At 41.3% G+C, this 71,890-nt stretch overlaps 2 protein-coding genes across 3 annotated transcripts; both read left to right on the forward strand.

Moving 5' to 3' along the window:
- The first annotated feature begins 10,657 nt into the window (after window positions 1–10,657).
- Window positions 10,658–47,672, forward strand: OTUD5 (OTU deubiquitinase 5). Of its 2 annotated transcripts, none has more exons than XM_072430577.1 (9): window positions 10,658–11,255; window positions 19,111–19,201; window positions 41,587–41,651; window positions 42,133–42,289; window positions 43,187–43,335; window positions 44,692–44,877; window positions 45,076–45,274; window positions 46,832–46,936; window positions 47,016–47,672. In XM_072430577.1, the coding sequence occupies exons 1-9, from the start codon at window positions 10,824–10,826 to the stop codon at window positions 47,132–47,134; spliced, it is 1,503 nt and encodes a 500-aa protein (XP_072286678.1). In that variant the 5' UTR covers window positions 10,658–10,823; the 3' UTR covers window positions 47,135–47,672. The 2 variants fall into 2 exon arrangements, with proteins under 2 accessions (XP_072286678.1, XP_072286677.1); XM_072430576.1 differs by having other exon boundaries at window positions 10,660–11,255; window positions 19,108–19,201.
- A 4,698-nt stretch (window positions 47,673–52,370) lies between these two features.
- PIM2 (Pim-2 proto-oncogene, serine/threonine kinase) lies at window positions 52,371–60,180 on the forward strand. The gene is made up of 6 exons (XM_072430578.1): window positions 52,371–55,034; window positions 56,095–56,201; window positions 56,285–56,335; window positions 56,623–56,986; window positions 57,615–57,791; window positions 58,283–60,180. Exons 1-6 carry the CDS (start codon window positions 54,995–54,997, stop codon window positions 58,384–58,386), a joined length of 843 nt encoding a protein of 280 aa, XP_072286679.1. The 5' UTR covers window positions 52,371–54,994; the 3' UTR covers window positions 58,387–60,180.
- The last annotated feature ends 11,710 nt before the right edge of the window (window positions 60,181–71,890 follow it).

Here is a 71,890-nt window from a genome sequence, read left to right on the forward strand (position 1 = left end):
CATTTTTATGATGTCTTGCAGATGGGTGGATGCAGGACCAGCGGCGTGAGAACATGGAGGAGGAAGCGGTGTCACCTGGCCAAGTTGCTGGTGTGGCTGTGCAGGAATCACATTTACCCAGTGGGCCGTAAAGGAAATGTATTGTCCCTGACCGTAGTTACAGCTCCACAGGTCGGCGCTGCCCTGCCTTTTGGCAGACACCGACAGGCTCAAGGACTGGCCCACCTTCTGTTCTACATATTTGTGCAGGGCTGGTACTGCCTTTTTTGCAAAGAAATGACGGCTTGGGACTCTCCACCTCGGCTCAGGCACAAGCCATCAGTTCTCTGAAAGGTGCAGAGTCCACCACTTGGAAAAGGAGGAACTGCAACACCAGCAACATGTACAGGAGCACATTCAGCTTCTGCGCCGTTGGATGAGTGCACGCATACTGTTATCTCTTGGCAAACGCTTCGGTGATCGATTGCTGACAGAATGACTGACCAGGAGTAGGAGGAGCAGGAGCATCTGGACCAGCAGAACATGGAAATGACATACAGCTCCCCTCGGCTGAGGTGGTGGAGCCTTAACTGCCTGAAAGCCGATGCGTGCCACTGGGTAAAGCAGAGGTTGCTGCGGCAGGCTGGACCATCACATCAGAGCCACCGTTCTACCAGGCCACTTTATGGTGACGCTGCATATGTTGACACAGGGCCGTGGTGCCAACATTGGCACCCTCGCCACGCTTCATCTTTTGCCCACAAATTTTACATATGGCCATGTTAACCTCCTCCAGCGGCTTAACAAAAAACTGCCACACCGCCAAGTAGATGATTTTCCTCCTAACACTCCGCACTGACTGACTGCTACCGCTGCTGCGAAGCAGGTAGTCTACCCCATGCACGTTTGACTTCCGACCACCCACTGCTGCCACCCTGCTGACTACCAGCCATGCTACCACCTTGCTGGCTCAGCAGCTGCCTCACGGGCAAGCTGCCACCCTCTTTTCCTGATGATGATGAATCCCCTTCTTCTCCCGGCTCCCAAGTGCGATTCATCATAATTGAGTAGTGTATGCACTGAGGTCCTCCTCAACGGTGTCTGGGTCAGGAGCCTGACCACTCGCAACACTACCTCCCAGGCCACTCTCCTCATTACTACTTGCCCGCCTAGTGGAGAAATCGGTGGATGTCTCCTCCAGATCTTGGCTGGGCAGTAGCTGCTGACTGTCCTCTTATAGCTCGTCCTTGCTGTATAGTGGAGCTGAGCCCACAGCATACAATACTTCTGTGGCTGAGGGAACAGCAAAGGACAGAGGCAAGTTGAGGACAGGTGAGGGCACAGGGTCTGCTCCCAGGCCATGCCAACTAAGGGTTGTGTCTGACGAACCCAACGACTGTTGGCTGGGGGTGTCTGATGTCACTTGGGATGAAGTGGATGACTGAGTTAACCAATCAAGAATAGCTGGGTTGCTGGTCAAGACATGACCGCTAGATGACACCAGGAGCTCAAGCCTCTTGCCCCCTTACTCTGCTGCGACCTCTGCCTGCACCAGAAACATTTAGGCCTCTGCCACTCCTCTGTGCATGGCCTGCCACTTCTCTGTCTGACATACTTTTACTTGAACTAAACAAATTTAAAGCAAATTAAAACACACCTAAAAGCGACGAATATATTTTTATTTTTGTACAGAAATAGGCCACTAAACCCTTTTAGCAACAATAACTGCAACAGTGAACTGCGTATATATTTTTCTTTTTGTACTCAAATACATCACTAAATGCTTTCACCACATATAACTGCAGAAGTTAACTGAGAATATATTTGTATTTTTGTACTGAAATACGTCACTATAAATATATATATATACATATCACGTCAAATATACACTTTTTCTATATTTTTCTGGATATATAAATTGATGGAATGACAGAGCTGTATAATGGCTATTTGGATCCCCATATAATCTTTCCCTGCACTTGTAAATCGCTTTTCTAGCACTGTCCTTAGCGCCTTCTGACAGCTCTCCCTGCACTAAGATGCTGTGAAATGATTCCTCCCTATCCTTTCCCTGCACTTATAAATCGTTTTTTTTAATTTTTTAACACAATGAGGTTACTCCTAGCGCCTGCACACGTCTCTCCCTGCACTTAGAATGCTGTAAAATGTCCTAATCCAAGATGGCTGAGGCTATTTAAAGGGGTGTGACATCACAGGGCTGGCTGGCTGCTGATTGGCTGCATGCATGGCATTATGGGTCATCCCGCCTTCCCAGAGTTCCTTGCCCCATGTGCTCACACATGCAGCTGCCATTTTAGAAAAAATTGTGATTCGTTTCAATCAAATTGAATTCACTCAATTGAATCACAAGGAAATTTAAATTCGTTGCGAATCAAATTTTTTCTGAAATGTCAGGGGGAGATTTAGAATGTGAGCAGGGAAGATGATTAGTTCAGTTTTATTCAGGTTGAGTTTCAGGAATCTGTCAGACATCCATGATGAGATGGCTGACAGGCAGCATGAAACCTTATCCAGAACTGAGGGAGACAAGTCAGGGGTGGACAGATAGATTTGAGTGTCATCAGCATACAGATGGTACTGTAACTCAAAGGAGGATATAGGACTACCAAGAGAAGAGATGTACAGAGAAAAGAGAACTGGTCCAAGGACTGACCCTTGGGGGACACCAACAGGATGGTGGGGAGGAATTACCATTGGAAGAAACTTGAAAGGAGTGGTTAGAACGATAGGAAACAAACCAAGAGATAGCAGTGTCACTGATACCAATGGAGATTTATGATTTGGATTAGAAGGGGGTGTCAACAGTGTCAAAAACAGAGGAAAGATCTAGGAGAAAGAGGAGGGAAAAGTTGCATTGAGACTTAGCTCTGATGAGGTCATTGGCCACTTTAGTAAGGGCTGTTTCAGTGGAACGGGCAGCTCGAAAGCCAGACTGAAAAGGGTCAAGGAGAGAGTTGGTGTGCAGGGGATTAGTGAGTCTTTTATAGCAGTGGTTGCCAACCTTTTCAGACCCATGGACCACTACATTCACCTGGTCCGGTCCGCACATGCATAGGGAGCCATGTGTCACTCAAAGGGGAAAAAAATTCCCCCATAGTGAAGTCATGATGCCAGAACCCGTCCAGAGACACAACCCGCTCACTTCCCTGAGCCTGCGATCTGGACGGGGGACGTGGCCGGTGCGGCCTCCCAGCGGGGCCCTTCTCCTGACCCCACTCAGGGTCACACCGGGCCAGAGCCACAGCCCACAGGTTAGAGACTGCTATTTTTTATAGACAAGGCACTCAAGAAGTTTGGAAACATATGGGGAAAGGGAGATAGGACGCTAGCTAGAAGGTAGAAAGGGGTCTAGCGAGGGTTTCTTCAGGATAGGGGGAATATTGGCATGTATGAAAGCAGAGGGGTAGATACCAGTAGAAAGGGAGAGGCTGAATAGTTTGGTTAGTGCAGAGGCCAGGGTGGGGGAATGGGCACAGAGTAGATCAGAGGGAATTGGGTCAAGTGGACAGGTAATAGATGGAGATGATCAAAGAAGATCATCTAGGGTAACAGAGCTGAAGAAGGTTAGTGATTTACAAGTGTGAAGGATAAATATAGTTGGAGTAGTATAGTGGGCAAAGATATCAATTTCGAAAAATACAAGATCTAGTGTGTGTCCAGCAATGTGTGTGATGGTTGGGGTCATCCACTGCATCATTAAAATCATTGAGGATGAGGATGGGCAAGTCATGGGAACAAAATATGGGGGAGTCAAAAGGCTAAGTTGTCTAAATATAAGGAGAGTGGGCCAGGGGGCGATGAATAACAGCAACAATCAGTTCTTGGGGGGGGGGGTGTGGATGGAATGTGCTTAAAATGAGAGAAGGCGGGGTAGGAGGGACCATGTGAACAATTAGGGGAGATAATGGGACCCACACCACCATTCACTTCACCCTTGCCAAGTCTAGGGATATGTGTGAAGTGCAAGCCTCCATAAGGGAGTGAAGCAGGGTCAGAGTCTGAAGAAGAAAGCCAAGTCTCAGTAAGAGCCTGGAAGTTTAGGGATTTAGATAGGAGGATATCTAGCATGTGGATAGAGGTAACCTTGTTGCAGACAGATCTGGCATTCCATAGACTGCACGAGAGAGGGGTTAACAATTTTTGAGTTGTGTGAATGGCAATGAGATTAGAGGGAGGGTGTAAAAGCCAAAAGCTGTGAGGAGGACTTAGGTTGGCTAAGAAGTCACCAGCAAGCAGCAGTAGAGAAAGAAGGTGCAGCAGTATAGACAAGAAAAAGCAGGTGAATGAAGGAGCAGACAATAAGTTAAAGCAGACCTATCACCAAATTTTTTACTTTAAATAAAAGAGAAGACAATCCTTTACATAAAAAGTAATTTATTTTTTTAAACCTACAGGATGATCTCAGGCTCGCGCAGTATGATCCGCACTCTTTTTTTTTTCATATAGAACAGGCTACGTCACCCTATCACACACCTGCAGAGTGCAAAATCAGGAACATGGAATACAGAAGGAAGAAGACTGAAGAAGATGGTGACTTCCTCTGTGCAAGGACAAAGCTGGAAGGCAACACGGACACCGGCTTATGTAAAACAGAACATGCTTTACTGAGTAATATAACAATGAACAAAATTCCAAATATAAAGACAAAGAAAATTACATTACATACACTCAGCCCAGAGGACAGCACAGCGCCCTCTTTCAAAATTAGTTTTTTTATGACCTGCCACACACATAGACCCTAACTTACTAGCTACTGCAGGTCTACTCTCAGTCTCTGATATTTCAGGCGCCAATCCTATAATGCGGTGCGTACACGATTTTACTGACCCGGGTCTTGTTCTGGATCCAATGATGTCTTTAAACTGAACAACAACAACAAGTCTCTTCAGCAAACATGGGGTCCTGCAAGACAGACAGCGCTCCGTTCCTCAGCTCCTTTCAGCCTTTCTGGAAAACAATCGTTTTCCTCTGAACAGGATCTGCCTTGGACGGTGGTCAGCCTCACTCAGCCACAGCTCCTGAGACTCTAGGACGCGCTGACACTCTGATGCAAGTGGATTCCGTTTCACACACAGTCCTTGCAAGATGTCTGCTCTCCTGCTTCCTGCTTCCTGTCTTCTCCTTTTTTTTGTACAACCACACCTCCTATCAATATACAAATACTGGCAACCTGTTTAGCTGTGTTAAGAAACAGCGGCATCTTGTGGCTGAAATGCAGAATGACAGTCCTATATTTAATTACAAACATTGAACAGTGAGTGCTGTTTCTCAATCTCACACCATCATGAGAGAGCTGCATCATATAAATATTGTATTTAAATCTTTGATGACTTCATTACCCCAAATCCTCTTTTAGCACAGGGTCGAGTATGGGCCCTTGTCACCTACCCAGAGCAAACTAGCATTGATGGTGAATAGAGAAATGAAAAAATCTCTGAGAAACTAACCACCTAACAATCACCTCAAAGATACTGCAAACTAGCCCCATAGATAGAAATTATACAAGAACCCAACAACAAATGTGTCCTCAAGATGAAATTAGTTAAAACATATGTTACAGCATATCACAGATTGGGAGTGAATGTGCTAAATGGTATTGCCCCCTCTTACCACATCCTTAACAAACCTTTCCTTCCCCAACCAAATTTACCATACTGAACATTTCCCATTTCCATTTTCAACTTTTCCCCCACCCAACACTCACTACCCTTAACCCCGCAACTCTCTCCACCCTTTTACTTACCAGCCATCCCTCCCCTCCACCTCAAAAAAACACAGACACCTGCTTGGGATTAAAATGGCTGGCAAGCAACTGTTTATTTAACAAAGGTAAAACGTCTTTAATGAAACAATAAATAACCAATAAATAAAACCATAATAAATAATATACATTACCATAAATTAACATAACATTAACATACCATAACCTTAGCATCTTGATATACCAATAATATTTCCAAATTGCTAAACATATAAAAAACTTTTTCTTTATCCAATTATAACTAAGTCTGTAAACCAAAAACCTGTTATTTAAACCACTGTGCCCTACTGCACTATATCCAAAACAACTCCACTTTTAATCACCAGGCTGCAGGTCTGAGAAGTCCGCTCCACCGAGTGTAATTAACCATTTGTACCACACTGGCCCCTAGCCGCCCAGCACCACTTTAGGGGCCCCACCATAACACCATTAATGGTCACCCTACCACTGGGTTGCCCTTCCAAAATGACCAATGACCTTACTCTCCTAAACTCCAACCGCCATAGCGCTCAGGCGGGATGTTCCTTGCCTGAGCGTCCCTCAACACCCGAAAGGCCCTCTGCACGCCATCTTGCAATCCTAAAAACCACAAGTCTGTGCCCATGGCATTAGGGTGCACCCAGTCCATGAGCAGGAACCTCCATGTTTCCTCCTCCAATTCTCTGTGCCGAATAACCAAACCCCCCATTCCGGGCCACAAACCTGTCCACCTCTTTGTTTACTTTAATCCTTGCCTTATTGAACTTCTTAACAGACCGTGCCCCCCTCCAACTAGTTCTGGCCACTATATCTGACCAAACTATAATCACTCCCGGGAACGCCAAAGATAGGAGTGACCCACTATCCAAACTAAGCAGTGATGCACTCCTGTAACAAAACAAACATTTTACCAACAACACCCACTTCCCCACAATAACGAATTTAACCCGCTAAAAGCCTCCCCCTCTTTTCACAGATGAGGCCGAAGATACAACTGGAACCGTCTAGATTCCCACCGCCCAATCCTCCAAATAACTCTTTCACCAAAACCCCATCTTATTGCCTCAGTGGCTGCCCCAATCCAAAAGGAGTGGGACGAGTAACCCCTCGGATCATTCCTATACTCACCAAACACCGCCTAAACACCCTTGTCAACTGAAAACGAGACAAAAAGGTCCCGTTTTTGTGCAACAACAAAGGCCCCCCTATCCTAGGTCTCTGTTTGATAAAATCCCCCACAACTGTAACCAGGCAGACAGGGGACCCCACCATCTGAAACAGCAGCACGCGAAAACCCTTTCCAAACTGGTCGGTCTTGGATTTACGAATCCACACACTTACCTCCTCCGGCATCTAAGTAACATCTTGAAACAATACTCCCTCAGCTCAGTCCCGGTCCGGACCAACTAATTCCCCAATCCTCATTGACCCACAAAAAATGCCAAAACAAAAGCAGCTTTAAAGAGCAATTTTTTATGTTGACACCCGCACACCCCCACTACACTATCCAACAATGCGCCCAACAAAGCAAACGACACCTGCCTCCTAGTATCCAGGATCTTTTTTCCTTTCCTATAACCTTTAACGGCCTAATTCACCAAAAATTCTCTTGTAATCCCTCTCCCCTTTTAGCTTAAACATAAGTGCAATGCCCGCCAATGTCTTGTTAACCCCCGCCACTCACACACCTCTAGTAAAATCCTGAGCCAACTAAAACAAAAATATAAGTGCACAGCGCCCGCCCCCAACCTCTTACCCCCAAACTGTCTGCATAGCTGATCCCACTCACCCCAAACTCCCGCATAAGTATTCCACGTTCGCTCACTCGCGGACCTCCGAATCATCTCATCAATTAGACCAGTGCAAGGATCCCCAACTCCTCCAGACAAGGCTCCCCGCGCCGCTCTGCCTCCAGCGCCAGGGCGCAACACCTGTCCCACTGGAAACGAGACACTGCATCAGCCACAACATTTTTCACCCCCGGGATATTGCGCACCAACAGATAGATGTTATGCTCCAAACATCTTAGCACTAAATACCTCAACAGCCGCACCGCTGGCCCTGACGATACAGACAAACTATTAATGACCTGTACTACACCTAAGTTATTACAATGAAACCTCACCTTTTTGTCCGCCAAGGCCTTCCCCCACAGCTCAACTGCCACCACTATGGGGAACAGATCCTACCCATGCGCATCACCCTGCATGCAAAGTTCAATTTACCCATCAAAGACTGTACCTCTATCAAGCACGTCTTTTTCCTGTCACAAGCCCAACCACTTCTGCTCGCAACGCCACCGACTTATCCCGTGGCAACCTACTTTCCAAAGAAGCAGAATCCAATTCCTAAAAATGTAATCACCGACCCTGGGCTCTCTGTTTTTTCTGCTGCCCGTGGAACTCCAAAACAATCAGCCACAAGACCTGCAACCAGTTAAAAAAGGTGAGAGGAATCAAGCGATATCTGGGTTGCTCTCTTTCATCCTTATGCCCCTCCCCTGCCGCCTGTCCAAAGGCAAAAGAGAAAAAATATCGACGTAATCACCTTTTAAAATTGGCTCGCGGACCTCCTCCTTCAAATGCGCTCCCAGTGGTCCCTCGAAGCAGAAGTAGACCTCTCCTCTCGCTGCATCTCCCATGCCGTTCGATGACCCTGACCTACCTGCCTGCTCCTGTCCTTTTAAAATCCCACTGCCTGCCTTCCCTTTCTTTACACCTGACACCACTGATCCCCTGCAGCCCCCTCCCCGCTAAACTCCCTCTGCCCCCCATCCAAACTGACCCTTTTTGAACGCTTCCCCCTCCCCCTATGGCCTCTTGGATATTTGCCTGCACCACCTCATGCAACCCTGCTAAAACTTCCTGTACTCCTCTCCTGCCCCTCCTCCTCCACAGACCCACCCCAAGCCCCCTCTGCCTCCTGGACCACCCTACCACAAAAAACTATTTATACAATATTTAAACAAGGATAGGGACCTTTCCATTGCCCTTGCTCATCTGTACTGCACACTGAACTCTGCCTACTGATTTCCTGTGTCATTGCGATTGCAACCTAAAATCACCTTCTTGGAGCTAACTTAGTGCATGTCTGGTTTTTGGTCTGCTGTAGTGCATTGGCAGCTCACTTTTTTGACACATTGGATACACCACACACACGTACCCTCCTGGTGTAAAAGGGCCCCATACTGGCCGAAGAGACAATCTTTGTGCACAGACCAAAAATGTCAAAGTTCTTAAGTTAGTAGAGATAGCTCCCAGTGTCTTCTACCTTTTATAAGGTAGGATAAGGGTATGGATTACCAAAATATCTAACAGAGCTGATAAGGTTGGCCCTACTACCCCTGGGGCCTTGCTAGGCCAGGGGGGGTTACAGACTGGACCCAATGGAGAAGAATAAGCTAGATTCCCAGTGTCCAAGGACTTGCCTTTAGCAGGGAGATGCTAAAAGATGGGGCCCTGAGGAGAAGCACTTAGGACAGAATCCTTTGGTGCTGAATTTGGGGGGACTGTCCTTCACAGGGTAATTGACTCTGGTGGAGAAATGCTTCTCTTGTGCTTCACTATGGATTTAAGTCAGTGAGTATGCTAAAGTTCAGCTGTCAGTGTTATATTAAACAGGATTTATATAGCGCCAACATGTTACGCAGCGCTGTACATTAAATAGGAATTGCAAATGACAGACTAATACAGACAGTGATACAGGAGGAGAGGACCCTGTCCCGAAGAGCTTACAATCTAGTAGGTGGGGGAATTTCACACACAATAGGATGGGAGATATGTAGTGGTGGGAAGTAGTAATGGTGAGAAGGATGTTACAGTAGTCCAGACGAGAAATGATGAGAGCATGTACAAGGTACTGTAAGCCAAAGGAGGATATGAGACTACCCAGAGAGGAGGTGTACAGAGAAAAGAGGACCGGTCCAAGAACTGAGCCTTGGGGAACACCAACAGGGAGGAGAGTGGGTGAGGAGTGTTGGCTGTATGCTTTTGAATGTGAACTGCTGCTATTCTGACCTATATCCTTGCTCCCCGAACCCTCCCTCCATAGGTGACGAGTTACAGTAAACACCTAATAAAAGGATTTCCATTAGCTTTTTTATCAGTTCTTTGCCACATCACTAGCAGGAACCAGGGAATAAACTGGCCACTCTTGCTCGGTTAAACACTACACTAATAATATAATATCAGTGTAGTGCCCGTGTGCAAATAAGTATTTTTGGTGCAGTGGTGGCAAGCAAATGAATGTGTGTTGGTGGTGAATGGGTAAGAACAAAGTTCAATACAGCAAGTGAAAAAGAGTGCACTTGTGACAAGCAAATGAAAAACTGGGTGCTAGCACATTCCCCACCGTTATATATCCGGGCTTGAGTTCTCATAAGGCCATCTAGGATGTGGCTTAGGGTGCCAATGTAATGAAGGGCAGCATTTGTTCAGCGCCCCCTCCTTTCCTGTGCATCAGCATGAATGTTCAAGCTGGGGGGAGCGCAATAATGTCACCAAACCTATATCATAACAGCTGTGTCTAGGCTGCTGCTTGTTACATTCTGCAGACGAACAACTCATTGTGCTGAAACCAAACTCACCAATGCTTCCAGCTGGAGAGCTGCTAATGAAAACTTTTAGATGACAGAGAAATTTTAAGACATCTCAGTTGCTGGTAGATATTACAGTACAATATAAGTACATACACATATATATTTTTGATTTTTTAATTTATTTTGATTTACTTTCTCCTGAGGTTGTAAAGCATCACAAACGCACGGTGTGATTTTTACAGCAAAAAAAAAAAATGTAAAAAATAACATAAACTTGCACAGCGCTTACATTTATCTCCCTTAATTCCAGGGTTTCCATAGTAACCGCATGACTGTCAACGAGGTCTGGAACGCAAGCACGGGCGCGATGACGCTAGCAAGGCGCGCGCCCCATCTGCTCCCACCCCAATGATCCTCACACCTATCCGAGGGCAGGAAGACTCCACATCACGTTGGGTAGGAGGGGGACGTTCTACGTAGTGACGGTGCTGCCCCGGTCCGGTGGTGGTGTGACGCAGGCTCGGTGGTCTCCGGTGAAGGTGACCGATGACTATCCTCCCGAAGAAGAAGCCGCCTCCCCCCTCTGATAAGGAGGACGGGGACCGGAGCGGCGCCGGTGGCGGGGACTCTCACTCCCGGTCTGGGGCAAGGCCCCGTTCCTCGCCGCCTCCCCGATGGGCTCAAGCCTCTCCGCCGCCCGGTACTGGAGGCCCGGGAGGGGGAGCAGGATCGGGCCCAGATGGCTGCTGCTGCTGTTGTAACGGGGCGGGGATGGGCCCCGGGGGCTGCTGCTCGGGCCCCGGTCACAGTAAGAGGCGAAGACAGGCGGGCAGTGGCTCAGTGGGGAGCGGAGGAGGACTGGGGATTCCCGGAACCGGTAACACTCCTGACCGAGAGGACGGGGCCGGAAATAACAGCGAGGATGAATACGAGACGGCAGCTCGAATTCAGACCATAGATCCCGACACTGCCGAGCAGGTAAACCCGAGGATATGACAAGGCCCTCTCTACGTGACCCCCCATAGCAGCAAAAGCTGCTATGGGGAATGGTATGGGGGTGTCACGGTGTCTCTATATGGGGTGTCATGTGTAAGGGAGGAGGTGTCGTTACTTCCTGTGGGGTGTCGTGGCCCGCCGCCCCTCCTTCCTGTGGGGTGTCGTGGCCCGCCGCCTCTCCTTCCTGTGGGGTGTCGTGGCCCGCCGCCTCTCCTTCCTGTGGGGTGTCGTGGCCCGCCGTGGGGTGTCGTGGCCCGCCGCCTCTCCTTCCTGTGGGGTGTCGTGGCCCGCCGCCTCTCCTTCCTGTGGGGTGTCGTGGCCCGCCGCCTCTCCTCTCCATGGAATGGCATGGGGGGAGATGTCATGGCCTGTTGTTTTTTTAAGTATATGGGGGGTATATTCAAGGGTTCTATGGGAGAGGGGAAAGGTGTCAGGGCCTTTCATGTCTAGTTTATATGGGGTATTATGGGGGGTTACTTCTACTGCATATTGAGTGTCATTGGGGGAAGTGGAGTCATGTCCTATCAGTTCTACTGTATATGTGGTAAGATGGGTATGAGATGTCATGAGCTATACCAGGGTTTGTGGTATACATAGGCAAGGGGAAAGTGTCATGGGGTATATCTAGACTTGTTTAGAACAATTAACAAGCTCAACCTGTTTTATTATGAGAGAAAGGCCAGTCATTTTTTATAGATGGGTTTAATGTGGAGAATGGGTAGGATGAAATGAAAAAAAAATTAGCCTTTCTTTGGAGGAAGGATGGGGTATTGGCAGTGGAGATGAAAATGAATGTTGGGGTCCTTTTTGGGGAATGAAAGTATAAATATGGTTAGTTGGAATTGCTCTGTGGAAGAATTATCTGCCATAGGGATGTGGAATTTGCGAATAGGATGTGTGAAAAGAGAGATTGTTGCAGAAATTTGCTGATATGGGGTAAATATATTATTAGAGGATGTTGCCATAGAATAGAATGTTGTGGACTGATATGTGCTAGGTCTGTGCACTCCTGTGATATGAAATTTTAGGCTTCCTGTGTATAGTGCTCAGTTTACTTGTGTCCATCTCCTTCCTTTGCAGCCAGCATCAGGCTTATGTTGTGTGACTTAATTTGACATGTATGTTATGATTCACATTGGGGAATTTTTTTATCTGCGAAAAGTTAGCAGATGGTTACAGAAACCCTGTAAATATAATGAGTACATTTATGTTAATCATCATCATGGTTCCAGTGTTAGGATTTATGTATAGTTATGACTTATGTGCTTCTTCTTGATTTCCAGTATGCTTCTATAATCCAGTCTTGCATCTAGTGTTTTAGTTAGGAAAGTATGTGTAACAAGTCCTGTGTGTAGTAACAAATAGCCAAATTATCTTTCATTTTACTGTGCAACCTCAAGAGAACCTAGATTCAGGTCCTGTCCAACAAACAAAGTGTACATCTTGAAAAATGAGATGTAGAAATAAGTTGGTTGTGCACCTTGCAACTTTATTTTGAATTTGTCTAAATTGACCTTGAATGGCACAATTTACTAATATGTTACAACAGGCCTGTGAATATTTTTCCATAGAACATTTTTTTATGCTATGTACCAGCAACATTGTAGTTTGTCATCCCTAACACAACTGTAAATACTCTTCTCACGAATATATATTCCCTGCCTTTGAAAGCATTGTTGGACAAATCTTTACCAAACAATCTCTAATAAAGCTTCTTAGGTAAGTGGGGGGACATCACTACTGCCTCCTGGGTACTTGAAAACCCCCTGCACAATTTTGCTGGATTTTAAGTGCATATTTGTTTGTTTATATTAAAATCTTTTTTAATAGTGTTGAGGGGGTGTCATTGACGCAGACCAGAAAGGTTACATTTACTTCTATAAGCCACTACATGTGACAGTGCACCATAGGATTTCTCAATGTGCTGTGTGAAATTGCTTTTGTGTTGGGAAGTGTGTACAGGTTCTTCGTTACAAAGGGACCAAGTTTTCTATATCTAGTAAATTTGCTTATTTACAAGTAAAAATTAGTTCAGCTCCAGCTGTACTTGTGGACCCCATTACTCTGTTTTTGTTTCTCTGCCTTCCTCTCTTCCTTGCACAAAACACAAAGCTTTAGACATAATTATTTTTTTAAATGACCAAATGATGAGACTTTTCTTTTGTATTTGTAGCCAAATGTACACACTTAAACCTTGATATCTATAGGTTTGTGATAGTAAAGCCTGTCAGGATTATGTTATGCCAGCAAGGATAGTAGCAGTGCAGTGTTGCAGCACTATAGCTGTCATCGCTGGAGGTGAGCATGCCATTGTGATCAATATACTATGCAAAGTTAAGGGCTTAAAGACCTGTACATTACACAAGTCAATAAAAAAATATTTTTGATAATCATCAGAAACCACAGCAAACTTTTCTAAATCAATTTTTTGAGCAGATTTCAGATTTTCAGTTTTTCCCTAACACGTACAGTTCCTGAGTACTATTATAGTTAATATTGTACTTGCATGTATTTTTTAATAAAACGTTAGCACCATTGAAGTGAATGTTAATACATCTTAAGTATGAAGTAAAATAAGGCACACTGTGGTATAGATCCACTGAAGAGTGTCAGTCAGGTACCATTGTTTCTTCAGAAATGCTTAGAGTATGATTTTCCTGTGCACTCTCTGTCTGGATTGTCACTGTACAGCATCCAGCAGTAGTCAGCCATCATACTTTCATTCCAGAAACCTTGGTAGCGGTGCTCCATTAACTGAATGTCCTGGTGAAAACGTTCTCCTTGTTCGTCACTCACCATACCAAGATTTTCTGGTAAGAATGCTAGATGTGAGTGCAAGAAATGTATTTTTTTAACGATATGCGACAACCCAGTTTCTGGTATGACTCAAGCAGATTCTGAACTCCTTTCTTGTATGCAGGAGCCCTTTGGTTGCCCAGGAAATTTTCACGCAGCCACTTGAATGCATCTCAAACTTGTAGCGCAGCTGCCGAGATTGTTTGAAAACGTTATCCTGCAAAACAGACTTGATCTGTGGCCCTATAAATATCCCTTCCTTCATTTTTGCAGTGCTTATGTTCTGAAACTTTCCCAACAAGGTACGGAGAACTCATGGAGTTTGATTTACCCATGGCCTTTACAAAGGTTCTTCATCAAGCCTAACTTGATATGGAGAGGTGGCAGAAGGCTCAGAGGCAGAAAGTTGACACTGCTTGTTCCGGGCTTATAGGTATCTCTTAGTAGCCAATCACGCTTGACATAATGGTCTCCTGTAGATCGGATGTCACACAGGCATAGGAAACAGCAACATTTTGTGAATCCTCCTTGCATTCCTATTAGCAATATCTTTTTAAGTTCTGTGGTAATTTGGCAACGTTGTGCTTTCGTCCTGAATGAACCACACACGTAACACAAACTGTCTGGATCATTAGGGCAATTTCTAGGCATGATGATAAATGAAATCAATAGAGTTTGTGCGGTCTCCAACCTTAAAATGAAGGAAACTGTTGGTAAATAGTGTAATATGTTAAGGCTATTTATAACACATTTCACACAATATATAATTTGCTGCATCACAAAAACTAGACCTGCTAGAGAAAAACTAAACACAGATTTAAAATCCACATTTTAGCCCTTGAAATGAAGTAATTGTCTGCAGTTGTTTTATTTAAAATTAATTGTAGTAATGTACTGAACCAAAATTAGAAAAAAGTTGTCTCTGTCCAAATATTTATGGACCTAAGTGTATAAAAGCATGATCTTTCCTTGTAAACCAATAAACATCTGTGCATTTTATCAGTGGATGTTTTTCTGGAGTTCTTCCTAATATTACTAGGGTTACACAGAACTGACAGGCAGCTAAGGAGCCATGGCTGATTGTTTATGTGAAATGTTCTAGTAAGATGAAGATGGGAGCAGGGACCTTATGTTGTCTGCTATGTGGAGGCAGGCTTACTTTGAAGATTAGTAAAAATTATGCCTGCTCTTCATTTAATAATCAGTTATTTAGTGTTAAAATAAAACTTCCTAATGGACACATAACAGGTTTTATGGCTCCACCGGGTTGCTCCCAACTCCAGGGTAGGCTGTATATGTACTTAAGCTGACAAATGGACATCTGGATTTTTTTTTTTCTTCTGTCAGGCCTATTACAGACAGATAATAGAGTTTTGCTTAGGGCCTTAGCATTGCCTATATTCTGCTTTCTTCCTATATATTTACAAGACATGATGACAACTAATGAAAACTTCCTGATTTATTTATTTATTTATTTTGTTATGCTCACTTGGCTGTACAGTCATGTGTACACCCCCACGGTGTCTGCTCATACATGAACTAATCTTCAAATGTAATATTGTGATGGCCACTGGGGATTTGAGCCCAGGCTGCAGAATAAAGCTGCGTACACACTTGCAATTTTTGTCATTGGAAAGGTTCTTTCACGATCCTTTCCAACGACAAGGGAGTGCACGATGCATGAACAATGCTGTACATACAGCACCGTTCATGCTCTATAGAGAGGGGAGGGGGAGAGCGACGGAGCGGCACCCTGCTGCGCGCTCTCCCCTTCCCTTTCATTAGGATCGGCTGTCGTCCATCGTCCGTGGATCCGGCAGGTCGGTCGTCCGGACGATGGACGACACCGACTGTACACACGGAAGATTTTCGCTCGAAAATTGGCCGATGCCGATTATCAGGCGATAAAAATCTGACGTGTGTACGGGGCTTAAAGCTTTTCCATTGTTATTCAGCTGTCAAATGCCAGTGCCTGTACTGGCCTCCAAAGTTTTGAGAGCTGTTTTGACAGCCTGTTCTGGGCTTATCACTAAGGGGGTAGGGGCTTCATCTAAATTAAACAGGTACCTGCAGGCAGCATAAGGTACTAATTGTTAGCAGTGCCACCTTTGGAAGTTTTTTTGCCATAGCTGTTTACTTTCAGTCAGACCTGCCAGTTTTTGATGACCAGCTTCCAGCTGTTTTGTTTTTTTTTCTAGCAGGGGTTACATAATATAAAAAAGCTTGGCAGCCAGGTAATATTAGGTACCTTTTGTTACCCACAAGCTATTTGTTTACAGTGTGTTACATTGTATAGTAAAGTTCAGGAATTTGTAGTTGTTTTTAACATGAATGTTTTGCCCTTTGTTTTCTTATGGTTTGTTTTACTTTACCAGTGTAGCCGCCAGCAAAGTCCTCAGAGGCTGCATGTGATTCAGTAATTTATGGAAGCTGAAAGTAAAATACTGTTTCCTTTAGTATGGCTCTATGTACATCCTGTTTTCTGTTACTAAGCTGCTACCACTAGTTGGGGATGTTTAGGGCCTGGGGACCTGCTCTGCATGGGGTTCTTTCTTTTTAAAGGAGCGCTTTGTTCATATTAGGTTTCAGTGAACTTCTAAGGCTTAAACCAGCATAAATGCCAGTTTACAACTCATCTGGTAATTTTTACCAGAATAATAATGGCAAATTTCATAAGTTGCAATGGAGATTATTAGTGTTTTCCTCTGTATACTGTTTGTATTCATTTATCAACCTGTCTGAAGCAAAGTGGTGTACATGACATATGTTTTAATATGACAAATGTGCTTGTATACACCATTACAGCTTATTCCCTCTTAACTCTGGATTCAACCAGTGAGTAGCTCAACCAGTTGTAATCACATTCCCAGGATCCTTTCACTGCAACAAAAAAAACATATGACTACATGAGGAGAAAATCCTTTGTAAGAAGGTGGTGAGCAATTGTCAAACCCCAGTCGGTTACGGGGAAACTATAGGAGAAATCTTAAGTGTGTATGACTGGGTGCCCAGTTACAGGCAAGCACAGGTACACTGGGTTTTTGAATTTGAGAACTTTAGTTTCAAAGGAAATACTTACAATTTACACTAATCAACATGACCACTTTGATGATTTGCTTGTTCAGTTTTGACTTTAAGTTCACTATTCATCCCAAATCAGGTAATATTAGCCCACCTACAAGGTTTGACCTGGATGTATGTGTACAAGGCCTAAGTGTCTCCAAAAAAAGCTCTACATTCCCTTTCTGTCATTTTTCTTTTTCTTTTTCTTTTTAACTTACTACCATTGTTTTATTTGTTGTATGTCTCTCAATCACCCACTAGGTGGCCCTTATTCACCGCAACACCAAAACAACAACAAACATGACATCAGCAGGAAGCGTGCTGTGCGATTGATGTTGACTCTCGCCATGGCTCAATTATTGATGGATTGTTTGTTATACATATATTTACATACAAGTGTTCTGAAATTTGGGACATACAAGTGTCCTCAAATGTTTTCAGTGTTCCTTGTTCTCGCCGTTTTCCTGTTTCTCACAAAGTGCAGGCCCTGTCATTCTACAATGACATGAAGAAACAGGTTGACCCTCCCCAGATCAAAGCATGGAACTCCTTTAATCCGTTCAGCTGCTTATACCATTTGTTTGTGGCTTAATACTATTCCAGTTCAGCTTTTTTCACACTTGTTTTCATGCATGTTTATAATGATCCATACAACTGTTGGGAATGTTTGACAGGATACACAGAAGCTTTTTTTGAGGGGGTTATTTAAGGAAAGTTGCTTTTATTTAACATATTACAAAGGTAAGAATCTTCCACATTTCATACAGTGAACATACCTACAGAAGGTAGGTGCTGAAGTGACCAGCTAAAAGGATGGAGCCTTTACAGTTCAAACAATAGGACATCACCTGTTCCCTAGTGCTTTTTTATAGCCATTTCTCTGAGGAAGACTGATTGTGACTTTGCATCTGGCTTCCCTTTTCTGATTTTTGTACTTTGCGTTTAGAATTAAATTCCTAAAGGTGCATAGGATGAAAGTTCAAACTCTACTTTAACAAGGACCCCAAATAAAATATTGTTACACAAAACATCAGCAATTAAAAAGGAAAATGGAATTGCCCAGTAAATGAAGATGACTATTACATTTTATAAATACGAAAAAGCAACACCAATTTCTAGTGTTAAGTTGTGTGTACACACACCTGTAGTAAAAACTGGTTCTAGAAATGTCACAAATGAAGGATTTTATGGCTAGCTCCTAACTTTTGAACATTTTAGGAAAATAAGTTCTGATTGTACTTTCCTGCACACCACTTCTGAGTTATTAACTTGTAAGTGTTCCAACCAAGCGATTTGTATTGTGACCATTGGTGGCCCCTGTATTTAAAGAAACACCGGTATCTTTATGAAGTGGCTAACTTTTTTTTTTTAATCTATATTTTTAAAGCTTTAATTTGCAAACATGCAAAAAAAAAAAAATAATTTGCAGAGCTTTTATGTTTATTGTTGCTGATGTATCGATGGTAGTTCCAAGGTACATGGCCTTGTTCCTTTTGTCAACCATACAAGCCAAGAAGCAGACTTTTGAACACTTTGATTGGTCAGGATCTTCTGACATGAAAAGGTGGCTGGTCAATGAGGTCAGAGGTCCTTGATAACGTATCAGCCCCAAAATACTCAGATAATGGGTGCCCAATTTTTAATTCTCAGACTAACAAAATTAGGAAAATCATTTTTTTTCCCTTTGCTCTGTGCTATCGGCCTGAAGTTCTTGTAAAATGGGTGTAATGGTACTAGCTGGGCAGGAACAGTGGTTAGGTTATTATAACAATGTACAATTGTACAACATCTTTTAAAAACTTTATTACTTATAGTAAATAGGAGGGTTCCACTTTTATTTCAATAGGCCTCTAAGCCTCCTTGTGTGTGCTTTATGGCTATGATTGTTTATCAGCAGTGGGGGAATCTGTTTTTAAATTTAAAAGCCTGAATTGTAGTGGACTCTCTAATGCAGCTTTGTGTCTTTACCTTCCAGCAGGAGCACTGGTTTGCAAAGGCGCTGCAAGAGAAGAAGGGATTTATTATTAAACAGATGAAGGAAGATGGCGCTTGCCTATTCAGAGCTGTTGGTGAGTGCTTTCTGTTTGTGTCAAACTTGTGTGGATCACTGCCAACAGAAATCTATGGTTTTACCAACACAGGACTTTAAAGAGAATCTACCACTTGAGGAAAGGGGGAGACCACCTTTTGAAGGTATGAAGTTCAGGCACCGGAGGCAGCACATACTAGCCACAGCTTCCCAGACCTTCTCAGTAGTGTAAATAGTTGCTGATTCTTACACTGACTCCACACATTCCTGTTGATTCATCACTGGTATGGACCATTGTGCTTGCCAGTGGAGTGTACAGGCAAGAAAGGGTGCTCAATTACCCATCTCAATGAAGTGGCTTCAGGTATGGCTGCAACTGGGTGGCATTCTTCATAACTGCATTAGGTCCACCCTTTACTTTTCCCTTGTGACTGTGTCTCTGACGTGGGATAAATGTTGGCTGCTGTTGTTGGCCTACTTCAGAAAATTCTGGTTTACTGGCTATGTTTTTAAAAATCTGTGTGTGACCCCAAACAATCCTCCAGCAAATAATTTGTTGTCATTGAAGCCAGAACATGAGCATTACAGCCAGGAAACTAGTATTCTGAGAACGAAAGGTCAGCAGTAGCAGGCAATTTTTTTTTCTTTACAGTAAAGGGAATGTCCAAAATAAAAATAGATCTCTTTACAGATTTTCTCTTAAGAATAATCAATAAAAGGCCTAAAATATGAATCAAAGATGTGTTCATACAAAGCCATGGCCAAAAATATTGGCACTCTTGCACTGATGTTAGAAATTGTACCACTTCTCCCAGAAAATTATTGCAATTACAAATGCTTAGGTTTTGTCATGCTTATTTCTACTGTACTGAAAGAACACAAAAAAAGCAAAGAAAAAAAATCTGAGACATTACAAACAAAAGGTCAACATTTTTGGCACCCTCAACTTATTATTTGGTAGCACACTCTCACTGATGTTAATCGCTTTCTGTAATAATCAGTGAGTCTTAAATCTCTGGAATTTTGGACAACTCTTCCTTTGCCAGCTGCTCCAGGTCTCTCAGATTTGAAGGGTTCCTTCTCCCAACTTCCGTTTCTAGATCTCCCCACAGATGCTCTATGGGATTCAGATCTGGAATCATTGCTGCCCGCTTCAGAACTATCCAGCGCTTTGTCTTAAACCATTTCTATGTGCTTTTTGAAGTAAGCTTTGGGTCATTGTCCTGCTGTAAGCCCCATGACCTCCCTCTGAGACCCATCTGTTGACCCTGGGCCCTACATTGCGTCCAGAATTTTTTGTTAGTTTTCAAATTTTATAATATGCAAACAGTCAAGACTACCAGTGTCTAAAGCAGCAAAGCAACCCAAAAACATCCGTGAACCTGCTCTATGTATGACTGTAGGGACAATGTTCTTTTCTTTGAAGGCTTTGTTTTGTTTTCTGTAAACAGTCAAATAACTATCACTAAAATGATATCAATGATTTTGCTATTGGGAATATCATGTGTGATTTACATGAGATCGAGTGTGCTGATTCCAAATCTGAACTAAGAATTTGCCTATCACATACAGATTTCAAGTTATAGGCATGCTAAAGCTGTTCAAATGCTCAGTAATTGGGTAATGTATTTTTACGTAGGAACATTATAACAGTTGCAGCTACAACTATGCCTTTCCCCCGCCTCAGCTGAATCACGCCCCCTGGTGGCATGCATGTTCCAGCAGCGTCTGGCCATGTTTGGGAAAGTCAGTGAGCTGACGTCAGAAATGGTATATAAGGCGAGATGGACCAAGGGCTTGTCTGTAGTGCGAAACCATATTATTGGATAGTACAGCTAGGCCATAGTGAGTCTGTTTTGAGCTAAGATGAGTATGCACAGCTGTATTAATAAACGGGACAATTTGTGCTACATGTGTGTCAAATATACTCCGTGTGATCAACGCAAGAACCTAACCAAGAGGGTAAGATTTGCTTAGAAGTTTTACTTTGGATGTGAAATTGGAGATCAGGATAAAAGCTGGGCACCACATATCTGCTGTCAGGTGTGTTACTGTTACTTACGTTGGCCTAACACAATGGCTGAATGGGAAAAGGAATAAAATGCCTCTTGATGTGCCTATCGTTTGGAGTGAGCCAAAAGACCATCACTCGGACTGCTACTTCTATATGAGTAAAATTGTTGGATTTTCGAAGAAGACTAAGTCAAAAATCGTCTATCCTGATTATGAATATGCTCTGAAGCCGGTGCCACATGATGCAGAGAATCCAGTGTCAGTGCCTTCTACATCTGTTGTAACTGACAGTGACATGTCGGATGAGGAACAGAAGGATGATGTCGATATTAATGATTGTTATGAACCCCAATTTGAAGAGAGTAAGCCATTTAGATTTAGATGATCTAGTAAGGAACCTGTCTTTGTCAAAATAGAAGTCTGAACTGTTAGCCTCCAGATTAAAGGAGTGGAATTTGTTACCAAAAGGAAAGACAACTTCACACTTTCGTGATCGGCACACAATGTTTGCAAGTTATTACAAGCTGGAAAAGGACATTTGATTCTGTAGCAAGTGGTCTGATGATGGAGTTAGGTTGCTAATACATCCCAGAGCAGTGGAGATTGTTCGTAGATTGGAGTTTGAAAGCTCTATTGCTGCATAAAGGTAACAAAACCTTCTGTTCCTCTTGCTCATACCAAGGGAATGAAAAAAACATATGAATCCATGGAGGTCATTTTGATCTTGATTAACTATTCACAACACAAGTGGAACATTTGTGGTGACCTGAAGGTGGTGGCACTCCTTCTTGGCCTGCTTTTGGGATATACAAAATATATGCTTTCTGTGCCTGTGGAACAGTCGTGATGACAGCAACCATTACAAAGTGAAAGAATGGCCACCCAGACCCCAACACACTGTTGGCCAGTACAACGCGAAGCATAAATTACTAATTGATCCACAGAAAGTTTACCTTCCGCCAATTTGATGTGTGATGCCACATTTAGAGACAAACTCAACCCACTTGAACTTGCTGCTTGGGATTCATTAGTGCTAGTTGCACAAAACTTTCTGGGCAACCAGCGAGCTGAAAACCTTGCTGAACTTGTGAACAACATGCTAACAGCATACCATCAACTTGGCTGCCGAATGTCACCTAAAATGTATTTCTTACATTCCCATCCGGACTTCTTCCCACAAAACTTGGGTGATGTGAGTGATGAACAAGGGGAGAGGTTCCACCAGGATATTTCTGTTACGAAAACAAGATATCAAGGCTGGTGCAACCCCAACATGATGGGCGACTACTGCTGGTTTCTGCAACAGGAGACAGCGGAGAGCCACAAATGTAAAAGCAAGTGCCTGAAACACTTCTGAAGTGAACATGTGTGTTGAACAAGGACTCAATTGTCAATTGTGAATTATATGTAATTGTATATGTTGTTGCAACAAAAAACTACGTTTTTGTAATGTCATGGAACTATGAGGCAAAAGTTAGTTAAGCTGGGTCTACATGAACGATTTTAAAAACGCATATAAATGTTCCTACTACGTTTATATGCGTTTTTATGCACTTTTACAAGCGTTTTAAAGCTTTCCTTTAAAACGCTAAAAAAACTTTTATAAACGCCTATGACGCGTTTTACCGCAAATTGCTGCAATTTTACATAAGCGTTTATAAAAGGTTTACTTTTAACCCTTTCAGGGAATGAGTACAGGGGTACATAAAACAGTAAGGACTTATTCCCTGAAAGGGTTAAAATATGTGTAAAAAAATTGGAGGAGTCTTGTTCCTATTTCTCAGCCAATCACAGAGCACTAGAGATGAATGGGCACAAGGCTCCCCATTCATGTCTAGTGCTGAATGGCTGAGAAATGTAAAACCTCAGCCTATCACAGAGCACTAGGAGTGAATGGAAAGGCTTGACCTCATTTAACCCCTAGTGCCCTGCGATCCCTCACTGTCAGGAGGATTTCCAGAGCTGTGTTCATTGCAGCCCTGGAAATCATCCTGTCATTGGGATAACCTGTAAAAGAAAAAGTTTGTTTACACAAACACACATACATTTAATAAAATAATTTAACATTTAAAGACTCGTCCAAATTTTTTTACACATATTGTACTCATTCCTCAGAGTGGGGCGGTGGAGATCTGGGAGTCTCCTTGTTGTTTTCAATGGAAGCTTTCATAAAAGCTTAACGCTTCAAGAGGCCTCTATTGAGTTAAATAGAAGCGTTTTTAAATGGTTTTCATGCGTTTTCTCACGTTTTCCCGCGTTTTAATTTTTTAAACGTTGCAAGCAACGTTTAAGATGCAGCTCAAAAACGTGCCTGAAGGAAACGTCCTGGTGTAGATTAGTCCATTGGAATGCATAGGGACTTCAAACATGGGCTTTAAAAGCCTCAGGTTAAACGCTGGGGAAACAGTCCGTGTAGATTAAGCCTTTTGTAGTTAGTTATGTAAAGAGATTTTATAGTAACTGCGGAATGAGAGAATGTAGCTAATAGCGTCTATACGCGTAATAACTTATAAGATCCTAACATCCTAGGCAAAATCGGACTACAGATTTGGATTCAGTGCACTTGATTTGATATAGGACACATGGATTAAACCAAGTAGCAGACAATATTTATTTTTTTGTGATACAGTGTAAGGTGGCTTACCGAGTAGCTGTATTTTTGTCTCATCTGTTCAGAGGACATTCTCCCAGAACGATTGTGGCTTCCACACATGAGTTTTAGCAAACTCCAATCTGGCTTGTTTATGTTTCTGTGTCAGCCGGGGGATCCTCCCGGGTTTCCTGCAATAGCTTCCCTTTTCATTCAGATGGTGTTGTACCCTGTGCCTGCAGGTCAGCTTACATTTGTTTGGAAATTATCAAGGTTCTTGATTTACCATTCAAACAATTCTTCATTGTAACATATCAATCTTTGTCTTTCATTCATGTCCAGAGAGATTAGCTACAGTGCCATGGGCTGTAAACTTTACAATGTTGCGCATAGTGGACACAGGAACATTAAATTAAAGTGGACCTGAACTCAAAATTTACACAAAAAGGGTAGACAATCCTTTTATATAAAGTAAAAATATTTTTTTTTTTTTTTTTTTTTTTTTTTGAAAAACAAAGATAAAGCCACCTCCCCATGGCGATCAAGACTGAATAGGAGCGCAGAGCCTCCCGTGATACCTAAGCCCCTGGCTGCTCCTTATGCAGAAAAGGCATTTTCCTACACTAAGGGGCAAGAGATGAGGTTCTAACGCATGCACAAGGAGATCGGCACTCTCGCTTACAGCGGGCTACATCACATGATCTTGCATCTGTGCAGATCTTAAATAGCCAGAAATAGGAAGAAGATGGTGGCGAAGGAGAATTCTAGGACGGCGTGGGACGTGATTAAGTAATTAATTAAAGGTAAGTGTAATTTTTATTTATTTTTGGGTTTAGTTCTGCTTTAAGATTTTGCTCTTCTTTCTTTTCTCCATGCTCAGCGTGTTACACACAGACCTTCAAATCTGAGAGACCTGGAGCAGCTAGCCAATGAAAAGTGGTCCAAAATTCCAGTAGAGAGATGTGAAAGACTTATTGACTGTTAAAGAAAGTGATTAACATCAGTTTTTTGTTCCTAAGTGTCTGCAACCAAATATTAAGTTGAGGGTGCCAATAATTTTGTCCAGGCCAATTTGACGTTGTGTGGAATTTCTCTGCTTTTTTGTGTTCTTCCTGTGCCAACTAAAAAAATAAACATGCCAAAGCATTTGAAATTGTAACAATTTTCTTGCATAAATGCAAGGGTGCCAATATTTTTGGCCATGACTGTTATAGTACAAAATACACATGTGAAGTTGGGGGGATTGTCCTGATAAAGGCCTGATGAAGTAACAAGAGAGACTTTACCAGGCTGTATGATATGTCATACATATGCTGGATATTGTATATTACAAATATATCTGGATACCAGAGTATAGTAAGCCAATCTCACTTTCCTTATCTTTTATTATGTTTTGTTTCATAAATTTATTTTACAATTACATGTATGTCTTAGATTTAATGTTTTTGAGTGATTTTTTTTAAACTTCTGAGGTAAACTTCTGAAGTAAGTAAACTGAGGTTTACTACCTGGGATACTGGTATATAGAATATGCAGGTGGTCATTGACCCTGGGTAGCTTTCTAAATATAATGTGCCTTCATGGTAATACTAATCCCCATGTGTTCTCTGACATGGATCTACAATTAGATTTAAATTGCAGCTCCATCTGCTGGTGAATTTGCACATGCTATCGTTGTAGTTCTTTATTTCGCTGACATTCTGGGAGCATAAAGGTTTTCCAGAAAAAAAATTGGTAATCGTTCTACTGAAAGCATTTCTTTTTGCTAGTGATGTTACTTGTGTAATGTCAAAATAAATGTGTATTGCTTCTCTTTTCTTTCTCTTTCGCATAAGGCAGAGAATGTGACATTTACAAAACATTCACTATGAACAGAAAGAAGTGCACAATCCTAGTGCAATTATGTCAAGTAAAAACTTTACTTACTTATTACCAAAAAACATTTTCAGGTGTAAATGGCTAGCCAGGGAGGATGGAGTAAGTTATCTGCCTCTTACATGAGCTGCTGTCTTTCCTATTCCTGTACGTGCAATACTTGTGTTTTGTCAGCAGGTGACCCTTTCTTCTGAGAGAGCTGAAGAACCAGAGCGCCATTTTTACCTTTTTGTGTCATGGACTACTTTTCAATTGTTCCCTTATCTATCTTTGTTAGAATTTTTGTTTTATTTTTGTGTGCCCAGGTTTTTAGCTTTCATTTTTTGATTTGCTACTTTTCTTCCCTATATTATACAATTTTCCCTGCAATTGAAACACATACACTTTGAAAATTCACCAGTGTTTGGTAAATGTCACATTTATTGCAGTTAAAATAAATATAAAAAAAAATAACATTTGTGGCCATGGTCTTAAAGCCTATAAAATGTAATATTTATCTGCTCACCAGTGTTTAGATGTGGTGGTTGCATTACTTTAATTTGAACTGAAGAACATTTATAGCAAATACAGAAAATGTCTACAACTCATCTCAGAAATGTTGTGACAATGCCACTTCATGAGACCTGAAAAGAAAGCACACAGGACCTGATGTTTCTTGTGTAAACTACTAGTCCCATCACCCCCCCCCCCCCATTCCATTACAGAAATTGCCTTACATGATAAACATAAAAGGGCAAAGTGTGTTTTTAGCAGAATTATTAGGTGAAAATAAAATCAAAACCACCACATCAGCGGACTGAGATTTTCATTTAGAATTGCAATAAACAGAATAGAATCCCAGCAATTTTGTCATTTTATTATTTGCCAAATAATGTAAATGACAGAACTGTCGAATATTTCAATACTTTGCAGGCACATGGGGCTTTAGGTCTAGATGCATGGTGTTTTTAACAATAAAAATAATTTAATTTAAATCATTAAAAATACGTCTGTCTATCTCAAATGGTTTGTAGGATACAAACAAACACATTTTGTGACTCCAGTTACAAATAAGATTCCTGAGCAGGCATTGCTGTAGTGCACACATTCACTGCACTCTGTAAGTTGGGTACTGCAAGAAAAACATCTCCAGACAATTGCTATACAGTCTTACCACCGTTTTTTTTATATACACTGAAGGCTTACAGCCACCAGTCAGTTTTAGACCTTTACTGCAAGTGTGAACATGATACAAACCAAAGCTATGCAATGTTTTACGGTTCATGTTCTTTAGAAAGCAGCCACATCATAAATAAAGGGAAAAAAATAAAGTCTGTTCCCTATCAGCATGAATGCTGGCAGCAGACAGGGTTTCCTATCAGGCTGTGGCTGATTTCGGAAGAAAACCTTCCACAAGACTTTGCACATCAGAATGTATTTAGCTGAATTAAACTGAAAGTTCAGTTAGCATTTGATGTCATTGAGGTTGGACTTGGCAGGTCATTGAATAATTAAAAAAATGTTGCTTGTAACTACATATATCTCAGTGTTTCCCCCAGCCCCTTTTAGCCTGGGCGTACAACCAGGCACATTTCAATAACCACTTAGCTTTTATTTGGGTGGTTACTGAAGAGTTGGGTCGCAATACAGGGCTGCCACCCACCTACATTTTCTTACCAACCAGCTTTAAAAAAATTCTGGGTTAAACCCTGTATCTGAACAAACATGGCACACTCCTTCTAGAGGCATAAGCAGATAAAGGCATCATCAGTTATATCTTGATCTGTGTGATCTGAGGTAATACCTGGAAACATAAAAATATGATACGAGGCTCACTGTAAATGGCTGTGTTTGGATACCTTTTGGAGCAGATAACTTGGAACAGGATGTGAAGTATATGGGTGGATCCACTGACTCAGCACATAAAATGCTGATGTGACTCAGCTGTAAAGAATCAATCCGATAAGAGTAATTCTGCTTGGCTGCTGTAGAGGGCAGTACAATACATGTATGTAACAGCGATTTGGTTGGGGTGCTCACATGCATCTGCTGTGTTTACTTCATACACAAAGGCGAGAATAGACTCTGTTGCTGCTGTATTACTTGCAGTGCTGCTACCGTATACAAAATTGTCTGTTTAAGAAAACAAATACATCCACTAGCCCTCACAATACCCAATTAAAAGCAATGCACATTAATATGGCAGATTTAACATAAAGTTTAAATTCTATAAGAGCTAGAAGAGAACGTGTTTGCATCTGAACTGAGACTGTACCACTTGCATTTAATTATCTAAATATCAGATTTTTTAAAAAAGCTGAAACGTTTAATTAGGTTGTAATCATCAGATATAATTTGCTTTGGGCATGGCCGATTTCATATAAAATGTAGGGTTAAGGGCTACATACACATGCTTGATTATGTCATTGAAAATCTTTCACAATAGTTTCCAGCGACAAACGACTGAAAAATGAACAAATGAGCGCTGCACATTCAGCGACATTCTGTTTTATGGATGGCAGGGAGAAGAATGAGCAAGCAGCACCCCCGCTGAGCTCTCCTCCCTTCACTTACCACCAGGGCAAAACCATGAACGACGTCGGATGAACTCTGTACACATGTCAGATTTTTGTCCAAGACCAGCCTGCCTGACACCTCGTATTGGCCGAGAATCATCTGACATGTATATATAGCCTTAGTATCTTGTTTCCAAATGTGTAACTAAACTTTCCATCCAGGATTTGTTGTAGTGCACCAGCCCCCCTTGGTCCCTTTAGTTATTTCATACAATACTGTCCTCTATTGTGGCATTGAACAGTAGTCAATACATACTACATACTGTTCAAAGAACAGTAAGGGAGATCAAGATAATGCACCATTGTACAGCTGACCTTGTAAACTGGACATAAAGATTGTGTGATGTGAATGTTTATTCAAATGATGAGAAAGAGGTAGTGCACATAGTGGACAGCTCACCTAGCAAATTATACATCATGGTAAAATAGAGATGTACATATACAGCCATAGGTAGTGGAAACATTGAAAGGCATCTGGACATTTGAGCTTACAATCTAAGAGGTCCTTAGAACACCTGCTTGCTGAAAAATTCCAAACAAGCCAAATGCAGACTCTCCTTGGCAATCAGATTCAAACCTGCACTGAAAGTTTGAATTTAATTGGTGATAACATGAGGTTATAGCACAGACCTCCTGGAAGTACTTTCTTTGTAACTGTCTGACATACTTTCTGGATTTTTGCTGCAGGCAGCAGCAGAGAGGTTAGATTAGGGTAAATTGTGTAAAGTGTTTTAGCCTTTCTCCATCAGGACCATCATCTCTGTCAATAGATATCTTGCAGATTGGTCTTGAAAAAAATAATCGTTAATTTCTTATGCTAGTCAATATTTTTTTTTATTATTTATGTTGACCACCTGCTTTTAGCATATTACACCACATCCCATTCGAGAATTTTGACCATACTGGGCACCCACATTCAAATCCCCATCACCAGGGCACCATCTCCATGGAGTTTGCAAGTTCTGGGGTTGGGTCTCCTCTAAGTACTCTGGACCAGTAAACTTATAGGGTCCAGACCATGCATGCGCGGGGAGCCGTGTGTCCCTCAAGGGGGAAGAGAATTCCCCCATAGTGACGTCATGGTTCCAGAACCTGCTCACTCTCCCATTGCAGGTCTGAGCCTGCGATGGGAGAGTGGGCGGGTTGTGTCCAGAGACATAACCTGCCTACCACACTGAGCCTGCAATCCATACCAGAGACATGGTACCCCGTTCTGTCTGGTGCGCCCAACACCCCCCCAGCAGGGTCCCCCCAGCCAGAGCTGCCGACCACCAAAATTTTCTCGCGTACCACCGGTTGGCAACTACTGGTTTAGGGTGTTCCCAGTGTCCCCTAAAGCAGAGTGGGAATCTCCAGGTAGCTAAGATTAGGTACTTTCTCTGTGGTATGTTTCTCTGAAAGGAGAATTAAAAAGAGGAAAATTTTACTGTAACCTAGTTACAATATTTTGATTGTCCCGGGCCTATGACTATGGCGTTATCCAGCCATACTGTAAAAGATTGCCTTTTCCAGATTTGCCTTTGTTCTCTGGTAAGACCAACATAATATTAGTGATAACTATATAAACTTCCTCCCTTGCTGGGCGGGGTTTGCCCAGTCATTTACAAGCTTGTCATCAGCTTCCTGTTATGTATTATTTCTTAGTAAACCTGGAGGAGGGGAGTTTTCTACCTGCTAGAATAATTTCCAGACCTTTTTAAATATCCTAATCTGTGTAAATTGCCCAGATATGACTCAGGAAGCACATTTGACATCATGGGTTTATTCTCACGCCTGACTGCCTGTAAGTTCCACAGTAAGGGCGGTGTTCCCATGTGACGATCACCTCTCTGGTTTTGTCACAACTGCATTGTTGGTTGTGTTCTATGTAGAAAGAATTGTAATTATTCTTTTAGCACAATCAGTAATTGCTGGTACCCATGCCAAGAATCATCCATAATTATTATACAGCCATAAAAAACTGTTTGGAGGTCATTGATTCATAGAAAATGTTCACTTGTTTTAAAATCCAAAATATTGAACTTTAACGGCAGTCAAATATCATAAAATTATCAAATTTTATTTGCATAATTAAAAAAAAAAGTTTTACATGCCTTTCCCCTTGTAAGAATTCAGGGGAAGTTAAATAACATCATAACATACATAGGCTGAATACATTGTACACATTGCATATGCAGGGATCATCCAACACGTTTCGCAGACTAGGTCTGCTTCCTCGGATGTAATTAGACTATAGATGTATCAGCATAAAAAGCTATTTAACTACAAGTGCACTTTGTCACCTGGTATGGAGGCAGGTAAAAAGCAGGGTTAAAACCACAACAACAGAGATAGAAGTATCCTAAAGGTTGCAGGTGCTTTACCAGAGAATCTCATCGCTGTCACATTTGAAGAGGCATATCAATAATTAAAATTCTTGTTGTGAACATGCAGCTCTGTGTTGCAGAAGACATATGGTTTGCCCCTCCAACAGTAAAACATTCTTACTTGCCTGTTCACATTTATAAGTAGAATATACAATAAGCTGTGCATGCACGGGTAAGTATACCTTCTAGGCACACCTCTGTGTTAAAAAAAAAATTAACTCCCAAATGGATGGAAAATGCAAATCAAGCCACTTGAGATGGCCAAAAAAGACCAGGTGAAGATCTTTACCATCGTGGGGGGAAATGAGGTGAGTTTTAGTGCTACTTTAGGGAGAAATAAAAAAAAATGTAGTTCAGGTTTGTATTTAGTCATTTATATGTAGTTTAACATTGGGCTAGTGTGCGGTGTCTACTTTATTACCTCCATTATATCCTACACCTTGGAAACATTTGGTAGTATAAATGACTTACTGCAGTTTTAGAGTTGTCAAATCCTTAACTGAACAAATGCAAAAAGCTGATTTACAGAGGAATTTTGGTTCTGTTTTCATAAGCCATTTATTATTCTTGAAAATATTTTACGCACGTCTATAAATGGCAATCAACAGACAGAAAGTTAACTTTTTTAGGTCTATGTAAAATGTAAAAAATGTTATCAAGTTTCTTTGCGTATTGAATTGTCTAACCCTTGACTAGATAATAATAATAAGAATTAACAAAGGGCTATCATCATATCTTAAAAAAAGCATGAAAACCATAAAAAAGCTGAGGTTATGGCATTTATTTGTAAGAACTGGTAAGCCACACTATATCATTTTTTATTTTTCTGGGTTAAAATGCCAAATTGTACCAATCCATATCTCTCAACTATCAGAAAATTCCTGGGAAAATTTTGAAACATGGAATGCATTGTCACAACTTTAAACAAAAAACAAAAGTCGCAACAATTTTCATACTTTGAAGACTATTTTTCTTTTGTTAGCACCCAAAATATTCAGCAAAAATCAGCAAATAATATAAATACACCCTGGTTTTAAAGATAAAATGGTACAAAATGAAAACTCCTAACACGATCGGGTCACTGGAAAAACCTGCAAAACATAAATGCAAATATATTTCTATTAATGTTTTTCTTACTTCTTTGGGAACTGACATGTTTTTCTTTTTATAATGGGTTTTCCCCTCCCTGTTATAACAAGAAGTTACGGAAATGATTTGTTAGGGAAATTAAGTGTTGCATAACAAATAGGCTACCAAATTGGTAAATGTTACCCATGAGCTGAATATTTTGGTGCTTTCAGCCAAAGATTTGAAAATAAAACACTGCTAGTATAACTGTCTGCAATCCGTCTTCATACTATCTTACCACACTTGCTGCAAAGCAAGAATCAGGCTGAGAGTAGGAGGTTCCGTATTGTGATGCAGGCAGTGTTAGTTTGATTTTATTTTATTGGGATCTGGTGGGAAAGTGTTTTCACAGTTTATAGTAGAAAAAGCAGAAGGAGGACGCAAGCATTTTGCTGGATTTTTTTTTCCTGTACCTGATCAGTAGATTGTTCTACTGTAAATATGTGAATTGTAGTTAGTTCTCCGTGGTGTTTCTAGGAAATCGGTCTAATTTGCTTTTCTTCTAACTATGATTCAGTTCCACCTCTTTCTGTAACGTTAGCTCTTGATAAATGTTATCAGACAGACACTGCATGCAGTTTAACCCTGCTAAACATCTTCTGCATGTCTCCTTATGCAGACTGAGCTGTACAAATGTAAAAACATCTGTGATCTCCTTCATAGGAAAATAAAGCAAGTCTTCAGATTGATGAAATGACACCTGGGGACCACTGTACAATGCTAGACTTTTGCCCAAGATGAGCTTGACTGGTTCAGGTGACAATCATCTAGCTTGTGTACGTAGCTTAAGGACCTTCACTGCTTGAAAGCCCATAAAAGAGAGATCAGATTACATACACTGCAGGGTAACCTAGGGGATTGACATGGTCCCTTCCTCCTAGCAGAGATGGGATTGTCTGCTTTAGCCAGGTTACAAACCTGTTTCTAGCAAGAATTGAAGCAATTTTGTTTCTTACTAAAAGGCCCAACATTAAAAAAAAATTAAAATTTGTTTAAAATTTACAATACAGAAGAGAAAAAAAAACAGGTCATAAACATATTTCAACATATGACATTGTATGTTTTACAATGATTACCCAAAACAATGAAACCACCTAAAATTGTGTAGCTTTTGCTTTTATTGGCAAAAAGGCTTAAACCCAACGAGCCATGGTCCCCAGGAGGTGTCCTGTGATATTTGGAAAATATATGCAGCAGATAAGTTGTCACACTGCTTCAGCTGCCTTTTTCTGATCCTGCTTACTTCCATCTCTAATTTAGGCAGTGGTCAGTATGGGCCCTTTGACTATGATGTATGGTGTGTTGTGACATTTTTGTTGGCCAGCCTTAAGTTTTTAGTATTTTGTGCTAAAGTTGCTCTTCTATGGGACTTCACCCTACAATTTCAAATGCACATCAGTTAATCCTGCTGCCGGTTCACCGGCTGTCCTTTTCTTGGACCACTTTTGGTAGGTTCTAATTGCTGCATACTGGTAACCCTCAAAAGACTTACAGTTTTTGAGATGCTCTGATCGTCATCTAGCTTCAAAGTTTTGATGCTCAGATCCTTGCATTTCCCAGTTTTTGCATACGTTAACACAATGCATGAGACAACCATTTATATAACAATCATTGTAAATGCATCTTACCAGCCCATGGCCATGCACTGCTTTTTGAAAAGGATGGCATGCACTACACTGGGCTTCTGTTCAAATGAAAGGGATACAAGACATATCAAATTGCATTTAATGTGTATTTTCACAGTTGCTGCACACAACCATAGTGGAACTCTGATGTTTCAGGTGCCATTGTAATGAGATAATTGATTCACGTCATCTGTCAATAGTTGTAACATTTTGGTTGGTGTATGATATTCATATCTTATACATTTTCACAGTTGTCCTCTTGCATATTGTGTCTGAGTACATCTTTAGCTGCATCTGTGTAATGAACCACTAGCAGGTGTACACATGTAAATTTCTTCTCTTTTTACAAACTGCTTTTCTTTATTTCTGTCAGTTTTGTGGAGTCAGTTATGCTACTCACCAAACAATTAATGGTTTCACCTTATTAGTGCAGGTCCCCCCAGTGTGGTTTCAGTTTCATTAAAAACAATTTCTGTGAATCCCCTGTTTTTTTGTGACCTTTCTTTTGAATTGAATGACAATTCTGAGAAGGTATTGAAGTTTAACGTGAGCTGCTGAACATTTTAATTCTGTTGATCCAAGTACTAGGGGAATATTTATAAAGCTGTAAATGACATTCATCCATCATTCCCTTTAGGTGAATCACTTGTGTGTGTTTTTTTTTAACATATTTAGAAAGTTTTCAGGGAAACCCTCTACCCAAAAACACACACATTAAGGTGTTCCCACTAGAATTTTTTTTTCAGCTGGGTTAGGGGGAAATCGTAGCCAGATAGTCAAAAAGTTTGGTGGAGCAACAAATTTAGAGTTCCCAGTTCTTATAGGTGTCCAGAAATCCCTGTAATTGTATCATACTAATTTAATTTTTCATCCCCCTCACAATGTATGTCCCATTTTCCATCGTCTTTGAATTACAAGGGGGAGCTGAGAAGTTCCTGGCTTTGCCCCCTTCCAGATGAAATAGAAAAATTAGTGTGGGGGAATATGACAGCCTAATATCTTAGTATGTAACTGTGCAAATATCAGGTCCTTGAGATTCCTAAAACTGTTTTTTCTTTTAGTGAGGAGCTGTGATGGCAGAGGCACAAGCAAGTTTCACGTCGTTGGAGTTACGGGCCGTCATGAAGTTTTTGTTTCTCCAGGGAAAGTCAGCAAAGGATATTCACACTGAGATGTCACAAATATTGGGGAAGAAGTGACCTTCCTACAGCACTGTCAAAACCTGGATATCTCGTTTCAACATTCAACGTTTCAGCCCCCCAACCTCAACTGATCCGGCAACCTGCGATGCTGTCCATGAGCTGATTATTGAGAACCGGCGAATATCTGCAAAAAAGATAGCCCAGATACTTGACATCTCACGGGAGCGTGTTGGGTTTGTTATCACCACTATCCTAGACATGCACAAGCTTTCAGCGAAGTGTGGGCCGAAATGTTTGAACAGTGATCAGAAGGAGGAACGATTTGAAGCATCCAAAGCTGTTTTGGCCAATTTTGAAGTTGCACAGGACTTTTTGGCTAGGTTAGTGACTGAGGATGAAACCTGGCTCCACATCTATGATCCTGAAACCAAGGAACAGTCAAAGGAATGGCACCACAGCGGGTCCCCGTGGCCGAAGAAGTTCCGAACCCAGAAATAGGCCAAAAAAGTCATGGCGTCTGTTTTCTAGGACAAAGATGGTATTCTGTTGGTGGACTACCTACTTCAGGGCTCTAGTATCACCAGACAGTATTATGCTAACCTCCTGGACCAGCTGAAGGAGGCTAATACGACGAAATGCCTTGGAAAGTTGACCAGTGGGATCTTTTTTTTGCAGGAGAATGCACTATTATCTGTTTTCGAATTTGATGAAACACCTGAAGGGGCAATGTTTTGAGTACATTTCTGCTGAGAGCTGGTTTGCGGCCCAACCAAAAGATTTTTATTTGAGCGGTCTAGAAAAGCTGCAACTACGCTGTACCAAGTGCATCACTCTCAGGGGGGAAAATGTTGAATAAATGTGTTATTTCATAACTCTGGCTCTCTTCTTTCTGGGCAAAGCCAGGAACTTGTCAGCACCCCCTTGTATGTCCCAACTGTCCATTGCTGTGTATTGTGACCCCTCTTCCTGGTGTTCCATGTTTTGTAAAGAGGGTAATCAGTTTTAGGGGTGTACAAATAGAATCAAGGTAGTCTAATATTTTAGGCTAAGTTCACCTTAGTGGTAAGAAAAAAAAACTGACCTTGATCACTTTCGATCACCTACTGATAACCACTAGGCTCCCGGGAATGGTAACATGCAGTAACTGCTAGGTTTTTTAAAGGTATTCGTAGGTGGCTGTAACCAAACTACTTGCCCCTATGGTAGTCATTTTTGCAAGAAGTTTTTAACCGAAAAATTGCATAAAGTCACTTGCAAAAACTGGTAATGCAAAATAAATCTTAAACTGTGTTTAGACTGATTGGGAGGATGGCTGCCTTGGGAAGCTACATGCAGCAGCCCAATAGAGAATGAATGAAGGGGCCACTGTTAAATTTGCAAACACTTTTTTTTTTTTTTTTTTAGTTTTTTTTAAGAACTAGTTTAAGTCCAATGTATTCGATAGAATGCTATCCCTGCCAGTACCCTCCATCTCTGCTATTTATTTGTATCCAATCCAATCTTTTTACTTGCTACTAAACCATTGGAGAATATTATTGTGGAACACTGGTACAAAAGATTTTCCGTCTGCAGATGTGGTAGAAAAAATTCACCACAGGCTCATGGTACGTAAGTATGACCAATGAAAACTGGCGGGAAACTCATTTTAAAGTTTTTTACCTGCAAAAACAGGGTGCGAAACAGTTGGAACCCCAGTGTCACAAATGTGGAGCACATAGACCTTCCTTGAAACATCATTTGTGGCTTTGTCCTCAGATTTAGCCTTTCTGGCAAAAAAACTTTACAATTTTTACATAAGGTCATGGGTTTCACACTTCCATTAGATCCTTTAATATGTATATTTGGTAGTTGGGACAATATCAATAATATTATTTTAGGGGGGGGGCTCCAATAGATGGGCTAGTATTTGTTAGCGGCAAGAAGAGCTATAATGGCATTCTGAATTTACGCACACCCACCTACACTAAATGAGGTTCAAATGGCTCTGAAACAAATATATTACAGGGAATTGCTGGAAGCAGACCAGGATGATCACTGTCATTCGTTTTCTGGGCAGGCCACATGCTTTCATTGAAAAGGTTCTGCAACCCCCTGAGAAGTCTACCATTTATACAAAGTTTCAAGACTACCAACATTACCAATACCAACAGAATAGAGTTGCTGGCAGAATCTGAGCCTGTTTTGTCTGTTGAGGGGTTTTAGTGTTAATTCAGTCTGATATCTATTATTATGCTTATATTTTTTAAAGGGTTATTCTGAGTACGGTTACTGTTTGTATATGTGTAGTATAGAGATGTCTAGTGTTATGTTGTATGTTATTATGTTTCTTTAATGTTTTCTTTTTGGTCTATATTTTATTATGTTGTAGTGCTGATGTTTTACTGAGTTCAATGTTATTTTATATAAGTATTGTTAAAAACTCAATAAAAATTTTGGCTGCCAGACTTACTGACTGCTCTCTCTGCATGAAGCCTGGACTGAATTGCTGTGTGATTACAGCCCTCCAGCTAGCTGCACAAAAAATAAAAATTGCAGGACGGCCTTCCCAACAAATTCTGCCTAGGTAGAATTCTTAAATATATACCGTATTTTTCGCCGTATAAGACGCTCCGGAATATAGGACGCACCCAATTTTAAAGGAGGAAAATTTAGAAAAAAAAAATTCTGAAAGAATATTCCCCTTCTGATCACTCATGTGCCATTCATACCGGTATTCCCCTTCTGATCACTCTGCCATTCAAATTCCCCTTCTGATCACTCTGCCATTCAAATTCCCCTTCTGATCACTCTGTGCTGTTCTTACCTTTTTTTTCCACTGTACGGCAGTTAGGGCAGGGATCAGCAGGGGGCGCTGTGCTGGCTTCTTTCGCTCTGCACTGCAGCCAGGAGGAGACACACGCTGCAGCCAGGAGGAGACACACGCTGCAGCCAGCAAGGACAGGAGACACACGCTGCAGCCAGCAAGGACAGGAGACACACGCAGGATCGGGTATCAGGTGAGTATATTATTTTAATTATTTTTTATAACACATTTGTCGTATTAGACGCACCAACTCCCCCCCCCCCACAGTTTTGAGAAGAAAAAGTGCGTCTTATACGGCAAAAAATACGGTATATAAAAAAAAACAAAAAAAAAAACAAAGATTATGTCACTGATATGTAATGCGAAGGATAAGTGGTGCATAGAAGAGATTCTATTGTTTTTAAGCAACACTATAAATGAGTTAAGGTTTGTATACACGCTTATTAATTGTCCAAGGAAATGATGATTAGTGATGACCTCCACTGATGGTAGAATGAACAGGCCTAGAATGACAGGTACAATAGCAAACTGCAGCGCTTGTCCCTGACTGTCATTTAGTGGTCCAGTAGGATGGTTTATTATTTTTATTGTTAATAATCTTTATTGCTCCTACTAGGGGGTTAACAAGGTTCGCTTTAGGGAGACCTATTAGACCTCTGATTGGTCTCTACTCTAGAATAAAAAAAAAAATTCTGTTCTGCTTCTCTCCTTGGCAAGGCTTTGACACCCAAGCAGATATTCTCAGAACTGACCACTTCCAGGGTTCTGAGATCCTGAGAAAGGATCGGTGATTACATGATCATTGATCTTCTCCTGCCATGACCATGCTGGCATATTTGTGCCAGTTCTGGGCTCCTGTAGGTGAGTTTGGGGATACCAGCTGGCTCCTAGCTATGTGTATTGTTAAGTCAGGACAAGCATTTAATCTACATAAGTGTTTAAAAAAATGAAGTTGGCCTGAGTTGAAAACATTCTAAATTAGGATTCAGCATGCTGGCTTTTTTCCTATTGTTTCACAAAACAATTCCACTGGAAAACATTCTTTCTGAATGCTGTAATAGTAAACCAGGATGCTGTCTCAAGAATAAGTCAAAAGCCATCTTGTTTAGACACCGCAATCCAACAAAACCGTAGATACAATCCTGTTTTATAGCAGGGTTGACAGCAGCAGCTATCAGAGCTGGGACCTGTGGTCCATCTCCTTCATTTTTGAAGTGGCAATTCATCTACATCTATACAGGGATTCCTCTCTGCTATCGCCTGTTGCTTTGCACTTACCCTCATCATGAGCTCTTGGTTTGCTTTGAGGCCCTATATATATATTTATTTGAATGAAGATGACAAGATACTGTAATGTATAATATATGCTATAAGTAATTATCTCTCAATGTTATTATCCTGATGAAGCAGCATTGACCATGAAACACGTCGAGACACCCTATAATGTTGTGAAATGCTATACTGTTACCTGTATATCATTTTGATATATTATGGTCCAATCTGTTAGCAATATTGATGTTCAGATTGTGCCGTCCTGCATGTTAGGACAAATGACATATACTTTTATTGGTGTTTTAATATTTTCTTAATAAAAAGTTTTTGTTACTTGATGTTATATATGTGCATATTAAGTCTCTTTTTTTTCTGCATATTTTGAACTGTTTAATAGCAGCTTTATTGAGAATGCAACCAGTCTATAAACTAGAGACTGGGGACAATATGAAGAATGCAGCCCATAAATTTACAGAGAATGCAACCTCTACTTTCACGGGACCATTGATGACACTGACAATGCAGCCCATCACTTCAGTTGAAATTGGTGATGTAACTGATAAATAAGCTTTTCTACGTTTTATTTAGAGATATTAGAGAGACACATCTGTAGTATAGTTTGGGACCTAAGAATACCATGCTGGTCATAGACATGAGAAAACGACGCCTAAGATCTTCTATAAGACAGAAAATATTAATATAATGTACAGTATGCATATGAGTCATCTCTACTGACCAATCGCAATCCTCTGATGTGGTCAGGGTGAAGTGGAACTTAAGCATTGCTAATTGTACTATAGGGCCTAGTACACATGGACCAATGTTCATTTCTGATTTGATTTGAGCCAAAAAAATTACTGGACCTAAATTGAACTCCACAGCCAACTTGATTGTAAGCCATTAATTTTTGTGTTTTCTTAAATGTATAAAGAATCAAACAAATCCAGTGAGGAGCTCCTGTATGTCCTGTGATTCACCCATTCACACCCCATGATTAAAAGGGAAGAATATGGTAGTATACTTTCATATTGTGTTTTGGGGATTCCAAGCAATAAAAAATGCCAGCAGATCTGCTCACGTGTATGTGGTTGTACAATTTTGCTTCATCTTTTTTTTTTTTTTTTATATATATATATATATATATATATATATATATATATATATATATATATTTTAGCTGTATGACTACTGTAAGTTTGTTTACAACTGGAGATAAAAACAGACCTAAAAGAAACTGTTAGATGTAGATGGTGAGGTATACAAAGATTTGGCGCTATATTTTTCACTTATCCTCTTGAAAATCTTAAAGCAACATTTGTAAACATCTCTTCACTTGTGGTTTCCTGTTTTAAATTCTCAAATTCTGTCACCCGCATTTTTTTGGTGCCAACTAACCACTTCTGTCCTCCCCCCTCTGAATTTCTAAGAAAGCCGGTCATGTGACAAACGGGTAGAATCGCCATGTATAGCCCTCATTAGCATATAGCATATTGTTTACATCCACTGCGGCTTGTGGTTTCTTTGAACCTATGATTAAGTTTGTGCTTCAGAAAACAGCTATGTTTAAAATTCTAACTTGCGCCCACAGACTTTAGAGCTGTAAAGGCATATTGAACATGATAAATATATTTTATTATCCCCTGTATGGTTGAAGAAAATGAGTAGTTACAGTCAGAAAGCCCTTTCTGGAGGAGCTTACATTTTTTTGTTCCTTCTACATTCACGTGGCTTTGCACCAATATTGGTTTAAATCCGATATCTTAGGGCACATTCAGTCTGGTATGCTCCAGTAACTCGCAGTAAAATGTGCATTCTACCAAATGTTACCACGGTCCATTGAATAGTAATGGCACCATAGTGAAACGTACTATACATTGCAGCATGGTGGCTCAGAGGTAGCATTTTTGCCTTTGCAGCGCTAGGTCCCAGGTTCGAATCTTGGCCAGAACACTATCTGCATGGAGTTTGCAGGTTCTCCCCGTGTCTACTCTGGTTTCCTCCCACATTCCAAAAACATGAAGTTAGGTTTATTGGTTTCCCCTCCAAATTTACCTTAGACTACATTAATGACAAATGACTATGGTAGGGACATTAGATTGTGAGCTCCTTTTAGGGACAGTTGGTGACACGACTAACGACTTTGTACAGCGCTGCGTAATATGATGGCGCTATATAAATACTGTATAATAATAATATTAATATTGGCAAATATGCAATGAACCACAGCATTGCATGCACAATGTGACTTGCTTTGTGGTGCACTTTATTGAAAAGGTGGGGGAAAAATTGTGCCCTACCTGCCTATTCGTAATGCATACAGAAATCCATTGCCGTAACCCAAAGAGTATTGTCCTCCTTATTCTGAAGTAAAAAATTGCCCCTTCGCTATAATGCACTGGCACAGTTCACTGTGTTTAAGCCCTTAGGGCTTGGAAACCTTGGAATGGGTTCTATGGTTTATAACACATCAGCACCCATCGGCGTCCATGTGGTTTGGAAATTGTATGAATTTTGTACAGAAAATGAGGAGGTGATTTTTATTCTTTTATAAGGAACCTTTCATTTTAAATTTCTAAAAGTCATATCTAATAGCTGGAAACACATGGAGCCACTACATCATTTTCTAGCATATTCTGTTATTCCTCCAACCACAGTTTCACAGTGTAAGCAACAACTTCAGGTCTCTGACTCTGTTGGCACTCCCTTTTGCCCTGTTTGTCTTCACTGGTCATGGAGATGCTCTCATTACCAGCTGATGGAAAGGCCTATCCAATGAGAGTGTCAGCTTTTGGCAATGTTGGGAAACTTTTGGTGCATGGGGCCTAGCCCATCAGAGAAGATTTGGCTAGTTGGAACACGCAATAAAATTTGATCAGGATCAGAAGTAACTGTAAAGAATTTTCTGTTTTTAAAGTGTTTTTACATGCAGTCCAGCTTACTTTTGGGTAAGCCTTTTAACATTTATAATGATTAAGTGTATTTCTTGTTCTAAGCCACTTTGAAGGTGGTTTTTAACAATTATGTTTTGTATCTTAAACCTATGTTGTTCTTTCCAGCGGATCAGGTATACGGTGACCAGGACATGCATGAGGTGGTCCGAAAACACTGCATGGATTACTTGGTGAGTAATGCTTGGAGAGTTAGCCTTAGCAACGTGTATGATTTGTAGTTTACTTGCATAGGATTTGCTTAGTTATATAATGAATTCTGTTGCTGTTGTGGAAAATATAGATAAGAACCTAGTGTACCTGTCATTAAAAAAATCTCAGAAACTAGTGATCAGAATAAAACACATTCATACTCTAGATGTCACCTAAAAGACCTCCAGTCCTCCAGAATGTGTAGGTAATTTTTTTTCTAAACGTTTCTTGTTTTAGTTCAAAGTGAGCCCTATTTCCTGATACGTTTTTTTTTTTTTTTTTTTTATCACTATGTGTTTCCTCACTGTATTATATACCTACAGCTTGCATAGAAACCTTTTAAAATGGCAGATACACTTTAGTCACATGGGGTAATAAAAATGGTATTTTTATCTCAAAAGAAATTGAGTATTAGGGGCTCTCTCGTGTAATTTCTTTTGTTACTCCCCTCACCCCCAACAGATGAAAAATGCAGACTACTTCTCAAGCTATGTGACGGAAGACTTTACCACTTACATTAACCGCAAGAGGAAAAACAACTGCCACGGCAACCACATAGAAATGCAGGCCATGGCGGAAATGTACAACCGGCCTGTTGAAGTGTATCAGTATGGGACAGGTAACACCACAGTTCTACTCCAGCTATGGCTAAAAAAACTGAACTGGAGGAGCAATATGTACATATCAAATTAGTATTGGCTTAGAATGATTGTATAATTTTTAGCATTTAGCACAGGTATCATGCACATTACATTTTCCTAAATAGTATAAATATTTGAGCAATCAGCATTATTATGGTGTGGAGCAGTACATGGGCTTCTGAAATTATGTTTTTGGTGAGGAGCTTTCTATTATTTGTATAATATTGGGAAACTTTAGACCATCAATCAGGTTTATAATTTCTACCATTATTCCCCTTAGGTAGGTAGGTTCAGCTTCACATTTTGTTGTCAGTAGGTGAATTTCTACATCGGGCTCAGACAGGAACATTATTAAAAGTTTAGGAAAGTGTTAGAACCGTGCATTGGAAAGTCCTGGTATTTCCTGTGTCACCAGGACATGACATATTGTCTGTTGGAGACACAGACTGACATATACAGAGTCTCTATTCCTACTCAATGCAACAACTTCATTACTTTCAGTTGTGGTCGAATTAAAATAAATACCAAGGGCTCTATTTTTAAAACAGGGAATCAGATATTCCTACAAACATTCCCTCTTGGAAATCCAAGGTCCATGTGTTTCAATGGGAATAATTCATTTTCTCCAGGGAAAGTTTGAGGGAATGCTACATTGTCTGTTTTATGAATAGAGCCCTATATGTGTTTTTTTATAATGGTAGGAAAAGTTTTGAAGCATATTTAAAATGCTCCATATTTATCAAAAAAAGTGACAGAAGCTCTGTTCCAGGATGGAATTCTCTGTAAATAGCACGCTTTCCATCTGTGAAGGCCTCATTTACAACCTGCTACTTTTTTTTTTTTCCACATTAAGTCTTGACCTCTCTTCTGTCCAGAGCCAATCAACACGTTTCATGGAATCCAGCAAAATGAAGATGAACCAATCAGAGTGAGCTATCATCGCAATATACACTACAATTCTGTGGTGAACCCCAACAAAGCCACAATTGGAGTTGGCCTTGGCCTGCCATCTTTCAAACCAGGGGTAAGTGGTTGGGATCTGAAATAAATGTAAAATACTTTATATGAAGAGAGTACATCCTTTTATGTACATACATTTCTGATCCGTGCACACATGAACTACATAAATGGTTCTACAGGTGAAAGGTTTGTGCAGTAAGCCAGAATTTGTGGTGTAGGAAACCCTGCTTTTGATATAAAGCTTTACTGCTAAGAGAGGACAATATCACATTTATTACTCTGCAGACTTGGCCACTGCCCTGCATCCCATCTGGTCCTTGAAATACCTCTAACATCATAACAGTGGTGATGCCCTCTTTGAGATCTTGTTCACCTGTACACCTACTAATGTTGTGTGCCAACACTGCAAGGGATTTCAGTAGCAAGTATTTTTTCAGCTTTGTCCACTCAAGAATAGATGTTGAATTTAAGTGATTACACTGGCTGAATTGATAAAAAAATTACTTTGAAAATGCGCATATAATAAAGCCAATGGAGCTTTTTAATGTAAGGATATACTTTCCAAAAGTCCTTTATAGCTCAGTTGAGCTCTATTCAGGTGCATCAAAAGGGTGTTTAAAGCCTTACATCGTTTCTTTAGAAAACAGCTGCCCTGTCTACTCTGACTAGAAAAGCCTTTCCCCAGCTCCCTGCAGAGGTCCAACATACCCTTGCTGAGTGGGTGCTAGAGCTGTCCAATCAGCAAAGATCATTTTCTCTCTGGTTGGAAGTCTTACTCAGCAGTAGGCATGTTGGAACTCTACCACTGGATTTGCATAGAGATGGGGTCAGGCTTTCTACCTAGACTGTGGCTGCTTTGTATGTGAAATTTATATAGCTGATTTAAACTGAGAGTTCAGTTTATCTACAATAAAAAGCACTTAATGCATCATAACATGCACTGTATCTGTAAAACCAGTTGCTTATATTTCTTTGTTCTATTGGCACATTGTTCACCTACAGGAGTGCAGAGAAGAATTCCAAATTCTTCTGCTCCAAAATATTCTGGTCAGAGCATAAAGACACTTTTGTTGCTCCCATGTTGACAGTGCTCAAGACAGTCAGTTGGTCACTGTAACTTTCAGCACTAGGAAAGAGAGAATTATTATGCTTCCCATATTTGCAAAAATGGAGAGCATCCGAAGAGTAGAGTACAGGTTCATGTGCTAAAATTGAGCAGATGTGTGTGTATAAAAAAAATTGAATAGTATTTTTGTGTGATTAGTTAGAGCAAGGAAAATGATGGGTGGTGCCCAAATGTATTTGGATGTAATACCCTCAAACTTTTGGTTTTGTATTTTACTACAGTGCATAAAATATTATTTGGGGCAACAGTACAATAGAAGTCTGCTTTGGGTGTTTAAACTGTCTATGGGTTTAGTATGCAGAGCAGTCGCTGATGAAAAATGCCATCCGAACCTCAGAGGAGTCCTGGATCGAGCAACAAATGTTAGAAGATAAAAAGAGGGCCACGGACTGGGAGGCTACAAATGAGGCAATTGAGGAACAAGTGGCTAGAGAATCCTATCTGCAGTGGTTAAGGGACCAAGAGAAGCAGGCAAGACAGGTAACCTTCCTATACTTTATTTTTAATTCACTTTTTTTATTGCAATCAGAATTTGCTTCCTGTCTTGTCACTAACTTCCATGTGCTATTAGGTCTTTCTTTCTTGTTTACTTTTCTTCTCTTCATTTACCTATTTACTCATGTCCGTGTTCCTAACCAGATGCATCCGATCTGTTATGTTTTTTTTTTTTTTTCACAGCCCCGCAAAGCTAGTGCAACCTGCAGTTCTGCTACTGCTGCAGCATCAAGTGGTCCGGAAGAATGGAGCGGGCGCTCTCCTAGACAACGTAGCACTGCTGGGTCCCCAGAACACCCTGATATTCATGGAGATCAAACAAAGCCGTCTTCCCCGGGGAACGCCCTAGTTTTAGCTAAGCCTCCTTCACCTTGTGCACCAGGTAACTACAAGCAGTGATCAATATGTCAGTGTTGTAAAATAAAAAAAACAGTACAACTGCTTCAGAGGTTCTTAGTCACCTCTCCTATCTCCAGCCCTACCAAACGTTCCCCAACTATTTTGAAAACCCTGTCTAATAGATGCAGTGATAGTGGCTGTATTCCCACATAGTACCTTCGAATACAATGCTGCTAAGTTACTGGGACTATTGATTTAAAGCTACCAAATATTTTTGACGATCACTTCCACTTAACACAAGACTGCTGGAGAATGCTTCGTTACAGGAGGATCTGTAGTGGCCTTCTTTGTATTAATCTTTGCTTAAGCGCTCTTAAAATAAAACTGATAATGTGGTCAGCAGTGGAAATATTATTATTGGTAAGAAAAATGTTTGTGTGTTTTTTATGTGTACTAAAGCTATCATTCCAAACACCTAATATGTGAACATTTTCAAGTGTGTCAAAGATCTGCATGGTTTAAAAATAACTGAATAAAGATTGCATTGCTGATCATTTTTTGTTTTCCACTTCCTTTGCATTTTCTTGCTAAAATTATGTTTCCTTGCTGTGACCTTTTACCTAGTAATCACAGTAATTGTTATCAATGATAGAAACGTTTAACGATGTGCCTGTACCCAAAATCTTTTTGGGCCTCATTTTTCACTTTTATCCTGAAAACTTCTGTCACTGGAGCAAGGTGTCCCCAAGTCTGTTATGACCTGCTTCAGTAAAAACCATACAAATCTTGTTTTCTCATTACCAGGACCACTAAACGGGCTGAATTTCTCCTGTAAAGGCATAGGCAAGAATAAAAACTTGACCCCTAAAAAACTTGGCCAGGAAAAAAACTTTTACCATGGGTATGTTACATACCTTTAAAATAATAAGTTGTTCCAATACATAGGGCATACCTAGCAAAACTCTCTCCCTCCCCCCCTCCCTACTCTCTGCACTCCTACTGATTATTTTCAGCTGTTATGATGACAGCTAGGACTTGCTGCATAGTACATCAATAGGTAGGAAATATGTCAAACTTGGAGCTTATGGACACAAGTAGACAGGTAAAAAATATTAATATTGTAATTTGTATTTACCTTGTTTTTTATAAATTTTATAAAAACTGAAGTAAATTTAATTTATATAAACATGAAAGATGTAGCCAATTAATGTGCATGTAATGTCAGTCTAAGCAACATTAAAGGGTAAAAAAAAATAAAAATGTTTAAATATGCAAAATTGATAAACGCTGAAATAACTTTCTGGCGGTGTAACAGTTTTAGATGTTTGTTAAAATTGTATTGCCACCTTGCTTTAATTGCTCCCTTGTTACAACCCGCTTTTTTTTTTTTTTTTTTTTTTTTTCATAAAGTCATCTTCTGGTGGCAAAGAGAAGTAGTTTTGACATTTATCCTTTTCACTGGGTAAGGTCTCTTTGCACTTCTTGTAAGAAAAGCCTCTGCTCTGATCTATATCGCTTTTTTTGAAGCCAGTACAACACATGAAGTTTTGACGTTATAAGTGGTCATATGTTCTCACAACAGCATGTCTTTGTCTCGTAGGTCCAAGCAACTCCGGAGCTGACAGAGCAACTTCCCCTTTAGTGTCTTTGTACCCGGCATTGGAGTGCAGAGCCATCATGCAGCACATGTCCCCTACAGCATTTGGTGAGTACATTACCACTTTGCATCTTTTGAGAAGCTACCAAATAATATTTTCAATACTGCCATTTCTTTTTTTCCATAGGCCTGAAGGATTGGGACGATGATGAAATCCTTGCCTCTGTTTTAGCCGTGTCACAACAGGAATACTTAGACTCAGTGAAGAACACCTTGCGGCGGGACCCATCCCCAGATCACAGCTGATATACACCACGGACTTCTTCTACTCATCCCATTCTGACTCCATTTTGTCTCTGCTTGCCTACCCCTCTACCCCTCCCCTACTTTTCCCCCGTTTATAACATGCTCACTTTGTGATCTCATTGAATGATACTCCTTTTTTTTTTTTTTTTTTTTTTTTTTTTCTGTAAACCTACCTTTCCTACTAGCCCTAAAGGACTTGTTTAGCTGCATGTTCCAGAGAATATTGACAGCCCAATGCCCCATCCACCTCAACACTTCCAGATCTCCTTTCCACCGCCTGCAGCAGCTGATGGGGTGCTCCAACATTGCAGTTCTATCTTTTAGATAGATTCGATGGGTGTGCAGAGGGGAGAATGACTGTACCATCTAGTGGAGCTTTCCACTTTTGTATCTTCCTGATTTTTTTTTTTTTTTGGTTTGTATCTTATCAAAAGGACGTTCCAATCACCTAGGAAAAACTTTTTTCTTATTAAGCAAGAAAAGAAAATGAAAAAAATTCAAAAAAAAATTCTTATACAAGAATGAATGCGTGTTGTAAGTTATGTGTTTGGTCTATTTATTGGTGGTAGGGGGGTGGGGGTATTTCATCACCTAAAGTATCTAAGCTGAAAAACAAAAATGTTAAAACTAGCAGTTGAAGGCAGCTATGGTTAATGAACAAACACTTTTGGGTATAAAAAAGCTTGCACATACTTGCAGCCGTCTCAAACCTTTGACCCCCTACAGCCCCATTCCAGGCCTGTTAGACTGGCAAAGTGCCAGTATTTCTTGCAAGTTTTTCTGCAGGCATATGTGGCATTTGTGTGTCACGAATGCTTGGTATTTGGTGGTAACAGCACGGCCAGAAGGCTTTGTCTTCTTAGACATTAACATTGAGATTCTTTCCCCTCTAGTACAATGTAGTTCCACCTAAAAATGTTCATGGATATGTTTTTTTAAATATCCAAAATTTACAGTGACCATGTAAAACAGTTGAAAATAGCATTAGGACTCTGCAGGTTTATTCATAGCCTTCAACAGTAAAAACTTGGCATATATTTGCAGCTCTTAGATCCATAAAATTATTTAATACAATATTGTGTACTGATGTGGGTACCTGCCTTGTCTTTTGCCCACATAGTTTTACTATATAGTTATCCTGACTTCTTTGGAGTGTGTATTATTTGTTCTATTGGGTCCTGTTCTACTGCACTATGTTATTGTAACATTTAATGCACTGGAGGCTGCAGGATGTGTTTTGGCACCTTATAGAACAGGGCAGAAGTAGGTCCTGAGTGGGATGATACTACATATATCCCAATTGTACAGAAGGGTAGTGCCACCTTTCAAGCAATGGAATATGGCAGGTATGTAATTTGCTGTATGAAGTACAAATATTTTGACTGATGAACCAGTTTCATGTATGATTCATTTGTAAAGGTTTCTGACCAGACTTCTGTTTAAATATTTATGCAGAAGAGGCATGTAAAAACGTATATACCAGAGCAGATACATTCTTATTGGATCAAAAACATCAGACTTGAATATAACTTGCTGAGGAATCAAAACAAAAATGGCCACTCAGATATAAATTTAGATCTCTACTTGTGTACCGGCCATACTTGGTAATACTGGGGTTTTCCAATATATTTAAAAACAATTTAACAATTTCACTTATTTCAGTCCATTTATTGTGTTTAGAGCAACCCTTTCCCACAAACATCCAAGAAACACTGAACCTGTAAAGACAGGGCAGCGATCCTTTACCGTTCCTGTTGTTTTCACCACTGAATGCCACTCTGTTTTAGAGAAACCCCAAGCTAGCATTTCTTCCAGTGGGGCCCAAAGGGAATGAGATTCTTTAGGATGTTATCAAAGGCATTTTTTTAATGTAGCAGGGAATGAATCTAGTATAATGCAGGTAAAGGTACAGCAAGTGCTTATTTAATGTTTCTCAAAACACGTTTTTTTTTTCCATAGATGTTTGAATGACTATTACACATCTGCTTCCAGAGCTGTATATGTAAAATGATTTCAAGTATTTGGCAATACTTTGAAAGATGACATTTCTCCTAGTCTAACTTCTTCTTACAGCAGGTTTGATATGTAAAGATTGATAAAATCTGCTTGGATAATGTGGGAAAGAAAAATTTGCCACTAGTCACTAGATAAATGACAGGTTTTTCTGCATCTTACAATGTGATATTGGCAGGTAATCCTTTTTATTATTTTTATTATTATATTATAGGAGTGACCTTTAGAAGTGCACTTTAAATTCAAAACCTAGCTTCAACATTTTCATCTAGGTTTCTTTACCGGGGACAATCCTGCAGCAATTTCAAATGTAAACTCCTGCTTAAAGAGCACCTGTTCCCACACTATGGACTTAAAACTATTTTCATGTTCTATAAAGCTGTAAAAGATCTTTAAAGTTATCCATCTCTAACGTCTGTAAATGCTAGTACAGTGGGATAATTAATTTTCACAGCACAGGATCTACGGCCTTGTTCTCACTGTCATGCATGGCCATACTGGATGCAGCATCTGGCCCTGTGGAGCAGGGACAGCTGTTTAAGGGGGTTGTTTTACACCCAGCAAGCACCCATTTAAGTGCTTGCTTGGAAGCTGTCATAGGACAGTCAAACCTGTTTCAAGCTAGTGCTTTACTAGATAGAAAAGTTAGGATCACAATAGATTTAGAGATTAGACCCAGAAAAATCTCCTTTACCAGCTCCCACATGTGTGTGTCTCCACAGGTTCCTTTTAATAGTCAGGGTCAGCTATGACTGTGCTCCTCTCCCCTTCAAGAGGAGCAGAGGGACAACATACATTCATGTAATCCCGCTTCTGCACATACCATATCATCTATGACCAGTGAGGGGAAGCACAGGAAGCAGCAGAGTGACACCTCTGACCACAGGACCTGTGTGATGTTGTGATGTCAGGGGCCCGAGACCATGTGACTTTTAGGAAGACTCACTGTGGGTTGGGGAGGAGGGGGAAAGTTAGGGTCTCTTTAGAGCAATCAATGCGGTGTTAGGAGACAGTTCTGGTAACACAAAACACTGTGGTGACTTCCATCAGGGTTTTCAAGAAATGTTATTTTTTTTCTTTTCTAAGAACGAATATGTGTTACACAACAACAGCAACGCCTCATTTACTGGTACATTGGGTGTTGTGTTTTGTTAAATCTTAAAAAAAAGAAATGGTCATACCTGAGCTTATGCAGGTAAAAATTTAGAAGTACACCTGACAAAATTAACAATGGAAAAATTGAATGTTGCAGTAAAGGGGCACAAATAGTAATAGCAGAAAAAAGGTCAAAGACAAGAGGATATGCTGTTCATATAAACTAAGTAACACTTAAATGCATGGTTGTTGCAGGTATTCTCTAAAGTGGAGTTCTGGGTGGCTTATTGATATATGAAGCCAAACCCTCTATATCGGGGGTGTCCAAACTGTTTGCAGGTGAAAATGCGTGGGGGCCCACCATTCAGCACGTATTCAGGGTTAGTGTGGGCGTGGTCTGCACGGGTCCCAGGGTGGTGTGCGGGATTCCCTGTGCATAGAGTCCGTGTCAGTGCGCACAGCACTCGCTCACTAAAATGATGTAGGGCAGGGGTGCCCAAAACGTCGATCACGATCTACCAGTGGATCGCAAAAGCAACACTGCTGGTAACCAGCAGCCGGCTGCTACATCTATATGGATGCTGGGGATGTCAGACAACACCTTGAGGAGGCTCGGGGGGGGTTGGGGATTGGAGGCAGAGAAGGCGGGAGGGCAGTTTGGGTCAGCGCTGGGCGGTTTCTTGTGCAGCACAATATTCTCCTGTGACAGGTGGACTGTAGCTTTCCTGTCACTGTAGTCTTGTATTGCAATTTCTGTGCAATTTTCTACCATTTAATGTCTCATTAGCTTCATTCACTTCTGTTTCATACTCGGTATATATATAAATAAATATATGTTTAGCATTTTTATTGTTGGTAGATCATTTTGACTTGGTCATTTAAAAAGTAGCTCACGAGCCAAAAAAGTGTGGGCACCCCTGACGTAGGGGATTCCCTGTGCACACATGGGATGCAATTGGCACCGGGGACTGACTTTTGACATGCCTGCTCTATATTGTGAGGTGCTCAATATCAAGGGGCTGACTTAAGTGATATAAAGTAGATAATTTCAAGTATATTTATTATACTTTTAAATTTGTATACTAATATCCCATGTGAGATTCATCATGTTAATGTATTTTCAAAAGTAATGCACATTTCATTAAAACAATTTTGTTTGGCTAATATCTGGAAATTCTACAATGTTGATCCCTGCTTAGACTCCTTCTGATATATGCAGGTCTATATTTAAAGGTTGAAGAAGTCACAGCCAGGATTCAACCCCCTTCCTGGTGACCCTATTTCTGACTTGGAGCTCTCCCCAACGTCCACGATTTTTGTTACTCAGTTACAAAAGGCAGGGACAGGACACTTAGTCCTCTCAGATGTTCAGTCTAAAAACAACATTGTTGGCTTCTCATGGGATCCCTTATATGCATTTGGGGTAAATTTTTTAGAGTCAACTGTGCTTGAACAATGTAACAAAAATGATGAAAATTGGTACACATTGCAATTGTAAAGTAATTTAAAGTTTACATCTATGTGACAGTGTTGGCTTAAGAAGTTAAATTAGGTTCCTTATACTGCAAATGTACCATACTTCAATAAGGCTATCATGTCATGTGCACGTTAAGGGCTACAATAAAAATGCAGACTTGGCACAATGCTTTCCAGCTTAACCTCCTGGACGGTTCATTTCTTTCCGGATTTTTGTGTCTAAAAGCAGTACATTGTCTTTCATGAAAATTTGATTTACATTGTAGGCCTGTAATTCTTAGGCATAACTCACTGAAATATGTCCAATATTTAAAAAATTAAACCTCCCCAGTGGTAACCCCAAGTTTTTACTGGGGGATAAAAAAAGCTGGTCCCATCGGCATCCTCCAGGCTCCTGCTATCCTCTGGCCGCGTCCTCTTCTTTGATCTGTTCCCGGGCAAGTGAGATGACGTTCCCCAGGATTCCCCGGTGGTGTCGGCGAGTACAGCAACCACAAGGGGCACGGCGGAAATTTCAAATTATTTTATTTTGTTAAAAAGGGTGCATAAATAAATCAAACATACGGAAACCTGTCATATAACTGTGCAGTAGCATATAATATATATATATTGATTACTTTGTATTGGATTCAATACATTTATTTTGTATTTAATACAATTTGAAATTCCCGCCACCAGAAACTCCCCGGGGCATGTCGGCGCACTCGCCGGGGGACAGATCGGTTGAAGAGGACGCGGCCAGAGGATGTGATCAGACGGGCAGTGTCTTGACTTGTGTCTCACATGCTCCCCTCTTAGGCACTGCAAATCACAGTCGGAGGATCAGCAGAGGCAGTGTAGCTATTCCAGAAAAGAAGTAGGTGGGGGACTGGTGCAACCAGGTGCTGAATGACAGGCTACATGCCACTGAATCAGTTGTGACAATGCTGATAGCCACACCCCCTGCAACATCTCATCTCGCTATAGTGCAAGCAGGATACATTAAAGAGGCAGTATTTGTGAGAATTTGCAGGGAGATTGAGAAGAAATGGTTAGTCAGATGGTGCAAATTTTTTTAAGACCAGAGTATTTTGTGGTGCAGTTTACTGCTCTTTTTTCTTTTCCCTAAACGTTTCCCCTAATTTATACCTCGTAGGTATGGAAGATCTTCCACCCAATTCACTTTCAACAAATGTTTTTCCTCCAATGCAAAAAAGATATCCCCTAAAGAGGAAAACATTAATATTACTATTATTATTAATAATAAACAGCATTTATATAGCTCCAACATATTACGCAGCACTGTACGGTAAATAGGTGTTGAAAGTGACAGGCACACAGGAGGAGGAGAGGACCCTACTCAGAAGAGTTTATAATCTAGGACGTGGGGAACGTAACGCACATCTCCAGCCCCCACCATCATCCTACACCATATAATCTAGAAGTCACCACAAAACTGGGGTAAATAGATCACCCCTCTGTATACTTAGGGAAAGCCCCCCCCCATGATGATATATACTATGTTCTAAGTAACAATTGTACCATCTTACCTCTCGGGCTACCTCTATGTTCACATGGGCTGTTGATTTGCCATACAGTTACTACAGCTTGGTACCCAATTCCAACTGCTAGGTGCCTGGCAGAAGTTGCAGGTACTCCGCACTGACTTGTTATAAATCTGTAGAAGATCACAGACCAATATGTAGAAAGAATGGCCATTATATGCCAGGCTGCCATTAGGAGAAAGAAACTAAAAAATAAATGGATGTTTTTGAGGGTGAATGGTAACAGCCTTGAATTCCATGTATCCATGTTGTATATCTATTGTGAAATATAAGTTAGCTTTTACCAACCCAGGAAATGGAGGTAAATCTGTTACTATAAACTACTCTCACTCTGGGGAAATTTCCTTTCACTTCCTGTTGTGTTTCTTACACAAGAAGTGAAGCAAAATCTCTCTCTAAAAGGATGTGCTTCAAGTTAGGGATTCGTATTATTCCTTTTGTCAATCCCTTTATTATACTAACCCCCTTACCCCACCACTTTCACTGGCCTAGAAAAAAATGTGCAGATTGTTTTTCTGATTTTCTATTGACTTCATATGCTAGGCTTGTTCTGGGCCGGTACTGATGCCATGGACAACCAGGCTATTGGCATTTTCAAAACCGTGTCACCATTGTCATCATTGGCCTCAGTTGTTCAGCACAGCGTTCCATGTCAGTCTGCTGTATTGGTTGTCACTTGTTTTGGGCTCATTCACTAGGCAAGTGGCAGGGGTCTTAACCGCTCACCATACTCCTGTAAAACACAGAATGAATAAATAAAGTAATAATAATTAGCCTGAACCTCCTTGATTTCAGTGGGTTACGGGTCCGCCAATGAGGAAGTCATGGCATAAATACCCCCTAAACACTACAGGCTGTATCCAAACCCACAGATCTAATACATCGTATCCCACCAGTCTTGATAAGGGGTGGCTGCATTTCTTTTCTTATTCAGAAAAGGAGATGTTTGTAATCCGAATGAAGAGATTGGTGTCTAGGGTGATGGGATCACAAGGTGAAATGAAAGAAGAATCCTGTTTTACATACCCATCGTGCCCTAATAGCTCACCTCCAACCACAATGTATAGGCTGAGCAGTTCCAGCTCAGTGCTTACCTTTAGGCTGGTGCTGAGCCCCTGTAAAAAAAAAAAAAAAAAGAAACACATGTTGATGCCGGATTTCAGGGGGCAGTCCTTGGTGTCTAAGATTTGGAATTTTTTACCGAAATAAAAAATATTCTGTTTTTTTGTCCAAGGGAGCAATTCAATTTTTTTCTCCGCTTCCATAATGAATGCATTTTCTCCTTTTTTTTTCTTTACTATAAAGAATCATGTCATCCACACTGATTTTCCAGATGTAACCATATATAATAATATTTGTCTGTACACGCTGTGGATCACACCCACCCCTACCCTGCAGGTGGTAAACATGATTTAGGAAATGTTTGTGTCATTTCACACCAAGTTTCTCCCGCTCACTCTTCTCATAGGCTATTGGCTGCCCTACTTATTACATTTGAATACTGTCTCAGTTCTTCTTCCTGATTGGCTGTCAGTCGTTTACTCTCTACAAACCACCCCCTTATCTTTACAATTATCTGGAACTCCAATTGATATGGTCATCAGAAAGCTGTCAGAGCTGCAGACTGAACACAGCAAACCAGAATATTACAGCAGAGCCCAAACCAGGGAAATCTGCTGAGCATTTTTTAGTCATCTACAGAGTGCAGATCTCACCTTCTTCAGATCTGGAAATGATCACCAGTTTTATTGACAGTCTGAACCCTACCACAGGTAAGCACAGCTTTTATTGGTTTGATCACTGAGAATTTGGATAAAAACTGGTTGACAGTGAAGCTGAACCGCCTGGTTACAATATATATATATATCATATATTCAAATTTTATTAGTATTAGCAAGTTGCACCGGATAATAAAACATTATTTACCTGAATTCAATTCACTGAGTTGTTTAGGGTCTGTTGTATATGTAATATAACTTTTTGGTTTGGAGGGGGCTGCTGTCTTTAAATGAAATACATATTGGAAAGGCAAACCTGATGATCTATCTTTCAATTCTGTGGGTTATAATTGTTGTTATAAATAGTACATACAAATATTTTAGATCAGTTTGTGTTTTGCTTTTACAATACTGACCAGTCACAATGAATGAATGGCAGACACTTGTTAAATGTTATTCTTTCAAAGCTTTATTATTATTATTGATATAAATTAAACATTTTTATTGTTTATATTGTACTGTATGTATTACATTGCAATATGCTATAGGCCCCCGATCAGCACATTTGGTATTTCCTCCACACATGTACTCCTGCCTGTACTAGCACTGCCAGTGATTTCTCTTAGTCATGGGGCAGTGTTCTGGGTGTTGGTGCCTGAGTAATTGGGTACATTGGGATATGTGTGAAGCATAAGTGTTTCATGGGTGCTCACATGCTAGGACTTGTGTGATGTGGGCAGAGTTCCTTCCACCGATTTTGTTAAACTGTAAGGACATTGTTATATTCAGCCTGGTATCAGAGAAGCCTTCCCAGTGCCAGGAGGCCTGTGTCCTGCTCTGTGCACTGAGCCAGATAAATATATTTGATTATGTGTGATATATTTGTAGATGGTCAATGTTTAAGTCTAGGTAGAAGATAGCATGAGAAGTAAGACTTGGGAGTAAGAAAGGGGTGGTGTGTTGGCTTTTAAATATGATTATACCCCAATCTATATAGTAACGCAAGGGAGTGAGATGAACCACCTTGTTATAATTAGTATTGATTGACAGTTTTGCACTGGTATATCTGCATGTTATCTATCTACAGTAAGGTAATACTAAATTTTTTTTGCAGGGAAGGACAGGGCATCATTTGAGAAAATCTACCAGCTGGGGTCACTCCTGGGCCGTGGCGGATTTGGCACAGTGTATGGGGCACAAAGGCTCACAGACCACACTCAGGTAAATAACAGAAGAATACACAGCCAGCTGATAATCATTCCAGTAAGTGTTGTCAGACACTGACTCATATCTTGCTCCCCCAGGTGGCCGTGAAGCATATCCTAAAGAGCCGCGTGGTGGAATGGGCACAGCTGGTAAGATTCCTTTACATGAAACTGTTTAAAACTTTAACAAGATTTTGTGTTCTAGATTTTTTTATTGTTTATACAAGCCTATACCTTACTTCATGCAGTGCGAATAGCAATGTGCAATAGCTCAGAAATCATCTTTCACTGGTCCACCAACACTAGACTCTTTAGCTGAGTCCTGATTTTCCCTCCCTCCCTTTTATCCCAGTAATAATGGCCACCAAGCTAACTAGAAAGGGAGGCTTTTTCTCAGTCCTTTCTCTCCTGATGTTCACCCTCCTCCTGTTTTTTAGGGTAAATTCACCCAAGTACCCATGGAAGTTTATCTGATGCTCAAAGTCAAGGGTCACAAAGGCATCATTGAGCTCCTGGATTGGTTTGAGACATCAGACAGTTTTCTTCTGGTGATGGAGATACCGGAGCACTGCCGGGATCTGTTCGATGTGATCACAGAACAGGGGCCCCTGGAAGAGACAATAGCACGCAGCATGTTCCAGCAGGTGGTGGAGGCAGTGTGCCACTGTCACAGTCATGGCATCACACATCGTGATATCAAAGATGAGAACCTTCTACTCAACACTCACACTGGAGAAGTTAAACTTATTGACTTTGGCTCTGGGGCATTGCTGCAGGATTCCTTCTACACAGACTTTGATGGTAATTCATGCTTTCTAAACTGTACACTCACACCTAAAAGTTATATGTTAAATGTTCAATCCAAATAGAAAAAGAATGGGTAAGAACTAATGTTGATGTTCGAATTCGGGTTGTCCCTATATTCGACCCGAATATGGCTGTTCGAATTCGGGTATACCCGAACCGAATTTTGCTGCATTCGACAAAATTTTTTTTTTTTTAAATTGAATTTTTCTCCTATTGACTTTAATGGTGTTCGAAACCGATGTTCGACCACCCAAATTTTTTTGCTATATTCGTCCGAATAGCTGCCGAATCGAATAGTGAGCTATTCGACCAACACTAGTAAGAACATTCCTCTCCTTTCCTGGCTCAGTGAAACTTGGTACAATGTGTCACCAGAACAAGAAGTGAGGGGAAATTTCTCCGGGGGGGGGGGGGGTATAAACAGAATTAAAACATAGTAAAGGTTCTGACCCTATACTACTCATTTTGTGGCATCACATGTGATTTATGTATCATAATGGAATGCATTCAGAGGAAGCTGAAGGATGCTTTATCTAGGCCATGGCACAGAGCATCAGCTGATATAGTTTGTGAATTTGTATTATTACTTGGTAAATCTAAGAAATGCTTTTGTTTTCTGCAGGAACCAGAGTATACAGCCCTCCTGAATGGGTGGCATTCCGGAAATACAAGGCCGTTCCTGCCACAGTCTGGACTCTGGGCATCCTACTGTTTGATATGGTCTGTGGTGACATTCCCTTTGAAAGAGACCAGGAAATTCTACAAGCACAGCTGAAATTCAGGACCACTGTAACCCCAGGTAAGTCAGGCACAAGGTGTTACCCAGATGCTTTTGTAAAGCCTGATATTACCATATGATACCATCACTGTGTTGTGCAAAAGAGTACAGAGCTGAGCGATGGCAGGGGCCCAGCTACAAGATGTGCACAGAAAACTACATGGGGCAGGTGGTGGTGGGGGCAGGAGGTCGGGGGACAAAACAAGGAAGGAAAGTTTAAACACTGGATTTTCACACATATCTGGAAGGCGACTGGAATGCACCTGGCTCTTTAAAACACAAATCCAGAAATATATATTATGTCACGCAAAATTATAAAGATAAATAAAGAATCTCAATCTTTTGGGCTCAATGAAGACCTGCATGATTTACCCACCTCCAAGTGTCATGCACCCTCCTTGTGACAAGTGACAGAATAAAGCAATCTTTTTTTGTTTGTTTTTAATAGGACAGCTTCTATTTTTTAACCATAGAACAAATTTGTTAAAACCTTTATATTTCTCTCCCTTCAGAATGTGAAAAACTGATCCGATGGTGTTTATCCACGCGCCCCTCAGACCGTCCCTCTATTGAACAGATAGTTCAGCATCCCTGGATGAAGGAAGACCGCATGTGAAAGCCTAAAAAAAACATGAAGGCCAGAGAATGTAACCTCACTACATAGACTGTTAGGCTATTGTGCACTGCCCCAGGGGGGCACCACTATTGCTCCTTACAATTAACACGGCGATTTCACCCACAGCTTTCTGCAAATACCGTGTTTCCTGGAAACAAAGACAGGGTCGCAATAAGGCTTATTTTCAGGGGATGTCTTATTTTTCTCATGTACAAAAATTCATATTTTTTCTTGTACAAAAATCTTCAGGACATGCCCACATATGTGAACACACATAACATAATGTGGGGGCACTATATTATGTGGGGAATGCATTCTCCCTATGTGTGCCCCCACATTTATAGTGCCACCACACAATACAAAGCATGCCCCCATATTTGAAGATACATACGGTACTTAACTGAGGGGGCACTATGTTATGTGAGGTATGCATTGTCCCCATGTGTTCCCCCACACAATTCAAAGCACCATTTGCCCCCCTAACATTTACAATATTTCCCCAAAAATTAGTGGGGTCAGCATTTGGTAAAAAAAAAAAAAAAAGTACTCACCATTACTGATACCGTATTCCAATCCCACGGTGTGCGTTCCGGCCGCTTCCGTCCTCTTCTCTTGGTATCCCTCCACTGCCGGGTACCACGTGACTGCACTCTCCGAAGTCTGCTGCAATGGGTGCTCTGTTGCACGATAGGGCTTATTTTCGGGGTAGGGCTTAAATTTCCCCTTGAATGATTACCATGCTTGGGTTAATTTTTGTAGTAGGTCAATTTTCGGGGAAACACAATAGCAGTGATCTTGCCTTATGGGTATTATTATTCACACGATAGACTTGTGTGTGATCATCAGCAAGTCCTTAATATTGTAAGATGTGTATGAGCTACACCTAGCTGTGACTCATAGCTGAGTGTCAACTCAGAATTTAGGTGTGTTGGCTAACCTGGTTTTACAGGACAGTCATCGTACAAAACAGGATTGCCAAAGCTTATCTAACCTATCAGTCACAGGATTTAAAGGGGCCCCCTAAACTCTATCTTGATTTCAGAACTATCTGCAAAATTGTAGCATCATAAAAAAGACTGGATGGGCATCCTACTGTAGGAAAACTCTACACTTGATATGTTCAATGTAATTCCTCTGCCCACATCCATGGATCAATGGTCAGATTTTAGTGGGGTTGGCCTTTAAGTAAACCCCAATGGGGCCTGAGACAAAAATGCATTGCAAGCCGTTTTATGAATGGATCAAAATATGAGCCAACTTGGTGTAAAATGGGTACGTGAATTGGGGGGTATTTAAAATATTGGTATCGTAACGGAGTATTACACCAGTTTGTAATATTTTGGTTATAGGTGGACATTGGTGGGTTGAATCTGATATGGCTATGAAATATTTAGGGGGTTACCCTTCACCTTTTTTGTGTTCTTTTTTTTTTTTTTTTTTTTTTTTTGCTACATTCTGAATTATTAAAAAATCAGCAGGAAGAGGAGGGAACCCCTCATAATGACCACAGGAGAATACAAGTGATTCCACCAATGGAGTCCCTGATAAATCAAAGAAAACAGTCAGTGTTTCAACTCTCCAAAGTTTACCAAACCATGAAACACCAAACCCTTAATTCTCCTGCATAGCAGAATGTCAATCCTCTTGCTGAGAGGTATGAAATCCCCAGCTTCACTGGGAATAGTAAATACTTGTGTATTAATGTATTAATTTGTACAGCGTTACATTTTTATGTGTAAATATGTTTTATAAAACCTATTTATTAAATTGCCACAAGGCTTGTTTTCTACAAAAGCTTGATGTCTTGATGTCTCAGTGTTTTCCCAACAAGAATATTGTCACCCTGGCAGAGATCTGGTAACTTGAGAGGCTCAATGACCTGTGGTATAATATTCATCCATTTTCACAATATAGTGACAAAAAAAAGGCTGAAAGTGGCAAAAAAGAGGGTATTAAGACTGTAAATGTAGTGATAATATTTATGAATGGCAAAAGAAAATCTGAAAAAGTGACAAATAGAAAAAAATGGAAAAAATCAACATCCATATAAAAGGTTGACTGATGCCAATAAGTAGCAATGTCACCAGCTGGAAGGTGAGCTACAAAATCCAGAACTGCAAGCAGTTTGTTCCATCTGGCTCCAAGTCTGTAGTCCAACGGAGTTGCCTAATAGTAGCGACCTCAACCTGACCTCACTTAGGACCATTTGTGTCATTCTCCACCGAAGGTGGAAAGGGCTCTTATTCTCTGCTGAACAGCCTTGAGATGTCGGTCTGTAGAAAGCATACAGAAATTCTGCTGGCAACCAAAAATGCCATTTTCATGACTACATGGGTTAGCTGGATTCACACAAAAAAGCAGGGATTGAATTAGAACTAGGAATCATGGGTATGTTACAGTACCCCTGGGGTTCAAACTATATTATCATTGCTTGATCAAAATAAAAATAAAAAAATATCATTTTGACTTGCTTTTTCTTTTATGAAATTGGGGGGGGAGAATGATATTTATTACTGGCTAGTGAAAAATGGATGTTCACCACTGAATGTGGGTGGATTACCAAAATAGTGCCAAAAAGCCTGGGACTCCAGCTGGGGTACAGACAGCAACTAAACCCTGATAATGCTTTTATCTCTTCCCAATTATATCCAAAAATGTCTACAAACAGTAGAAAAAAAAAATTCTACAGACAGTAGATCAGTAGATCCAGATGTAGCAGTCCCCTCTGCTGCAATGCCCAAAGAACTCCATGACAAACTCCAAGCTCCGCATACTAGCCTGCATTTTATCAATGGGCTGCAAAGTGGGGCTTTGGTATGGAGCTTGCAAGCTACAGAGCGAGCATTTTTCACTCTATATTAAGGCCAAAAAATACTTATCTTTTAAAATTGTCAGATTTTTAATAAATATCTATTCTATTTAGACATCTCTTGGAACAATAATGTGGGCAGAGTAAAAGTCAGAAGTCCTGATTAACAGACTTATTCCAGGTCAACCTGCAGTTTTCATTCACAAGCAAATCCCAGGCAGCAGTCTATGTATTTTCTCAGGGCAGATTCCCGTTCATTTTAAGGTGCGGTCTGGGTCCGATAACCAGGTGCAGCCAGGTAAATATCTGCGGACGTCAGAGACACAGGTGACAGATGACAGGAGGAAGTTGTTGTTTGATTGTCCTACATCTGCTTCCGTGTATTTTCCAGGATAGGACCTGATTGACCTTAACAAATGATGTCAAAGACAAGATAAACATGCATTGGAAACGTGCACCGCTTAACCCCTTCATGACCAGGCATATGTTGCATCTCCTCAGCCAAAAAATATCACACTTGTCCTGTTTCTGTCATTTTGGTCAGGTAAATATATAGCTGAAAGTGTTTAATTATAGCTCTTTGGTAAGCAAAAAAATGACCTCTTGATTCTGCCAAAGATCCTCTTACCTTCCTGTTCGCTCTGCATGTGCTAATCTCTCGAGTCTGAACTACTGAATATATGATAAAAAGATGAGATTGGGAAGGGAAAGGCAAAACAACCTCAAAACAAACTAAAGCACATGATATCCATAGATTTATAACCTGCAAAAAATTTTTATAGGGGTTTTAATACATTTTACTTTTTTTCCGGTCTTACAGATGACTACAAAAGAACTTCAGGGACACGTACTGTAACAGTTTTAAACCAAATCAAAGTCTGTGAAATGACTGTGAACTCACATTGGAGTCCAGAACCTGTGGATCTGTGCACAGGAAACAGACATAATAAATATTATTATCAATTGATCATTATAAGTAAACAGTGATTACATCAAAATGTAATTCCCCTTTTTTTTGCAATTTCCAAGCAGTAAAAAACAAATTCATTCTGATTGTTACGAACACAATCACTAATACATTTCCATGTATACACTCCTAAAAGCTAGGTTCACATGGACATTTTTAAAAAAAAAAAAAAAGCATGTAAACCCTACCTACCGCGTTTATATGTGTTTTATGCACTTTTATTAGCGTTTTAAAGCTTGCCTTTAAAACGCTGGAAAACGTCTATGCCGCATTTTTCTGCGTTTTTCCTACTTTTTTACTGTGTTTTCCTATTGGTTTAACGCGTTTATGTGCTTATAAACGTTTTCCCGTGTTTTTGAGCGTTTTTCAACGTTAACCCTGCGTTTGTATTTTTTAAATGTTGCAAGCAACGTTATAGATAACGCTCATAAACTTGCCCTAAAGAAACGTCCTGGTGTAGATTAGCCCACTGGAATGCATGGAAATTTCAAACATAGGCTTTTAAAGCCTCAGGTTAACACTGGGAAAAACGTCCGTGTAGACTAAAGCTACGTACACACTTCCAATTATTATCGTCGGAAAACGAACGACGAACGTTCCTGCACGATATATATGAACGATCGTATAGCACCGATCATGCACATAGAGGTAACGACACGATCGTTCGTAGATATTGTACACACAATAGATACGATCGTTTGAGCGATAGAGGAACTATGTGCACGACAGGAAAGTGAACGGACGTTCGTTCATTACGCATGCTCAGACCATGGACGATCAACGAACGACCGTACACACGAACGATGTTCAACGATCGTCGTCCAATCCGATCCGCCGGTCCGGTCGTTCGTTTCCAGCGACTTTCCTCGTTCGTCGGCGTCGTTGGTTACTTTTTTACGAACGATTTTTTGCCCAATCGATCGTTCGTCGTTCACCTTAAGCCTAAAATATAAACTTCATTAGTAGTCAGCATATCCAACAGTTGTGAAAAATGGTCCAGCTACATCTGGAAATCTGTGTTGTGGCGCCATCTAGTGTGCACATATAGAATTGTATCGCCAAGCTAGGTAATGCCATAGAAATGAGACATACAAGTACGGTGTCTTCTGTGTTATGAGGCTTTCCTGAGCCTTTGGGTTTCACCTTACCAGAGTCTGTTTGGTTATACTTGTGTTGTTTTACAAATACTAATCCATAAAAGCAGATTTTTCCAAAGGCAGTGATGATAGCCTACAGGCATGGAGCAGCTGTATGTAGTGTGGAATAAATGGCTGTGTGAGGTTATCCTCTATCTGTGCTTCTGGAGCTATGATTTTGAACCTGGGGTTCTGGATCCATAGTTCCACCCATTATCTTAATGCGTGGAAGATTCCCCTAATTTTTACATTTGTGATGGAAGTCAGACAGGTGGAAATAACTTTGGTTATTAGAAGGAGCTGCTTTAGTGAAAGGCTTTCTGGTTTCTATAAACCATAGTCTACCTGGATTTATTCCCCCTATAAATCAACTTTATATAAGCCTAGGGACAATGCACAGTCCTATATCTCCTGCCTTTCTGCATTGAGAAGGTTGCCAACAACCTGTAAATATACGGACTGTATATGAAAATGCTGACTACTTCAGTCTGCCAATAAAGCACATTATAAAAGAATGATGTAAAAATTAATCACTTGTATACTATTCTTATATTAGATTATTATCCAATCATTGTGCTGTTATCTCTTCTGCACAGCTGAAAACATGAGTAGGCCTTGCTCCCTCCCCCCACTAAAAAAGGATATTATTGAACAGTTTAACAGTCCGATAACTGTGGCTGACGTAGAAGCCACTAATAAATCCTCAAATGCCAACAAGGCCCCAAGGCCACATGGGCTCCCCTATCTTTATTATAAGATGTTTACACCACAACTTCTACCCCACCTTCTATGGTTTTATAATAGTGTATTTGAAGGTGAGCCTGCATTCTTACATTTCAGTTTTTCCAAAACCAGTGAAGGATCCATTGGATGGACAAGCTATCGCCCCATAGCCTTCCTCAACTCAGATTTAAAGATTTGTACAAGAACCCTGGTCATGCGTTTGGGGAGGTACGTACCTTCAATAGTAAACCAATATCAGGCGGGATTTATCTCTTGCCGTCAGGCGGGAGACAACACGCAGAGAAAGATAGATATACCGGTAATTGATGCACTGAATAGAATGGAGAGGGGAGCACTTCTGCTTAGCCTTGATGCCCTTAGCGTCGTCTTAGAGATCGTATGAGCTGGCTTTTTATGTTCATCACCCTCGGTCACATAGGTATGAGAGGATCCTTCTTACAGGCTATTCAAGTTCTATATTCCTGCCCTACGGCGATAGTTACGTTTCCCCACTTCACTTTTCAGCCTATTAGAATCTTTAGTGGCACTCGCCCAGGATACCTATTATCACTCCTGTGGTTTGCACTCTGCATAGAACTGCTAGCGCAGACAATTAGACAACATCCAGATGTAACGGGGGTCGCTATCTGTACAAAATCCTTTAAAATAGCTCTATACTTTTAACAATAACCTAGGAACCTTAACAAATCGTATAATTATGCTTCCATCCATCCATTAGCTCTAAAATGACTATAGGACACTATCTGGATACAAGGTTAATTAAAAACTGAAGCCCTGCCCATTATTCCTAATTGATCTTAATCTAATGAATGCAATTAATGGATTAATTATTCTAATTACAACGGTTACAATTTACCATTGAAAACGGGACTGCAATAAATACCTTGGTGTATTCCTAACCCCCACGTATCAGTTGCTCTATAAACCAATTATGCTCCCTTTTTTGAAGATATTAAGGTGCTCCTGCATAAATCTCGGTCTGTTTTGTGCACCCTGAAATCCAGAGGGGGCTTGGGTGTCCCGAACATTCTCAAGTACTTTTTGGCCTCTCATTTCTGTCAGCTTGCCTCTTGGGCAATCATGCCAGCGTATATTAGGTGGACAGAGATTAAGAAGCTATGGATTGCCTTGGTACATCTTAAATCCATGCTATGGAGTGCATCCCACCACATAGCTGACTCTACTATGCTAGGCCCCATGTACTTTAATAAATATATCTGGATGCTCTGTAAGGATAAATATCACCTCATCTTCTAAGTCTATGCTCACATCTTTCCTCTATAATCCCCAAATTCCAGATAGCTTAACGCAGCCCATGATACAACCGTGATATCTAAAACAGATATTTTGTTTTGGTCACATATCCCTCCCGATCACTGGGGAGCTATCATTCACAGATTTGCAGGATAAATTTGAGTTACCGCGGCCTTATACAGCTACCGTCAAATCAGACACATCACACCCAAGCATGCCCATTGCTGAGTACTATGTGTGTTACATACACCTGACCTCTGCAATATGTATATTACATACACCTGACCCCTGCATAGTGTGTGTTACATATACCTGACCCCTGTAATATGTATATTACATACACCCAACCCCTGCAAAATGTATATTACATATACCTTACCCCTGCACTATGTGTGTTACATACACCTGATTCTTGCACTATGTATTACACACACAACTGACCCCTGAACTTTGTGTATTACATACATCTGACCTCTGTACTATGTGTGTTAAGTACAGAGGTGTGTACTATGGGCCCCTGCACTATGTGTGTTACATACACCCGACCCCTGCCCTATGTATATTACATACACCTGACCTCTGCACTATTTAAAATACATACATCTTCCCCCGGCACTGTGTATAATAAATACACCTGACCTCTGCACTATGTGTATTACATACACAATAGCCCTGAACTATGTATTTTACATACACCTTACCCCTGCACTATGTGGGTTACATACACCTAATCAACGCACTATGCATAATACATACACCTGACCACTGCCCTATGTATTACATACAACCTACACCTGCACTATGTGTATTACATACAGCTGGCCTCTGCACTATGCATGTTACATACACCTAACCCCTGCACTATATACGTTACATACACCTGACCCCTGCATTGTGTGTGTTACATACGCCTGACCCTGTTGCACCTTAAGATTGTTTATGAATATGTAAATAGATATATATAACCTTCTTTAATTGAATATCTATATGCATTGATAGGGGATATAATTTCCATATTTATGCAGATAATTAGATAAAATATACCTAAATAACAGACCCCTACACTATCTATGATACATACACCTGACCCCTGCACTATGTATATTATATACACCTGACCCCTGCACTCTGTATATTGCATACGCCAGACTCTGCACCCTGTGTGTTACTTACACCTAACCCCTTCACTATTTATATACCATACACCTGTCCCCTGCAATATGCATATTACATATACCTTACTCCTGCACTGTGTGTGTTACATACACCTGACCCCTGCGCTATGTATATTACATACACCTGACCTCTGCACTATTTATAATACATACATCTTACCCCTGCACTGTGTATATTAGATACACCTGACCTCTGCATTATGTATATTACAAAACCCCAGACCCCTGTATTATGTATATGACTTACACCTTACCCCTGCATGTAAATTACATATACCTGACCACTGCACTATGTATGCCACATACGACTGACCTTTGCACTATTTGTATTACATACACAAGACCCCTGCACTATGTATTTAACGCAAACCTTACTTCTGCATTGTGTGTTACACACACCTTAACCCTGCACTATGTATGTTGCATAAACCTGACCCCTGCGTATGTGTGTTACATACACCTAATCAATGCAATGTATATTACATTCACCTGCCACCTGTACTATTATTACAAACATCTTACCCCTGATTTATGCATTTTACATAAACCTTACCCCTGCATGTCTGTTACATACCCCTGACCCCAACACTATATATATTACCTACACCTGACCCCTGAACTATGTATAATACTTAAACCCGACCCCTGCACTATATATATTACATACACATGACTCCTGAACTATGTATATTGCATACATCTTACCCCTGCACTGTGTATATTATATACACCTGACATCTGTACTATCTATACTACATACACCGGAACCCTGCATAATGTATATTGCATAACCCAGACCCCCTGCATTATGCATATTACGTACACCTGGTCCCTGCACTATGTATGGTACATACACCAGATCCCTGCAGTATGTATATTACATACACCTTAGCCCCTTAGGACATTGAGAAAGGGTGAACTCAACCCACTAGCAACAATCTCTGCCGTCAAAACAGCAGGACAACGCGTTGCTATTTAATGTACGCATTGAATATTGAATTTACAAAGCTGCATAATATCTTAGGGCTTTATAAATCCTGTATATTATTAATAAAAATTGCTAGCTGTCATTATGACCTGGATGACGTGTTATGAATGACACCCATAAAGTTGTGGAAAAGTAGCGCAGTGACATTAGGCAAGGATGGAGGACCAGAGATGGAGCATGGGTCAGCATGAGCAGTAGCAATGTGTGACCTCTGGTCAGCTATCGTCAGGGAGACTGCATTGGTAAGAGTCATGGAGAGCTGGGTGTAGTGCATCGTCAATGCCGCCCAGAAGTGTCCAATTTAAGGGAATGGAGCACTGGGCAGGCGGCAGCAGCAACAGCAGGAGGAGGAAGTGGTAGGCCCTGAGATGGAGTGGGGAATGCATTGGCTTCTTGACCTGGGTGTAGTGCATCGTCAATGCCACCTAGAAGTGTGTAATAGAATTTTTTTGAATAGGGTACTGGCAGGCAGCAGCAACAGCAGAAGAAAGAGGCAGTGGGCCCTGAGACAGAATGTGGACGGCATAGGTAACTGGCATCTAGAGCAGGGTGTAGTGCATCGTCAATGCCACCTAGAAGTGTGTAACAGAATTTTTTTGAATAGGGTACTGGCAGGCAGCAGCAGCAACAGCAGAAGAAGGAGGGGGTGGGCCCTGAGACAGAATGTTGATGGCATAGGTAACTGGCATCTAGAGCAGGGTGTAGTGCATCGTCAATGCCACCCCGAAGTGTGTAATGCAAGTATCTGAAATTTGTGGTTAAACGTAGAAGGGCCAGACCAAGATGTGCGCCAGCACTGTTGCTGTGGTGCCGGAAGCGTTAGGAAGGTAGACAATATTGCTAGTTTGCATCATGAAGTGGATGACATGAATGCCTACCATCAGTCTTACAATACTTAGCTGAAAAATTGGGCAAAGACAATGGTACCTATCAGTTTGGCAGTGTTAGGGGCTTTCATCTGCAGTTTGTTGGCCTCCCGGAAGCAGTAGAATTGTAAAGTATATTGCTAGCTGCCACAACGGCAGCCATGACACTGGCGATGAATGCCACCCTTGGACGTTGCGATAACTAGCGGAAAAATTCAACCTAGGCAGGCTCAGCTGACAGGGTGTTTGGTGATAGGCAGCCACAGACTCAGCACAGGAGCAGTGTGTGTTCACAGAGGCATCTTGGTTGGCCAGTGAGTCCTTGTGTCAGTCAACCAGTGACATCTGTAGTGGGGATATAATAGTTGTTAGTAACCTACCTTTTGTTCATTTTCAAAAAGGTGAGGTGATTGACATTTTCTGGCTAGCTGTGATCGGTTGTCCGTTGCCACTCCGCCAGCAGCACTGAAGGTTCTTTCAGACAGAACACTGGATGCCGGGCATGAAAGAAGCTTGATGGCATGCTGTACCAACTTCAGGCAAATTTCATGCCTGTTGACCCAAAAATTATTGGCGTCACTACTGTCAGGACAGGCATCCTCCTCATAACTCCTGTAGTCAACACCACCACCACCAGCCAGAAAAGAGCCAACGTAATCATGTACCTTGCGCTTCATCAATGGTTTTGACCCTGCACTTCACTTGTTTGAGAGGTGGCCGCATTAGGTTTCGCCAGGCATCCAGAAAATCCTCCCTGCCTTGGCCTATACTTTTGGATGTGTGCGCCTGCTGCCACTACTGCTGATGCTGCAGCTGTTGCAGGAGATTGCGGTGGAGGCGGTGTCTCCCTGAGCTCCCTGTGTGGAATGTGGTGCGCAGAACTCCTCACACAGCTGGTTGCATAGTATTCTGCTCAGGCGGGTCACCTTTTCTTTCTCTTGCACCAGGTTGGGTAGAAACTGTGACATTTTATCTTTGTAGCAGTGATCCAGAAGGGTGGCAGAACAGTAATCATCCCTGTTTTTGATGCTGCAAATGCGGGGGGTCCCTCCGCATGTTGCATCGCAACATGTGGACACACATATGAAAGAAGGGTTCACCGGGCTCATCCTCCTCCTGTTCCTCAGTAGGCACCAAAACATCTTCCTTCTTATCACCCACCTCCTCCTCTTGAAGCTACAGCATATTCTTTTTTTCTATCGCCCGCACAATGCATGGGGCATCACAGCACGAATGCTGTCCCCCAACATGGTCTCCCTCATCATCATCATCATAATAATTTTCCTCCTTCTCCTCCTCTTGAAACTCCTGATGCTGGCCAGAGTCCTTTCTGTGCGCTATGAACTGTAATGTCACCCTCATCCTCCTCCCCCATTTCTTCCCCTTCTCTCCCATCACCACTTTCCATCAGCCCACACAGGGTATTATCAAGCAGAAAGATGATGGGTATGACATCGTTCCAGCCTGACCGCTCCAGACTCGCAACGTTTGTGGCCTGCTCAAAGGGGGCCAGTACCTTGCACAGCGTCTCCATCTGCAGCCACTGGCCACTGCTAAAATAGCTCAGTTGTGTGGCTGTACCAAGGGCCCTGCAGTGGCTGCAGATGGAGTCACTCTGTCTCAGTGGGTACTGCAGTCCTTGGTACGTGCGGAGGAACTTCTGCACCACGGCCCATACGCAACGTGGTCACAAGGTTGGCCCCGTTGTCGCACACTACGTTGCCTGTTGTGAGCCAGGAAGGTGTCAGCCAAGCCTCAAACTCTCTGTGCAAAGCAGACAAGAGTTCTCTGGCGGTGTGACTTTTCTCCCCCATGGACACCAGTTTCAGCACTGCCTGGCAACGTGTGTGCTTGAGGGAGCCGTAGTGACGTGCCTGCGTAACCACAGTGTCCTCCACTGGTGGTCTTTCAGGAGGAGTATCGAAAAGAGAGGGTTTGCCGGTAGAAGGAATGGAGGAGGAGGAGGGAGAAGACTGGGGTGGCCCATACTTTTCCACAAAACCCCTTGGCGAGGGTACCAGGTGCTGCAATGCCTCTTGCAGACTACCGCCCACTGAACTATGCAAAGCTACCCATGGAGCTGTAAAGGACAGATAGCGTCCAACTCCGTGCCTATTTGTCCAGCTGTCCATGGTGACGTGGATTTGACTAGACACCGAGAATGCCGATGCCCGGGTGAGGTAACCCATTACATGAGCATGTAAACTTGTGAACAGTTGTGCGGGAGAAGTAATGCCTGTCTGGTATATCAGATCACAAAAGGAAGCAGAGTCCACAATGCTGTACGACAGTAGCTGCAAGGCCAAGGCTAAACGTGAATTGAGTTCGCTGACTCTTTTGTTGGTTGGACCCATAGCCTGATGTCTTGTGCAGAACTCCGGTAGAGTGGGCTGAAGGGTCTGGGAGCTACGGGAGCTGAAGGGGTCACTGGAGTACCCATCTTGTGGCGACAAACATCGTCCAACGCCACAAAACCAGTGGCCAGAAGTTGATACTTCCTCGCAGCTGGAAGTCTGGCTGGCAGCAACCTCCTGAGACATACTAGCAATGACAGTTGGAGGGGGAGAAGGAGTCAATGGAAGTGGAAGAAGAGACAATGACGTGGCTGCACCTCCTTCAAGAGAACGCAAGTACTGCTTCCACTTTGATTTGTGGTTCTTGCGCATGTGGGAAAGCAGGGATGATGTACCCAAATGTGATCCGGCCTGACCTCTGCGAATCTGCCTGTGGCACAGAATGCAGATTGCCACGCACTCGTCATCGTCTTTCAGTGTGAAAAAGGACCACACTGGAGAGGTACGTGCAACTACTCTGCTGCTCTTTTTCTTTGCCTGCCCCTGCGTCTGCTGGGTGCCCTACGTCTGCTCCAGCTCTATCTCCCCAAAGTCACATCGTCTCAGATGGTTCCCCTGGTTGTGCCCACTCGTCTGTGTGTTCTCTGGGACTCACATGAGGCAGATTTGTGGCCCCTTCCATCCCCAGTTTGTTGCCGTTCCTCTACGTCTGTTTTGGAACTGCTGCTAGCCCTTGAGGTTCCCAGGTGACATCACAATCATCATCATCCTAATTTTCATCTAAGCCAACCTCTGCAAATGCAGCCACTAATCCAGAACCCTCGCCCAGAAAGTGCTGACCACACGCTCCAAGGGTCTCAAAGTCTGCCTCCTGCTCTGAAATTCACAATGACAGATCCTCAGGCTGTTCATCAAACAACATGGGAGAGTCATCACATTAGTACAGGCACATTAGTCTGTCTTTGCTCCTGTCACGGCTGTGCTGGTTGCTGCTGCAGCTCCTGCTGCAGAAGAAGAGCCTGCTGAACTTGAGGTTCCTGAGATCCAGTCCACAATACTCTCCACATGACGTGGCTGTATGATTGTAGCCTGCCCTCTCAATAAATCTACCAGCGTACTTTTGCTCTGCACACATCTCAGACCAGTTTGACAACTTGTGCTGCTGCCTCCAACAGTTTTCTGCTGCTGTCCTACAGTGGCAGACTCCCGGCAGTATTTTTAGATTGATACCAAGTGCTATCAGAATAAAATATCTGTATTTTTTTATAGAA

Source organism: Pyxicephalus adspersus, chromosome Z, assembly GCF_032062135.1.
Source record: "Pyxicephalus adspersus chromosome Z, UCB_Pads_2.0, whole genome shotgun sequence".
Classification (NCBI taxonomy): Eukaryota; Metazoa; Chordata; class Amphibia; order Anura; family Pyxicephalidae; genus Pyxicephalus; species Pyxicephalus adspersus.

Coding starts and splice junctions, on each gene's coding strand:
- PIM2 (XM_072430578.1), top strand. CDS start 54,995: ATGATCACCAGTTTTATTGACAGTCTGAACCCTACCACAG. Junction 55,035..56,094: donor CAGTCTGAACCCTACCACAG/GTAAGCACAGCT, acceptor TTTTTTTTGCAG/GGAAGGACAGGGCATCATTT. Junction 56,336..56,622: donor TGGTGGAATGGGCACAGCTG/GTAAGATTCCTT, acceptor CCTGTTTTTTAG/GGTAAATTCACCCAAGTACC.
- OTUD5 (XM_072430576.1), top strand. CDS start 10,824: ATGACTATCCTCCCGAAGAAGAAGCCGCCTCCCCCCTCTGATAAGGAG. Junction 41,652..42,132: donor AACACTGCATGGATTACTTG/GTGAGTAATGCT, acceptor CACCCCCAACAG/ATGAAAAATGCAGACTACTT. Junction 44,878..45,075: donor AAGAGAAGCAGGCAAGACAG/GTAACCTTCCTA, acceptor TTTTTTTCACAG/CCCCGCAAAGCTAGTGCAAC.